At 31.2% G+C, this 72,089-nt stretch overlaps 5 protein-coding genes and 1 pseudogene across 5 annotated transcripts; 2 read left to right on the forward strand and 4 right to left on the reverse strand.

Annotated features, from left to right (window-relative positions):
• Positions 1-1,777: 1,777 nt before the first annotated feature.
• On the reverse strand, positions 1,778-3,607 carry LOC137828407 (zinc finger protein WIP6). Its single transcript, XM_068634971.2, has 2 exons — positions 3,165-3,607; positions 1,778-2,576 (listed from the first exon to the last, which is right to left on the reverse strand). Exons 1-2 carry the CDS (start codon positions 3,519-3,521, stop codon positions 2,145-2,147), a joined length of 789 nt encoding a protein of 262 aa, XP_068491072.1. The 5' UTR covers positions 3,522-3,607; the 3' UTR covers positions 1,778-2,144.
• A 26,958-nt stretch (positions 3,608-30,565) lies between these two features.
• LOC137828726 (uncharacterized) lies at positions 30,566-31,144 on the reverse strand. Its single transcript, XM_090305211.1, has 3 exons — positions 31,115-31,144; positions 30,795-31,030; positions 30,566-30,718 (listed from the first exon to the last, which is right to left on the reverse strand). The coding sequence occupies exons 1-3, from the start codon at positions 31,127-31,129 to the stop codon at positions 30,616-30,618; spliced, it is 354 nt and encodes a 117-aa protein (XP_090161337.1). The 5' UTR covers positions 31,130-31,144; the 3' UTR covers positions 30,566-30,615.
• A 6-nt stretch (positions 31,145-31,150) lies between these two features.
• LOC150025787 (uncharacterized) lies at positions 31,151-36,711 on the reverse strand. The gene is made up of 5 exons (XM_090304733.1): positions 36,675-36,711; positions 32,483-32,753; positions 32,193-32,399; positions 31,853-32,110; positions 31,151-31,768 (listed from the first exon to the last, which is right to left on the reverse strand). The coding sequence occupies exons 2-5, from the start codon at positions 32,747-32,749 to the stop codon at positions 31,151-31,153; spliced, it is 1,350 nt and encodes a 449-aa protein (XP_090160859.1). The 5' UTR covers positions 32,750-32,753; positions 36,675-36,711.
• Positions 36,712-52,768: 16,057 nt separating this feature from the next.
• Positions 52,769-54,709, forward strand: LOC137827668 (transcription factor HHO3). Its single transcript, XM_068633904.2, has 5 exons — positions 52,769-52,886; positions 53,024-53,313; positions 53,443-53,719; positions 53,801-53,877; positions 54,181-54,709. The coding sequence occupies exons 1-5, from the start codon at positions 52,787-52,789 to the stop codon at positions 54,550-54,552; spliced, it is 1,116 nt and encodes a 371-aa protein (XP_068490005.2). The 5' UTR covers positions 52,769-52,786; the 3' UTR covers positions 54,553-54,709.
• Positions 54,710-64,220: 9,511 nt separating this feature from the next.
• Positions 64,221-67,756, forward strand: LOC137829045 (uncharacterized; annotated as a pseudogene).
• A 1,406-nt stretch (positions 67,757-69,162) lies between these two features.
• Positions 69,163-69,921, reverse strand: LOC137829046 (uncharacterized). Its single transcript, XM_068635841.2, has one exon. It carries the CDS (start codon positions 69,919-69,921, stop codon positions 69,163-69,165), a length of 759 nt encoding a protein of 252 aa, XP_068491942.2.
• Between the last annotated feature and the right edge of the window lie 2,168 nt (positions 69,922-72,089).

The raw sequence follows: 72,089 nt of genomic DNA on the forward strand, positions 1-72,089 counted from the left end.
GAGCCTCGACCAAAGAACAATGCTGATTATAACCAGACATTGTGAAAGTAAATTGCTTTTATTATTAATAACAATAACAATTTTCCCAGTTAGAAAATATGACACTGCTTAGAAGTTAAATGCATATTTTCATCTCCTTCTATACCCAATTACAATGTTTTTTAAATATATTATTCTCTAAATCAAAATTATATCAAATATAATTATTTTTAACATATCTAAAAGGCTCACTTAGAAATTGAGGTGAAAAATATTTTAGTATCAAAAAAATAATAATAAAATATTTTCTTTTTAGTAGGTTCAAGAAAAAAAGAGTTTGGTATCAGCAAATAAAAAACGGAAGTAATTATTGTTGAACTCCTTGATGTTTTAGACTCACTTATAATTAAATATGAAAATTTGTACGTGAGAAAATGATATATAATAAGTTGAGTTATATTTTTATAACATGATATATTTATGTCTTTCATGGAATTTGTGTTTTTGATTTATTTGGTAATTTAATATTTAAGCTTTATGAGTAGAATATAATGTGTCATAAGTAAAAGTGGTGTGAAATATAAGTAGGGTAAGGGGGGTAAAAGGTAAAAGAGGGAGGTAATCATGGTAAAAACAGAGGGTCTGAAAAATGTTTGGTAGTATGAGTTTGTAGTTGGTCTGAAAAGGCAAAAGAGAGGCCTTTGGGTGAAACCCCAAAAACAGCAGCACTTATCAGTGTGCCTCCATCGTAACTCCCACTCACTCCAACCTCTTTCTGCCCTCTTATTCCTCACCCCACACATTTTTTTCCCCTTTTTTTACTACATTTACAAGTTTACAAAAGCTTACTAGGATTAATCAAACTATTTAAATATCATTTAGACAAAAATCATAAATCAAGATATAGGAAATCAAATCGATAAAAAATATGCTAGAACATTGCAAAAACATAAAGAAAATAAAAATATATTTTTATTAATGGATTATTTCACTTCGGAATCGATCATGCTCTTTTGTTTCACACCCTCCTAATTTATTACTGTCAGAAAACAATATATATTGTCAGTGAAAAACGCACCTTCAAAGTTCAATTATTTCTTATTTTTCTATATCTTTTTACCCTATCAAACAAATATGATCATTTATTTTTCCTCTCTTTTTTTCTCTCTCTTTATTTGTAGCACACAGAAAAGAATATAAAAGAAACATGAAATAAATAAATAAAACAGAGAAATAAATTTTTTGAAGTTGTATTTTTTAAAAGGACAAAGGATGTTTACGTTTAAAAATCATAACACTCAATTATAAACCACCAAGAATCCATTGTTTTTATTTATTTATTTTGCATTTCTGATTTATGGAGGAAAAATGGTTTGGTAGTTTTGAATACCATAGTTCTATCTAACACGAGTATGCTAAATAACTAATGTTATTAATTTATTATTATAAATTATATAGATATGGATTGAAACTACAATATTGACGGAAACTATAAACATTTTTTTGAGATCATACACATTCATAGTAAAAATATATACTTAACATTACATTATAATAATATAATAATATTTAAAATTAAAAAATTAATTAGATATAATTAAAATATTATTATATTGGTTTGTGTAATATCAGTTCTCCTTTTTATATGTTTTGATCAAATGCAAACTTTTTTTCTCTCATTTTCACACAACCAACTTTGTCTTTATTCTCATTCTCTTATATCTATTTCTCCAATATTTTTGACTTAGCATAGGGTTCTGTAAGTATTATAATGTATGCAATAATATGGTGAGTGTCTATATGCAAAGTAAAGAACAATAAAATCTGTGTCTGCTCTTGTCTGCATGTCCCTTTTCTCATCTCGTCTGCACTCAGACTCACTGATTACTCTCCAGTCTCGACTATCCCCGTTACGTTACACTCTTTCTCTCTCTCTCTCTCTCTCTCTGAATATCTCAGCAAAAGTAGCATCGATAGAAAACGTCCTTTTAAGTTGATAAGACTGCCACTTGAAACCTTTAATGCAGGAACCTTAGCTTTCATTTCACTGTTTGTCTCGCACTCCTTTTCTTCCACGTACCACAGACAACGTACAATCTTTTAATGGATCAATCCAAGTCCTAATTACAACCAAAAATAAAAGCCTACAAAACACCTACATTGCATTATTTCAAACTAAAATCAACCATTTCCCTCTCATCTTCACTGCCTCTTTCTCCACCCAAGCTGTGTGGAGCATGCCCATTACCGAAGGCACGGACATGGTCTTTGAGGGACCGCTTGTGCTTGAAATCAGAACCACAGATGCAGAACCAAAGCTTCCCACAATTCTTCTCGTGTGTTCTCCAATCCCCTCTCACTGCAAATGCCTTCCTACACTTCCTGCACTCGAATGGCTTCCCTCCGTGCTTCCTTTTGTAGTGTGTTTGGAGGGTCCTGAAATCCTTCAGTGGCCTTGACCTTGGATAGTTTATGTTGTTTCTGCAACCCTCTTCACAGCAGTAGCAGGGAATCCTCAGCATCGAAGAACCTGCTTTTGACCCTCTCAGTGACTCCGTCCCTTTCCTATACTCTGATCCATGTCCCCACATGTGCATCTATATTTGTAACAATGTGTTAAACCACTTCATGTCATATTATTAGTTATATTATAATAATGTTAGTATATATAACAATTATTCATTCTCCAAATTCATATATTTTAGAATTAGATGCAGCAAAACACAGAGTTCTGCTTTGCATTTGGTTAATTTTAAAAATACAACATATAAATACACTGGACATGGATTTGAGATATGTTAAATGAGAAAATAGTTTACGTACACTCAATTTAAAGATTTTTTAATCTTATTTAATCGTAAGTTCGTATGATAAGTATGCTTACCTTTATGCTAATTAACAAACACTATTACAACTTTTATCTAACTTGACTTCTTTTATTTTTCAAATGATTCATGATCTTAAATTCCACTTTCAACAGAAAAAGGCAAGGGTTACCTTTTCACTGCGTGTATATACTATTTGTTATCAGCAAGAGGGCCTAAAGGATAATATATATGTGTGTGTGTAAGACCTTAACGATAAGAAAGTACTATATTTTTTGAGATTATTAATCTGATTCTACATACACAAAATTACTGCACTAGCTAAGCTAAGTAGTTCAGTTTCAGCTGTTACTGACTAACCTGCATGTTGTTGAAACGGGTGAAGGTTTTGTTACAGACTGTGCAAGAGAATTGAGTGGGTCCAATAAGGATTTGTTGAGTAGTAGGGATCCAATATGGACCATGAATCGGAGTGGAAGAAGGTTTGCTAACGGTGGTGGGAAGGCCAATGTGGAGGGCAACTGTTACACCACTCAGATCATCAGAGCTAGGGTTTTTCTGATTCATAGCAGAAGAGTGTTTTGGGTTAGAGAGTTTGGATTTGTGGTGGCAAGGAGGGCCAAGAGAGAGGGAAATGGAATCTTCATTGCCAACCTGGTCAGCTTCTAAGAAGGCACTATCAGATGATATGCAGGAGAAAGAGTATGGTTTGTGCATGGTGTTATGGTTGATGGTTGGACAGTGCAGATAAGATAATATTATAAGACGAGAGAGAGAAGTGAGGGAGAGGGTTGAGTTTTTGATTGAGAAATTGTAAGTGGAGGGGACAAGAAAAGGCCATAAATAAACAATTTTGTATGTGTCTGTGTTTACCTTTTATTCTAAGCAATGATATTCACCCGATCAATACCTTTTATTTATTTAGAGAGTTAAATTTTTAAACTTTTACAATGTAGAATTATTAAATTTTTATTTGTAAATAAAAAATGTACTTAGAAATTCAACCCAACTTTCTTTTCTTATTACATTATATTGCTTAAGTTTGGATAAATAGTACCATTAAGATAGGTACCGGTTAAAATATCAATTAATAAGTAATTAATAAGTGAAGAGTTACATTAAAAATTAGGGAAGAATATATTTTTACACATTCTGATAATCATAATCAATATCAACTGTCTCTTCGTATTGTAAAGTTGACAAAATATATCATGTATAAAGTTTGTCGTTGTTTAACAATGTTACTTTTGATGATTTTCAAAATTTGACTTAACTACAAGAAAATCATGAAATAGAAATCAATTTTTAGACACTAAAATAATTAGTTGCAATACTAACTAAATTAGATATCATTTTAGAAACCAAAGAAAAATTTAGTTTCTAACTTAGTTTCTATTATTTTTAAATAGTTTATAAATTGGTATCTAATTAGCAACCAAAGTTTTAACTACCAATTATTTAGTTTCTAAATTTGGTAGCAAAAACTTTAGTTGCTAATTAGATATCAATATAGAAACTATTTAACAATAATAAAAACTAATTTAGAAACCAAAATTTTTTTAGTTTTTAAAATGGTTTATAATTTAGTTACTATTGCAACTAATTATTTTGGTCTCTAATAATTGGTTTCTATTTCATGATTTTCTTGTAGTGCTTGAAGAATCTGTTGTTGAGGGTGTGTGTAGTTAGACAGATTTTGAGTTGTTAATTTGCACTTAGTTATGATCCAAGTTCGTATGATTAGAAATCTCTTTTGAAAGTTTTGTTTTTCAAATCTGTGTTAATTTATTTAATTGATTTGTGTTTTAAATCAGTTGAAAAAGCTTTTGTTCAAGTCTGGTGACCAAAACAAGTTCTCAACAGGTTGATTTATCGCGACAACTGATTCAATAACACTTAAGGTTTTTAAAAGGTTTAAAAATGATTTGTTTTCTTTTGTCTTTTTTGTAAAGCAAAACCAATCAGTCATTTTGATAAATGAACTGGTTTTCTATGTTGAGATTTTCATAAAAATGAGAACAATAAGTTTTTTTAAAAAATCAATTAAGTAATTTTAACATAATATTGTTATGATTTTCAAACTGTTTTTAAATGCTTTTAACATTTTTAATTATCAAACTATTTTAACCATATTTTAAAGTCTATATAAATATTTTTCCTGGTCATTTTAAAAACCAAAAAAAAAATATTATTGAATTTTTTTTCAAGAAAAAATATCAAAGAGCTTTGAGAATCATATTATCATCTTGGATCATTGCTTTTGTGTGAAATAGGATTCTGGGTTATTTCATCTTTTGTTCTTCAATTTGTAAAGCCAAATGTATATTTAATTCATTTTTTTAATCTGTATTGTGTTGTAAAACAGTTTTAGATAGTGTTGTGTGTTCTTGAAGGGTTCAAGATCAACACTTTTGGTTGTGCTGTAATCTAGTTTTGATTACTTAGTGAATTTTCAGTTGTGTGTTGGGGATTGGATGTAGCTCTTAGTTAAGAGTGAACCAGTATAAATTTCTCTGTATGAATCTCTCTTCTTCACTGTGATAAACTGTATTAAATTCTATATTGTGTATTATGCATAAAACAATTAGTTGTTTTGTAAAACCAACAAGTTTATATTTTTCACAAAATTGTAAATCTATCAAATAACTAGTTGAACAGATAAATCAATTGATTGATTTAATTTATTCAAGAATATGAGTTGTTCAAGATGCTTAAGGGAGAAACTATCTCAAATGTGCATAAGAGATTTACTTATATAGTAAATTATCTTATTGGTCTAGGCAAGGTCTTTGAAAGAGAAGAACTGAATATTAAGATCATAAAATGCTTGGATAGATCATGGCAGCAAAGGACTTGACTACACCAAGCACTGCATCCTTGTTTGGAAAGATAAGGGAGCATGAGCTTGAAATGAACCGACTGAATGAACAAGAGAATGAAGAAAAGCATGTAAAAAGCATTGCTTTAAAAGTTGTAGCACAAAATTGTTTTGGATGTGATAAACAGGGACATATCAAGGCTGAATGTCCAAGCAATGTGAGCAAAGAGAATGGGGGTTACAAGAAGTATAAGAAGAAAGACAAAGCAAGAAGAGCATACAATGATGATTCATCTTTAAGTTCTTCATCAAAGAATGAAGAGGAAGCCAATATGTGTTTGATGCCAAATGAAAACTCGGAAACAATCAGTGTAAGTTCAAATACTTCTATTAATTTTGATAATTATAGTCAACTGCTTAATGCCTTTAAAGAGACTCATGAAGAAGCTAACAGGTTAACCTTGTTAAACAATTAAAAGGGTTAAACAAATAGTTGGAAAATCGAGTCAAGGCCTTAGAAGAAGAGCTAAGTCATTTAAAAACTGATTTTGAAATCATTTACGAAAACTCTTCTTGTAAGTGTGTTGATACAAGCTTTTGTGAAATCATTTCCTCCAAAAGATGATTCACTATCTTTTAAAAACAGTGGACACGTTTTCAAGAGGGGAATCCAATTTTGAACCTATTCTTGCATGACAAAGTTGTGTATTTGGTAAAGTTGGTCTGAGCTTCAACCTAAACAGCGAGAACAAAACTTTTACAAGTTTTTTTGAAAACATAAAATCAATTGTTAAATTTGTTAAACCAGTTAAAACTTGTTTTCACTATATGAACAAGGGCCATATTGTTAGGTTCTGCAAAGCAAGAAGGTTTGTTGTTCCTAAAGGTCTTTTAAAATGGGTTCCTAAAGTTCCAATTAATATCATTGGACCCAAATTTATAAGGAGATCAAATCTTTCTCCTTGATCTATTATTGTAGGGATCTTTGACAACCAAGAAACATTCTTGGTTCTTGGAGAGTGGCTGCTCAAAAGAAAAATATCTGGAATAAAGAAAGTTTTTGTGCGTCCACAATTCAACTCAATGTAAGCGTCTCATGTGACCATATGAAAATTACAAAGAATCCTTTAGTTGAATTTGTTAGAGTTATCTTTGTAAAGGTATGAACAAAAAGCACAGTGTATTTTCCTCATATTAAAAGGTGATTATATGTTTTAGAAAAAGAAACAACTTTTCTATATAAAAAAAATTGAAAATAAAGCAACTTCTTGATAATTCAATTTCTCAAAAATACGTTTCAACTAATTGATTTCATCTATGTCACTCGTGCATAAAGTTGTCATAACTACTTGTGTATATTTGTGTCAGTTTCTTTTCTCCAAAAATTCAACCGGTCAAACATGTATTATTGTGTGCCTCAGAATCTGGTTACCCATGAAAAATATCTAGTTGCTTTCTTGGAAAAATGAACTACAATTGATGTCTTTTCAATCACCATTATGTGTAGTCAAATATGTTTTCTTTTAAACTAACAATTTGCAGTTTTCAAAACTGTATAGCATTTGTTTTTTCTCTATGGTAAAATAAAACTCATTAAACCTACTTTAATATTGTCATTTTCTAATACATTTTGAGTTTGCATTCACAACATCAATCACGAATACCATCTACATCTCTTTCTTTTCTGGACTTTCACAAAAATCACTTGCATAATGGCCTCTTCTTCCCACTCACTACGAAGAAAGAAATCTCGTGCAACAAAGATACTACTAGGGTTGGTCATCTAAAGACTTGGTTTTCTGATGAGAATGAGCAAATTGAAATTTTTCTGCATGAAATTATCATAAAAACCATTAACACTCCAAAATTGTTGTATTTCAACTGGTTGAAAGAATAAAACCTCAAGGAGGTCAAAAACTACAAAGCTTTCTTTGGAGATGAATGGAAACATTTTTCCTGATCTAGTCAAAGTGTTCTACACAAATCCGATCATTGATGATGAAAACATGTTTTCCCATGTCAAAGGAGTAGACATGGAAATCACACCAGTAGTGTGGACGACTGTTACTGGTCTAAAGTATTTTGGTGCAAGAGTAGGTAAAGGGAATACTAGTGTTGTGGAGAAATTTAACAAGATACAATACTATGTGAGTTGTCTCGGAAATCCTCTCATGAAAGTCAAAGGATTTCATGTTGGTGCTCTCAAATTGGACGAAAAGAGTCATTGCCTTCATCACTGCCTGGATGCTGACTCCAACAGGGAGCAATCACATTGTGCTTATTGAAGAAGATCTTGTGTTGATCTAGTACATCATGAAGAACATCAAGGTCAGTTGGATTCATGTCTTCAAGGAGCACATGCAGAAATCTGTGAGGTTAAGTAACTATCTTATGTTATACTTACTTCTAAATTTCTCCAATATTTTGAAGTTAACCTGGATGAAGAACTAACAGAGATGGTAAAGCCTTCTCATGAGATTAACAATGGTTCACTTAACAAAATGGGATTTATAAAAGTGAATAATATGTGGGTTAGCAATGATGAAAATTCTATTGGTCCCTCTGTTGGACCAAGTAGAAATGCAGGTTTGATGATAAGGTTGAACCAAGTGATGGTGCTGCAGAAGACTACACAATGCATGCTCTTGTTAGTTATGAGCCGCCTATAGATCATGGGATTCCAATGTCCTGATTGGAAAGGTTAATGATCAATAACATGGACACCATGGCAAGTGATTAGAAGGATCACTATGAGTTTTGTACAACACGATTTCAACACCTGGATGAACATATTGAAATTATTCAGACCCAACTCTCAGAATTCTAGTATGGGAGACTCTTAAAGATTGTATCATCTTTTTTCTGTTTTTTGAACTGTTATTTTTTGTTATTATGTTTTATTTATGTGTAAACTCTTCTCTTTGCTTATTTGTAAAGACAAAAGGGGGAGAAGTATTTATGTTTGGTTGTAACTTTTTTTAAGTTTATACACTATTAAACATTTTTAACTGTCTAAACAATTCTCTAGTTTTTATAGTTTATGCTATATAGTGGTTATGCAGAAATTGTAGTTCTTTACAAGTCTGTTGGATATCCTGTTATACTTGCATGTAAAGTTTAAAGCAGTCATTGATGCCAACTTGTGCCTTCATATGTCTGTATGTGTGAGGAGGTACAGCCACACAACACATCTCGGTTATGAAATTCTTCTTTGCAAAAAAAAAAAAAAAAAAAACTCTTTTTTCTCCTCCAAATGTGTCTTGTGGTTTCACTTCAATTTTCCATAAAAGCTTTGTAAGGTATAATTAGAACTCATCTCTATAACAATTTCTTTATTGCTATTCACAATATAGTGATTTTTTTCTTGCATATGGACATTGCATATGTTATTTATTATGATAGAAAATCAACTATTTTTGTGATTAAGCCACGGTTCCCCATATAATCATCACCTATGTCCACTATATAATCATCGCTTATTCACTTCTGCTTAGTATAAGCAATGATCCTCCCCACAATCGTAGCCTATAATTTCACATTATTTACAAAAATACCATCACATTTTTTTAGACAACGTGTGGATTTAAAGTTGTGTCTATATCTCTTGTTAAACAACCTTTATGCACTAGCATTTCATTCTAAGTAAGAAAAAATTACCTCTTCCTTTAAAACAATTTTCTCAAATAAATATAGAACAAAAGTACTCTTTAAGAATCAATACTTATTAAAATGTTATTATTTTAATATTAATGATTTATTAAAAATAATTAATATTTCTTAACGCTTTATAAAAAAATAATAAACCAATCTTTCTTCTACGAATCTTAATGCTTTATAAAAAAACTAATATTTGAATTAAATAATTTTTATTTTATATTTTTGAAAAAAATGTATTTATATTTGAATTTTTTATATCCTCTTTAAATAGTACACATCAAAAGATTGAAATAAGTATTTAATTTTTAATTTATAGAGAAACTTGACAAAAGGTTAACCATGACTTAATTAAAAACATGTTTAATTTATTAGATACCCATATTACTTAAATAAAAGTTGGTGAAATATTAAAAATATGACACTTGTTTAAGCCTAAAATAACACATTAATAAACTATCATTTTAAGGTTTAAATTATCTTATATTTATAGTATATTTATGAATTTCGTTCTTATTTCCTGTTTAAAATAATTTTTTGAAGTTTTTGATAAAGTTTATAAATAATTAACATTTCCTGTTAATATTAGGTTTTTATTGTTACGAGTCTCAATTACAATTTTTCATCTGATATGTTTTATTACGACTACAATACAAACATAAAATTAAGTCAATTTGATAGGATAATGAAAAATGATGTTGACTTCGACATCATGCAATTTGGATAATAAAAAATTTGCACATAGTTGACCCACGAGTACAAACTTTAATTCATAATGTTGGATTTGATCACATGTTAAACTTAACATATATTCATATCAATTATCAATTGATATCAACATTAGTTGAACGATGAAGAACAGAAACATACACCTTTCATTTTCCTCTTGAGAATGCACAACCATTTTAAAGGGCGTTGTATTGTACATTTGTCTCCAATTGATGGAAGACCTACAACTGGTGTGACATTTAGTGACTTTGTTTCAATGTGTGAACAACTACTCGATCTATTACCAATTGCATAAGTAGTTAAAGGAAATTCAATAAAAGTGTCTTGGCTGACACTACAAGAAAAACTCAATTTATTTACGGAAGAATTTCGTAGGTAACAACCAAAATCCGTAGGTAAATCAACATTACCTATGTATTACCCACAAAACAAAATTCGTATGTAATGTGGGCGTAAGTAATTTACCTACGGAGAGTGTGTTCGTGGATAACGAAAACAGTAGTTACCTACCAACTCCAGTTTGTGGGTAAATCCATAGGTAGTTCATCATATTTTATTTTTAAATTTTTAATTATTATTTGAATCTTTTTTATTATTTCCAAATATTACTTGCAAATATTATTTATGTCTATTTTTAGGATTATTATTGACAATTGTTATACATGCTATTATTGACAATTGTTATACATGCTATTATTGACAATTGTTATACATGCTATTATTGACTATTATATTTTTTGAGTGTTTCTTGATAATGAAATCAAGCTCATTATAAGTGAACACACACAAGCACATATTTTGACACTAATCAAAAGTTTGTTGATGTCGAATAAATCAGCAACTAGAGTTCATTTGATGTATCTTTTGTTATTGACTAACCTTAATTACGTGTCAAATTATAGTTAGGACTCAACTATTTTAGCATGTCTTTATCATTTGCTATATCATGGCATTGACTTCAACCAACAAAATATTGGAGGTTGCATGCTATTATTGCAATCAAGAGCTTGTGATCATATAACATGTATTTCTCCCACAATTGAGCATTTAACTACTAAAAACATTGAAGTCGATCTTGCATTTCCACTGGTGAAAAGGTTAATTTTTTACCTTTAACAACGTAATTGAATGTAACACTTATATTTTTTTGTTCATTAAGTAATTATTCTTTATCATAGATGATCTCGTCTAGTACAAAGGACAAGGACACCTATATATGAACTTCATCTTTTATGAAACACATTTGACCACTTGCAAACGAAGGAGATATTCTTTCTAAATTCAATTGTTACATTATTCTCCTCATAGTTATTTTGCCACACTCCTCCTAATAAAATATTTGTTTAAGTTTTTGTGGACTTGTTATTATGCAGATAACATCAAGTGTTTGATCACTATTGACGTCCCTTTTGTCAATCGTGAAATTGTTCCTCTTATATGTTTTTCCACGGTGAAGTTTCATAAAGATGATAAGTCATGAGGCAGTTTGGACTTCACCAATGTATTCCTACAGACCCGTTAAACTTAGATCAACTTCATAAAGATGACATGAGAGAAAGAACGGATAGATATTGGTTGCAATATCGTGAAAAGTGGATCACCATGTAGAATGATCAACATAAACGCCTAATTTAAGGACACCAGTTCTTAGAAATAGCTATTTGCGTGACACTCCACAATATATGCAATGGTACATCCAATGTACTATTTGGTACATAACACCTCAACAAACATATGTTAGAGGACAATGTAAGTTTATTTTCTATTACATTTGATTATGCAATTTTTAATCAACTAACCATTACTTTTCCAACAGTATGACACATCACATGCCCTTGAACAAGCACAACCCAACCACAATATTAACATATTGGATCTTCAACTAGTGATCAACAATTTCAACCACAATATATTGATTGTTTTAGTTTTCAACCACCTCCAATGTTCATATGCATGGGTAACATTCACACTACGCTTGGTCAATCATAATTTCAACATCAAGTTTCTTCCACATATAACATGTTTCCATCTTAGTCAAATTTTTCGTCAATTCCATCACATAATATATTTGTCACTTCTTCGACCACCCTGCTATTTGTAAACAATCCAATACCATCTATAAACCATGTCTTCACAAATTTCCGATGAATATAGTGGAGACGATGAAGAGGAGCATGATCAAAATGAACATGGAGCACCAGTTTCACTTGACATCTCAATCATTCATCGAACATGGAACACATAGAAGACCAGAAGGACAACGTAAAATGCCACCTTATAACACTAATTATCATAGATAAATGTTTGTATTGTTCTTATTAACGATATTTCTATATTTCTTTTAATTAATCTTATTTTAATAGTAACATATAATTTAGTGAGACTGCTTTAAATTTTTAAAAATTGCATTCAATTAAAATAAGTGATTTTATTAATTAATTAATTATTTTACTGTTTTTTAGAAAACGTATTTAAAATATTTTTGACTTCATTAATATTTTAAATTATCCAAAATAAATTCAATTAATATATAAGTATATAATTAATTAAATTATCTAAATTTATAAAAGTTAAAAATATAAAAATATAAAAAAGAAAACAAAAAGAACGAAAATCATGCTAGCAAGTACGACTTAAAAAAAATTAAAAAACATCCTAGCAAACACGACTTCCTACATGAAAAAAAAAAGTCGTGCTTCTAAGCATGACTTCAACATAAATATGATAAAGATTATACAATTAAATTACAACACAATTAAAAAAAAAACAAAAACATGGTTGGTGATAAGACTTCAACACAAATGGAAAAAAAATTCTTATGAAATAAAAAAAAAATGATTAGAACTGAAAAATCTTTCTTCCAAATACGAATTCTTCGTTTTAAAGTCATTTTTACCAACAAGACTTATTTAACTGTGTAATTTTTTTAAAAATTATCCATTTCAGTAAATTTGGACTATTTGTGTAAAATTTCCGCACGTGCAATGAAGAAAATTATAAGGATGATAACTATATGTGGATCTTGAAATGTTTGGAAATGGAGTAGAGACAGAAGTAGGAAAGAGAGAACAGAGGAGGAGGCAAAGCATAGAATAGAGAGCTGAAATAGTTTTAATTTCAGGAGTCACAGACGCATGTGCAAGTTATTTTTCTTTCACGGTATCAGTTACAGTTACCATCTATCTATCACTCCACCACGCATACTTAAAACTAACTCATTAGATGCTAAAAGATAATAATAAAATTTTACACAGTAATAATGCTACACACGCATGAAGGTTGACATAAAACTGCACAGGAATCTACTATACATTGCTGCTCACACTGCTTCTGCCACTGTTCAAAATCGCATAAGAGATAACGCCAAAATATATCATATAATAATGGAACAACCTCTCACTTCAATATTCATTTTCATCTCTTCTCTCCTCTTTCTTACTTAGTTCCTTCAATGTTGAATTTCTCAGCCAATGTTTATTGACTTCTTTTATATAACTTTTAGAATTTCAACAGTATTTTAAAAAAATTATGAATTTTCATATTATCATAGTAGTGTGCAACTCATTCAATTATTGACTTAAAAGCTAACTGTACCAAAACATCATCACAATTTTTTCTCCAGTACCATAGCATCTCCATGATTCATTGCTCTTCTTTCGGCATATTTAATCAGCTTTCTCTCTCTTTTTTATAAGAAAAAAAACTCTCTCTCTATGTTCATCTGAAGTGTGCACACACGCATACACCCAAAAGTGAGAGTGAGTGTGCGATGGTACAGTCTCTTTCCATATCAGACTGAGACAGTAAACACACAAAACTATAAGTGAGAGTGGTAATATGAACAGAGTAAGTAGACATGGAGAACTGTAGAAGACGAGGCGTGTGTCGCTCTCCCACTTAGTTATCACCAGAGAGACTGTGATGGCGATGTAAAAGTACTGCATGTAATGAAACTCAACTCTTTCAACTTTAACTATTCCAATTCCTACAAGTATCAAAATCTTTACGGCACGTGTACACCACTTCCATTTTCATATTCATTACCAACATATAGTGATCACAATCAATTATCATACAACTACTTAACTGATGCATTCCACTATATATCAGAATCTATGGCTTTATATATGATATGCTAAACCTCTTAACTACATGTGTATATAATTGCCTTGGAGTTAGCAAAGTAGAGAAACAAAAGCTTACATTATGATAAAATGCGTTAATAATCAATAAACATATAGCTATAAATGAAGTTTAGTTATGTGTAAATATAGGTGCATGCATGGCGTGAATATACATAATTTAAAATGATGAAAATGTGAATGTGGGGGCAGAAGGTGGGAAATATGGGGCGATTGTTGTGGTGGCAATTAGTGAGGTCATAACTTGAGGCATCTCGTGAACAGTGCAGTACGATCCTCCCTTCCATGCTTCCAAGGTGGAGAAAACTGAAAGGGTGCAGCATTAATGGGTTGAAAATAAAGGGGTGGTAGGGCCATGTGTTTGATTGGACATAGCCCTAAAACTTGGAATCTTTGAGTAACTGTTCAACCATCTCATCAATGGAGAATTGGCATAGGGTTCATTAATTCAGGGGTGATCCACCACAACTAAAAAAGGTGGCGAAAGGGTCAGGTGGAAGTTCCAATTTGGTTAATCTAGACTCGTTTCAGTATACCAACTGCATGCCTAGACATTGATATCTTCTAGGCTCTAGGTTGTTGTTCTCCTTTACTCTACTCTACTCAGGACTCTAGTTTCATCAGAAGAAGATAATAAAGTTTGTCCAATGGAGACTACTCAACACCTCACTGTTTCAACAAGGGTAAATTCATTCACTTTGTAGAAGAAGAAAAAAAAGAAATATCATTTTCTTTAAGTAGAAAATCTGAACAATACTTTATAAAGTAGTTTAGATTTATTTCTTTTCTGACATTTTTAACATAAAATGTTTTTTTTTTCAAAGTCAATTTATTTTACCGTTATAACTAATGTTTCGTGAATACTTCATAATCGATAGAATATTTGTCTTAATTACGGTGGAAAAATCAGGTTTATAGTTACTCACACTATAAAAAAAATTAGTATTATTTACGGATTTTTATCCACGGATGTGAATTCGTAGGTAAATTCAGCATTACCTACCAACTATTACCCACATATCTTATTATCTACCTACTTTTACCCACGAATCTTTATTACCAACCAACTATTATCCATGGATCTCTATTACCTACCAATTATTACCCACAGATCTCTATTACCCACAAATCTCTATTACCTACCAAATATTACTTACGGATATCTATTACCTACCAACTATTATCATAATATTATTATAATATGAATAATTATAACGTCATAATTAATATTCATAAATAACAATAACTAATAATTATCATAACTAATAAGTATACATATTATTAATATTATAAAATTAATAATATTATTAGTATTATATTTATAATATTAATAGTGTTAATGATATTAATAATATGAATAAAATTAATAATATTAGGAATAATAACATTAATAATATAAATAATATAAATAAAAATATTAATAAAATTAATATTAATAATATTAGATATATGAATAATGTTAATAATTTTTATATTATTAATTATATTAATATTGATAATCATATTAATAAGTATAATAATAATCATAACATGACAACAAAAGCTTAGTGATGTAATTGTTAAAGCTTCTTTGGTCATTCTTTAAGGGACTTGGCTTCAATTATAATTGTCATAGCATATATAATAATTTTCAATAATAATCATAAAAATGAGTATAAAATAATATTTGTAAATAATAATTGAAAATAAAAAAAAATATTCAAATAATAATTGAAAATTTAAAAATAAAGTAGGTTGAATTACCTATGGATTTACCCATGGACACATTACCTACAGACTGAAGTTGGTGGATGACTACTGTTTTCGTTACCCACGGACACAGTGTCCGTAGGTGAATTACCTACGCCTAGATTACACCATGGATAATCTGTAGGTAATGTTGATTTACCTACATATTTTGGCTATTACTTACGGAATTCTTTTGTAGATAAATTGAGTTTTTTTTGTAGTGTCATATTTTTTGTGAAGAGAATGCATGTACTGATAAGTTGACTAATTTAGGATTTATTCATAGAGAATTATTTCCTTGGTACAATAGATTTCCACCTAGTCTGTTCTTAGAATTCTTTATGAATAGGGTATAGTCTACATATGTTTTTGTTAATATATGAGTTTTGGTCTAGTTCCCCATACTTTTTTTATATTTCCTTTCTTTTTTCTTTTTTTAATAATACTTTTTTTATGTGATGACATATATTTAGTAATGTATAATGTATTGATCGTATGCAAGGTTTATAAAAAAAAAATCAAAGAAAAAAAATAAAAATTATATATATATATATATATATATATATATATATAATCTCTTACACATATCCAAACATTACACATTATTTATGGCAGGTAGATGATACTTACCAATCTTGTATATATCTGCGATGTGTCTTTCTTGATTGTCTCTAAAAGCATCAATTTCCTCTTTTATATGGGAACGTTTACAAACATAGATATTTCTATTACCACGTGATGCAAGTAGTCAGGGTACCTACAATATAGGCAAAATAAAATATCTAGCTAAACATTAATGTTCCAAGTATTTGACATATCCCTCTCAATGAAATCATTTGGGAATTTCATGTTGAAAGTTTCTATCAATATATAATAATAAGAAGAAGAAGAAACAAGTTCTAAAACAAAATTTCTTTAGTGAGATCATACACTTCTTGTGGAGATTTTGAGCGTTGGCAAATTGTGAAGTCTGGTGACTTCAATTTTATTGAACTTGGATTGGGAAGACTACTCCAAAATTAGTCTTTTACGTTTTAGGTCACACCTAACAAAGATAATGAAAAAAAATATACGGTAACATTTTTATAAGTAATTAGAACTGGTTGCATGTTGTTTGAACTGCCACACAAAACTTGACATTTACGTCGGAGTGTATATTAGTTCGACATAGATTTCAAGTTTTAGATTAAATCACTAATAGTTCGATATAAAATTAATCAAATTAGATTCCCAATTTTTATTATAAAAAAAATTATTAAATATAAATTAAGTTTAAAAATTAGAATAATTAGTTATTTTGACTAAATTAAAGACTATTTTATAAATTAAAAAATATCTTGTTATCTAAATTAGTTTTTATTATTATTAAAAAATTATAAAATAGTTTCTAAGTTGTTATCTAATCATTAACTACCAAAATTTTAGCTATTTATTACTTTATATTTTAAATTAGTCTTTATTAGTCTTTTAGATAGGGGTGACAAAGTGGGGCGGGACGTGCTGAAAAAAACGTGGGGTGGGTTGCTTATTTCAACCTGCTGGCCCGCTTAAGCCCGCCCCGCATAAACCAAAGTCCGTGCAGGCCAAGTACGGACCAAGGCGGGTTGGTCGGCATAACCCGCATTAAAATGTAGAATTTTTTTTTTGTACCTCCATATTTTCTTCATGTAGCCTCTTATTTCACATTCTGAAAATTTTAATAACATCTTACTACGCATGTCTCGTGAAAATAATATTATGAGACCATTTACCTAATGCATCTAAATAATAAAAAAAATCAAAGTTTTTATTTATTTATTTTTTAAAAAAAAGAATATTTCTTATGCGGGGCGGGCTACAAAACTCAGCCCGCAGATTCTATGCACGGCGGGCCAACCCGACCCTCTTTTTGTGGGTCAAGTGCGAAGCAGACCAGCCCACATTGTCACCCCTATTTTTAAAGATTAATTTAGAATCTAAAATATTAGTAGCTAAAATTTTGGTAGTTAATTTATATATCAATTTAAAAATCATTTTATAAATTTTCATTAATAATATAAACTACTTTTGATACCAATAATTTTTTAGTCTCTAAAATAGTATCTAATTTAATCAATATAGTGAATAATTATATTTTGTCTCTAAATTTAGTTGTTATTTAATTATTTTCTTGTAATGTTCTTCTTTCTCGCATGATTTCTTTCTTTGTACGTTTTCTTTCTTCGACAACAATTGCATGGGTGTTAGTGAACATTTCATACTGTTTTTGTAGTCAAAATCGGTGGTTGCGGGTGTTTTTTGGTGGTAGGCATTTTTCTCCGATTGCATTGGAGTTTTGGTGGGCTCAAGTGCGCCATTTAGGCAGGTGATTGTATGTGGGATCTCAATCACAACAATGCATTAATGTCTCCATTGATTTTGTGTTTCTAATTTGTCGTTGTTGTTTTATCATTTACCCTTTTTTTTCGTTTTCACTTGTTGTATCCATTGGTGTACTTTTGTGTTTTGTACTATTAATTTGATTTTGTAAAATCCATTGAAAATAACTAAAAATTGATTTTTTACCCAATTTTTTTTTGGTAACTTTTAGTGTATATTTTATAGTATATTCCTTATATCTAATAGAATAGTATATTTTTTTAGATAAAAAATTTGTTATAGAAAAATTTCAAATACTCATAAATTATGATAGAAAAATCGGATTGATACACAATTAAAAATGAAAGTTACTTGACGGACGAGGAGAATAGATTTTGTTAGTCAATCAAAATCTCCAAATTTCCTTCCTTTACTACAAGTATTTTTTTTTTGTATTTTGGAGGCATATTTTAGATTTTAGTTATTTAATTTACGTATATATACTTTCTGAAAATTCTATATTTTTTTATTGTGTTTCCTTGTACAAAGTAGAGATTTATTTATTTACATATTAGATATTTCATTGCTTGTTCAAATGTTTTGTGATTTTATCACTTTTCATACTATTATCATTTGTATTTGATGTTGTAGAACAAGCTCATTACAATTTATATTTTTCTATAAATTATAAATGAATTTATGGATGAATTGAAGACTATTAAAATAGATGCTTGTAGAAATGATGAGTGGGTGTGGGTAGGTGATATCTCGAATTGTTTTACTGTTAATTCTGCTTATAAAATCCTTTGCCAACAAAATAATTTGCAGTCACATTCATGCTCTGATTTCAATTTTGATTCTTTTTGGAGCCTAAAAGCACTACCATCAGCACATTACTTTGCCTGGCGTGTTTTATTTGGTAAAATTGCAACATATGATAATTTAGTACATAGAGGAATTCATGTTGGAAGGGGAATGTGTGTCATGTGTGGGTCTGAGCTTGAAACAGTAAATCATCTTTTCTTCACATGTAAAGTGACTTCTAAAGTATGGTGTATGTCTGATGTTTGGGCTGGTAGAGCTTTGTATTAATGTATATGAATGTTTAAAATCAATACATTGATGATTAACACCCTTTCTTTGCTTTTTGTTGGATTCTTGGTTTGCATGAGAGTAATGTCCTTGGGGTACAACTTTAATCATAATGGATGCTTGGAAAATGCAGTAGATAGCAAGGAGACAAAGTCTTTCTTTTGAGTTGATACGCCTATAGTCTGGAATTGGATTAAGTTGCAGGATTCCTTGATAGCTATTTTGGTTTATGTATTGACATCTTGTTGTTTTTAAAGAGGTTAAGATTAACAGATATATGTGTAGAATATGTCTATGTTTAGGCATGTTATCTGGAAACCTCCTTTCTCTAGTATAAGGAATTGTGTAAATGGATTGGAGGACCCCTAGTACTTCTATTTATTAAATCTTTATTGCTGATTAAAAAAAAAAATATTTCAAGCTTTACTTTTACGCCAAATTCAATGAAATATTTTTGAAAGAAATTCCAGAAATTTACATAAGACCTAATCCAAATTCAACGTAAATTTACCTCCGCTATTACATGGTCTGATTTATCTTATCTTATGTAAATTTATGTCTCATACTTCTACGTCGAATTCTTGATAGACATAAATATCCAACGTAAATGCTAGTTTTGCATCAGTACAAAAATCAATTTTCATTTTATCGTTTTTATTTTTTATTCTCATATCCCATTTTATGATATAAATTTCTATAACCAATATACTTTTATTTCTATATTAATAAAAAAAACGCAATAGTAAGCATGGTAGATTTTCAAATCATCAATTGTTAATGTACATTTAATGCACATATAGACACTAAAAGGATTTTCTAATTAGATATCTATAAGTCAGAATAAATATATATATACATATACGTTCTCATATTCTAATTTATGAAATGTTTTTACTCCATAATATATTCAATTTTATGAATTATTTATTTACTTTTATTAATCAATATTTATTCTGGAATAAGTATTTTTTTTAGGAAAGATAAGTGTAAGTGTTCACTAATCTTTGTAAGGTTTGCAATACCTTACATTTAAAGGGACCTGTCTAGTAATTTGCAACCTCAACTTAAATGTCAACCGATCACACCATGCAAGTAGACTTCATGTAATGTCAACTAGGCATCATGTATGTATGAATGCACACACAATTGACACCTCAATACAAAATTAATATAATTCATTGATAATATAATTTTTTTTCATATGTTAAAGTAGTACCATATATATATATATATAAAATTTTTTAAGTAGGTTCATTCTTTTCATTATTCTTTCATTCACTTATGATATTTATAGACCGCGAGAAGAGTAAAGTTATTTTAATCCAATTAATGTGTTATTTCTCTCATTCGAAAGCTAATAGAATTATATAAAACATTACCGTATATTGTACCTAAAATTAAGAATAATGTGATTTTTTTTTCAAATTTTGATAGTTTGACTTTGTTCACTAAAATGCGTATAAAACTTAATTTTTTAGTGAATCTAATATATTCGTTAACTGACTACAATAACTTTCATATATTCATATATGTCACTTTTTTCTAATTTGGTCATCTAAGTGACCTATTAGGTTACTCGTTTTGCTCAACACAATTTAGTTTGTCCAATGATTTTTGGTTCCATAAAACTAGTTCAAGGTCATCCAACAATAGAATTCTCTAGAAAATCACTTATATACAATTTTGCTAGCAGGGTTGTATTGCCCAACAAGTTTGCAAATTTTCTACTCGCAATTTTAGGATTCTTCAAAATAAAACTTACTTCCATCACTTTCAATCTCTCAATCACCCACAATTATCTTAAAACTCTTTAAAATATATAATACAAGTTCAAAACAACATAACTTTAAAACCAATTTAAAAAGTACAAATTTAAACCTAGTGATTGCCAAAAATCAAAATCAAGTGTTTTTTTTTTTACCTAAAGCTTTGAGACCTTTTGTTGACAAGAAAACTAAAGAAAGAAACTTGGTGACTCGAGAACTCTTTTGTCCATCACTTAAGTTTTGATATATTTTCAAGGTTTCAACTTGAACTGTAGTAACCCTCTATTAAGGTCCACTTAGGTTCTCCTCGATTGCTTGTGTTTATCTAACTACTTAGCGCAATTGTTTTTCCTTTATCAAAATTCTCTACTGAATGAAACCTATACAAGTTTATTACTCAAATAACTCAAGTTGGATAATGGATCTTGATAGTTCTTGGAGTAATGGATCTTGACCATGTGTTAAGGATAGACTCACCATCACCTCTTCCATATGAGAGTCCATATGAAAATAAAAGGAAAATGGAATTGTGAGAGAAGTCAAATCACATAAGTCTAATTATCATGAAAAAGTTCATTCAAGAAGCATTTTTTGACACAATTTCTAAAAGCATAAATATAGTTAGAGTTTCTTGCGGAAATTGAAAAGACTTGTTAAGAATGAGAAGTCTGAGATAGGTAGACTCTTAACAAACCTAATTTCAAAGAAATATATGGATAAAGGCGACATCAAAGAGTGTACCATAGAGATGTTTGATATTGCTTCAAAACTAAATGCACTTAAATTATATTTTTGAAGACTTTTTAGTGCATTTAGTCCTAATTTCTCTTTCTAAGCAATTTTGTCAATTAAAAGTGAGATATAATTGCTAGAAAGAGACTTGGTCTCTGAATGAGTTCATTTCACATTATGTTATAGAATAGGAAAGATTGAAGAAAGATAAGACAAAAAAGTTCTTATCTTGCCTATACTTCAATGAACAAGGGTAATTGACTAAAAGGATAAGGAAATTACAACTGCATCTCAAAAGAAATAAAAAGATAAATAAAATGAATACGAAGGCAATAATTGTTTCTTTTATGGATCTTTAAAATATACAAGTTTTATGATATCATAACTAAGTCAATTTTTGTATCAGGAAATGCTCAATTCTTTGAGGATGTCAATTTTGCAAAGGGAGATTTAGTTAAAGGAGTTTATTTTTCAGGAAGAATATATAGATATTCTCAAAAATTTTATTATCATTGGGCATGATCCTTTTCCTGAGTTTGTTCAAGACACAAATCAACACAATGTAGAACATTTTATGCAAGAAGTTGTTTCGAAAGAATAAACTCTTCCCCCTCAAGAACCTATGTCATTAAGAATATCCATTGGAGAAAGAATAATAATGTCATTTGGCACATTTCAATATTGATTTACATTAGATAAAGTAAAATATAAACATTGTTACAAGGGAGTTGGTCCAATACGACCAAACTTTCTAAATTCTCACTTGTCATCAATGACCTTGACCAAACATGACATCACACGGTGTTCTTAATCCAATAAAAGAGAAATTTTGGAACATTGTTATTATAAAAATAAGGTCAACTACAAGAAAAAATCAATTTATCTACGGAAGAATTTCATAGGTAGCAGTCAAAATCCATAAATAAATCAATATTACCTACGGACAGTGTGTTTGTATGTAACAAAAACAATAGTTACCTTCCAACTCCAGTCCATAAGTAATAGGTAATTCAACATATTTTATTTTTAAATTTTTAATTATTATTTGAATTTTTTTTATTTCTAATTGTTATTTACCAATATTACTTATTACTTATATCTAATTTAGGATTATTATTGACAATTATTATATATGTTATTATAATTATTATTAATGTTAGAAATAAACTGCACTTGGTGGAACGGAAAGTCAAGTCCCTTGAATGATCAAAGAAACTTTAAGCATTACACTAGTCAAATTTTGTGGTTATATTATTATTATTATTATACTTATTAGTATGATTATCAATATTAATATAATTAATAATATTAAAATTATTAATACTATTCATATCATAATACAATTCATATTATTATTTTTATTCATCTTATTATTATTATTCAAATTAATAACATTATTAGTTTTATAATAATATTATTCATAATATTAATATTATTATTAATATTATTGTTAATATTACTAATATTCATAATTTATACCTATATATAAAGGGGATTTTCCATTTTAATTTTAACTTGTCTTTATCGTACACATATTTGCTTTTATTTTATTCTTATATCAATATTTTATTTTATTATTTTATTTTGGTTGTTTTATCATTTTATAATTACTTAAATGTAAAACCAAAAAAATATAATATTAAATTTGAAAGAAATTATTTGAGAGATGTGGACTACACTTATATATGAAAAGAATAGTAAAAAAACTTTGAATTGAAACTCCCTCATATGGACAAAAAGGCACAGTACAAACTTTGACAAAAGTGTGAGAAAAAAAAACTGAAATTTGTTGTTTTATTCCTGCCAAAATTTAATATTTAAAAGATACTAATACACATATAATAATAATAGAAATAAAAAATGTGAATGCATAGAATTAAGAACGCACGTGTTTCTCTTAGTATTTATAATATTAATATTAAGAATATTATTAATATTATTAAATATTATTTATATTATTAAATATTATTAATATTATTAAATATTATTAATATTATTAAATATTATTAATATTATTAAATATTATTAATATTATTAAATATTATTAATATTATTAAATATTATTAATATTATTAATCTTATTAAATATTATTAATATTATTAATCTTATTAAATATTATTAATATTATTAAATCTTATTAATATTATTAAATATTGTTGATATTATTAAATATTAATATATATGAATATTAGTTATGATTTAATAATTATTTATATTATAATAATATTTTTAATATTATGTATATAAATATTATGATTAATATTATTTATATTATTAAAAAATTTAAAATTATTAAGATTATTTATATTGTTAATATTGTTAATATTATTAATAAAAAAATTATATAAATAATTAATAATAATTTTGAATATAGATTTATGGGTAAATTTTGTGGATAATGTAAAATTTACCAACGGATTAAGATCTGTGAGTAATCATTTGTAGATAAAGCTGAATTTATATATGGATTTAGATTTGTGAGTAATATTTGTAGATAATGCTGAATTTACCCACGGAATTAGATTAGTGGATAATATCCCTAGATAATGTTGAATTTACCTATGATACTAGTCCGTGGGTAAAATTTCGAACATAAATCTTATTCTTTTTTGTAGTGGAACCTACTTCTCGATAAGGATTTGGAAAAATCGTCCACTTGTAGGAAGAACTAAAAGGGATCATAAGGAAAGTCTTCAGTTGGCCGATTAAAGACAACCAACCTACCTGTCTCCAAGCCTAAAACTATAGTAATGAAGAAAAGTTGTGGTGTCGCCTTCAAGGACAATACCGAACATAAAATCCAGAAAGCTTGGAGTAACACCTAACTATTTAGATGCAACTATGTCAATGCGACATTCAAAGCATGAAACACTCATGTTGTGAAATCATCTAATGAAAAACAAACATAAAGGTCCTTTAGTAAACATGAATATAAAAAAATCTATAGTCAAATATTTTCACCATGCAAAACATTATTAGTCGAAGAACATTGACACAAAGCTATTATAGCATATGGAATCTCGAGCTTCAAAATATCAACACTCTTGATGAATGAATGTAGTAAGAACAACCACCAAAACTTAGAAAAATACTTGTGAACCCAAGAATCGATCCACTCATAATCACTCCTACGCCTACTCCTCAACCTTGTCCATGATTATTCCAATCTCTATTCTCTCCATCACTGAACAACTCTTAACTAAACTCACCAACAAAGCTAATTAATTCCACATCACTCAAAAATGTTCATCTATCTGCACCCTTATACTCGTCCAACGACCATGAGGACGAATAAGTGTCAAAAGAAGACATTATTTACCTCAATGAAAAATGCTTAAATATCTCAAATTTGGTAATGTCTTCAACAAAAATACAACAAATAGCAATCACATAAATAACCGACAAAGCCCACATTTATAAATGTAGAGGGACGGAAAGCAAGCGAGCTATCACAACCTTCCAGCTACAACTCATTTCTCCTTTAACGACCACATCCCTAAAATGCATAGCTACTAGCACCTTCTTTACTTTTGGAAGGTATTTATCCTCCTTGAGTTTGCAAGGTCAATGCACCACCTGAAACTAATAGGGTCCCAACAAAGGAAACAATTTTTTTCTTTTAAGTCTCTTCATAAGCCTATTCGAGCTTGGAGGGTCAGTGTACTATATAAGGTAGAGACAACCTCGATAGGTTGAGATAGATCTCGACAATAATATTAGGACAAATTTTCCCCAATAATAAAGATGAACGACATACTTTTGACACACTTAAATGTTACATGTCTCTTCAAATAATTAACCAAACACGATTAACAACGACATTATGCTTAAATAGTTCCAAAATCACAATTAAAGGACACTTGGACCTCCTTAAGAAATTTGTATAAGTACATGTCCATAAAAAAATAATACAAATAGGTGAGTCTCTCAAGGTAAAGAGAAAGTTCCATCTAATTTGAGTACCGATCATTGTATCTTGATAAAAAAAACTAACTTGAACATCGAAGTATCATTACAGGTATCTCACCATTGAAACTAAAAAATCAAGACCGAGATTTTAGAGAAAGGACCAAAGAGCATCCAATGAGTGGTTTTGTAGAATTATCCCAACCTTATAAAAATAAAATCTACCAATAATTAAAACTTTAAATAAATAAAAAAATACACTAAATCACAAAGTTATTCGCTATATTAATTATTGATGGAATATAATAATAATTACTTTAAATAACCATTTTATTATTTTTAGTATTAAAAGTGGTTTTCTTATATTTAATATTCATTATGATGTTTTGGTATCATGTATGGACTTCTTACAATCAAGTTGGCTGCAAGAAAATATCTCTAAGCAAAAGAAGGATGGAAAAAAATGCATGCACCGAAAGAAGCAAGAACAAGAAAGAGTAAGAGACGGACTTATAGAGTGGTTATTTAGAGGAAAATAGTGTTAGTCTCTTTTATTCCAGGAAAGTAGAGGAATTGATTTAAAGCGTATATTTGGATGTGTTATGAGTTAGGTGAAATGATGCAGAAAGTTATTTGGGGTTAGTTAGAGGAAGGAAGATGAATTGGTTAAAGGCATTTGCAGAAGGGAAGAAAGGATTGAATGGAATGGGCCAAAGAGTACAGACAGAAGCAGTGTAGGTGGTGCATGAGTATGCTTTGTGAATTTAGTTTATCAGAGACTTCAATGTGGGGAAAGCCAAAGATAACTTTGCCATTTTCTTCTTTTTCTACCTCACACCAAATTAACTTAATTCCACTAACCCTACACTGCACAACTACCATCATCATTCATCTCTCACTGCCCCCTCTCCAACTATTTCTCTATCAATCTTCATATCCAACTATTTCTCTCCAATTTAATCACCATTTATCTAATCAAATCATTTAACTAATAACAATATTTAATCACACTATTCCTCATTTAATGACTTTTCTACTTCACATTATATATTTTCTTTTTTAGATAAACATTAACTTTCCTTACATTTTTAATAAATAAAATTTATTCTGTTTCTGTTTTTAATATAATGACATCCGTATCCTGTTTTTTTCTTTCAAAATAACATATATTTTCTTAAATTAAAAATTCAAGTTTTAAAATGTAAAAAATAAAGAATATACTTTGTAAAATAAATTGAATTGTTTTACTATGAAAATTTTGTTATCGTTTTACTAAGATCTATTTAAATGATGTTGAGATATTGTTCGGACGAGCAGATATTGTCGCAAAATAAAAAAATTAGATTAGTCATTTTATCTAGTAAGCTGAGTACTTTTATACTAATGTTTTCTAAAAATGTAGAAATTTTATATTTTTATGAGAAATTATAGTTTATTGAAAAATGATTTTATGATATTTTAATTGTATAATAACTAAACCATTTTTTTAAAAAAAAATATTTCTATTTTCTATTGTTGATTTTTATTTTTAATTTCTATAATTCGTTATCTAAGATTTGGTTAATATGATATTTTAAATTAAATAAGTGAGGTTAGTGTCACCTTGTTAAATACAATTGAAGGGAACATCATTTATTGAGTGAATATATATTTAAAAATTAGAATATATATATATATATATATATATATACATGTCATTTTACTAAAAGTTAAATATGAAATTTAAAACTAGAAAAATGTGCATGTGATTTAACATTAACTCATATCAGTAGAATTTTTTTGCTAAATTATATTCTTAGTATGTCAATAAGTGCATCATTTTGTGTAGAAAACATATGGTCTCTCTTACAATAAATTAAAAAATCAAGAAAAATAACTAGTAATTAATAAATCCGAAAATGAATTTGTATTTCTTAGAATTAGAAAAAAAATAGATTAATTTATTTCTTATATAAATTACGGGGAGTAAGAAACATAAGAAAAAAAAAATCACATGAATATAGAACTTTATCACAAATTGGCTTTAACTGAGCAGGTTCAAAAATGGAGTATAAATAAAAATTTGAAGTTAGAATTCTGTTTTCAGTACACAACTAATAAAAAAAAATAGAGATAAAAATGGAGCAAAAATACTATATATGGGTTGCACATGGAACAAAGTCTAAAGGCCGTGTTCAAATGGGTTACATATTACTAAAGCTGGCCCATCTAACCGAACGGAGAGGAGGAATAAAGAAAGAGCTTATCATTATTGGGCTCAAAAAATAGTAATGGGCCTCATCATCGTAGACCCATTATTACAACTAATAAATGATAAGCTAGGAATTTCCTCACTCTATGAATAGACTTCTAATGGAAACATGTTCTTCTTAGCTTCAACATTTTGCATCATTACATAAGCAACGTGTTTCTTTTATCCTACTTTCCTTTTTTACCTAATAAGTTTAATTTTAGTTATTTCTTCTATTAAAAAGTTAATTTAAATTTTTTTTTTATAAAATGAGAATTATTTCTATTTATATAATATAAATTAAAAAATCTCCAACATTCTTTTTTTATTTTTCCATGAATTTCATAGGACCTAGGAAACCCGATCCACAATGTCTACAATAATTAAATACACACATGTTTTATTTTATTTTTCCTTGTAGAAAACTCAATTTGTTTGATAAAACTCTATCGCGAAACCATCACAAGACTAACATGTGAAAGCTTTTAGAGTGATGGCTTCATCCCCACAAAATTATATTGCACTCCAACATCACATGCCGCACATTTAGAAGAAAATAATACACATGCTCAACATAGCTACCTTTTTTACCTAAAGAAATAATAGAATAGAATAAAAGTGATTTGTTCTTTATTCATTTCCCAAAGAAGGCTTACAAATTGATGCTCAGAAATAAATAAGTCTATTAGCATCGCAGGGGAATTCTTTTTAAAATATAATATACTTCTTATATAAATTTGGTTTCATAAAAATTGAAGGATTTAAAATAATAAAAAATAATGTGTATAATATATATATATATATATATATATATATATATATATAGAAAATTACTATTATAAATTTTTTAAATAATAATAAAATAATATTGACAATTATCATTTATCACCGCATGAAACCTTCTGGTTTTCAGTAAAACCTAACACACAATTCATCAATAAGTAGTAGTGATAATAATGATCATAATAATAGCACCAAAGTGCACCACTTTATTCATTCATTTTTTTATAATAATAATAATAATAATAATTTAAAGTACACCAAATAAAGTAATTAAAATAATAATTTAGTAATATATACTAAAATATTAAAGAAATAAAAATAATAATTAATTAGTAAAGAATGACATAATCTAAACTATTTTTTCTGAAAAAAGATAAACTTTAAAGCTCAATGGAATAATCTACCAAAAAAAGTTAACTGCTTAAAGCGAAAATCATAACAAGAAAACCATACTAAAATCATACTTTAAACCTTAATGAATCTCTGATTGTAACAAAAGATATTTATTTACTATTTAAAATTCAGATTTAAAATTTTAAATATTGGAGCATTAGGCAAAATATTTCACTAATTTGATGCGCATGAACAAAGATTTTACTACACTAGTGCAGATAAGTTAAACAAATGCGGCTATTTTAAATTTACAAATGCGGCTATTTTAAATTTACAAATGCGGTCATAGAACCGCATTTGATCAACACGCATTTGTAAATCTGGAATTTACAAATGCGGTCCTATGACCGCATTCATAAATCACATTTACAAATGCGGTCATTTTAGGTAACCGCATTTGTATATTATTCTGAATTAGGGAGTGGGTTTGGGGTTTAGGATTTATGAATGCGGTCTTGGTAAAAACCGCATTCATAAATCACTATTTACAAATGCGGTCATTTACTAAGACCGCATTTGTAAATGCGAATTCACTATTTACAAATGCGGTCTTGGTAAATGACCGCATTTGTAAATAGTGTTTTTTTTTTTTTTGGTACATCCTGTTTTGTGCAGAAACCATATATTTAAATAACCTGCATAATGATTAAACCCAGCCAGACAAATACAAAAATGTAGTAACCAATTGAAATCATCAAAATGTACATTTACAAGTGATCAAATTACATATAATAAAACCACTAATGTTGTTTACTTATGCTAGAGTTATAAAAATTAATGAAGTATGTGGACCAAGAATCTCTAACATATGAAATGCCTTCCTCACTCATTGGTGTTTCTTCTGTGAATAACTGCATTGCAAAGTTGACATAAATTAGTTTCTAGATATATATATATATATGTTCAAGAATTATAAAAATGATTTAACATATACCTCCTTCCAACCAGTTTTAACACCTAGTCTTATAATGGTAATCATCCATTGCATAATGTAATAGCCACACTCATAGCTTCCTGGTTGTTTATTACACTATATAATTCAATAAAAAGTAATATGTTAGTATATTGATAAACAATGATAATAGAGAAAGAAAAAAATTACAAACCTTTACTCTTATGTAGTTCAAATTATTTGAACTGGATCGACCTTTTAGGATGTTATATCCACGCCATGAACTGGTTAATACAAAAAACCTCGTTAGTAGATGGTTAATTAGTAACATATACAAAGTTAAGTTTATACTATACTTACGTATCAATGATATCCTTAAATTTTGTGGGCATCTTCTTGTGTAGGGAACAGAACCACACAGCAGTCTTATCAACCATTGATAAGACAAGTAACTGCCAATGATGCCTATATGATCATTGAAAAGAGTTAGTAAATATTTAAAACATGAAATAATAATAATTGATGACATATAATTAAACTTACTCATTAATGTAAGGGCATAAATAAATTTGTTTTCCCTCTTTTTCCAGGATGTTAGTGATGTATGCTTAAGTCTCAGTTGAGTTTGGTCCAACGGGATTAGTATATGCAGGATCTACGAATCCATACATATTTTCCTTCCCCTCAGTGATACAGACTCTATGCAAAAACCTACAAGTTTTTAGTTAAAGCATAATCAATAATAATTTAACATAAAGTAAATTGAATAATAGGTAAAGATACTTACATCATAAAAAATTGAATTATACTTATATTGAGCTCCTGGTTCCCAGATATAAATTCTGATAAATCTGTGTTGTAAATCATCAGTGGCAGTTCAGTGTTGATTTGAAAAAATGTATTATCCCACGGAACTGGAAAAGGATCATTGCCAATCTGACTAGCAATGAGACGTAGGGAAGCCATAGGATCGTCAACTGGAACCTCACGCTTCTTTTTCGGAGTTGGTGGCTGAAAAGGTTCCTACAAGATAAACAACATTTGTATTAAATTATATGTAATATATAAATATAAATAAAAAATAATATAATGAAACGAAATTATTACATGAGGTTCGGGCATAGATCGAATGAGCTCTCTGGGCTAGGCAACGAATGTCTGAAATGCATCGGCCACAGTGGTTACCTCATCTGAAGGTAGTGGAACACGAGCATCAGGAAATCGTACTTTTTCAACAGTTACCTTCGCCACATCAGGGGAGAGAGGAACGTTATGTAAGGTGGTGGCGTTTTTATAGACTTTTCCAAGTGCCACCACCCGAGGAAGTTTGCCGCCCACTACCAGTAGCTCACAATCCTCTGTCTGCCCATTGATATCATCCCCTGATGTTGGAGGAGCCGCACAACTCCCCTTTGTGCTCTTGGGAGTGGGACTAACAAGGGGTTCAATCGGCTCAGCACAAACTTGTTGCGATAGAAACTCTTGTCGCATTCGATCATTCTCCTTTTTCATCTCCAGCCACATCAAATCAGTCTCCTTTCTCATCTCCTCCATTATTTCTTCACGTAACTTAGTCTTCATTTGAGTTTCCTTCTTGGAGGAGGAGGATGGTTGTCGTTCTGAAACTCCAAAATAAAGTTTAATTCCGACCCCTTGTCCAGCGGCACGAACACGACCAGAGTGTTCAGGTCGTCCAATTGCTTCAACCAGGATATCGTGACGACCTTCAGCAACAAATGTACCGTCGGATTCCAAGGAATCCTGCAAGAGTACACAAAAATCATATTTTCAATCATTAATATAATTAATGCTTTAAAAAAATTGAAAATAACAAAAATAACTTACAATTTTTTCGATTATAACCCCGGATTGCTCGGAACTTGGTGCACCCGACTTTTTAATTCGGGCCCTCTTCCATTTTTCATGGCGAAAAGGTGGTGGAGGAGAAGTGACCCCTGTTTCCACATTCTCAGAATACGTCCCCTGTTGAGATTTCTCCTTTTCCACCATCAGTGTTTGCTCAAGTTTTCTATACCCCGAACGAGACATAACGTGCGGGGTAAGATTCTTCAAAGCTATCTCTTGAGCTTTCTTCCGACGATCCTGTCATAATTGAAATAAACAAACTGAAGTAAATAAGATAAACTTATTAATGTTATATAAACAAAAAAGTTACTTCACTTACCATCCAAGCCTCATTTTCACGGCTTTCTCTAAAAAGACGCCATGTCTCTTCATCAATATGTTGGTACTTTAAACATGGATTTTCGTCTTTAAGGTCGCCAAAAATGTATCTCGATGTCAGTCTTGACTTAAAGGTACGAAATTTAAGTGCGATATTGGATAATATCTTTGATCGAAGCGGTTCCACATCAGGAATGTCAAAGTTTGCCTGCAAAATAACATCATGAAATTAAAATTAATTAATCAATATTAAAAAGCATTATATGATAACAATAATAATGTAAAGCTTACCAGAACATCCTCCCATAGCATGTTCCGATCAACCTCTGAAACCTCATCCCATGAATTAATCAAAATGGAGAGCCTCTCACGAGAAACAACTCCAAGATAGCTCATAAACTCATCTGCCTTAGGACCAAAAGCCACTCCAGTGTTGACGTCAATGTCAACATGTGTCTTCTCACCAGCAGCACGTCTCAATGCAAGACGCTTCAATCTAGTAGGTCCTCTACTACCTCGCCCAGATCGAGGTCTGACTGGAGTCTGGTCGTCATCCATGTCTCTGTTAAAAAATAAATGTTTATTTACATAAAATTAATACATAAAATTATAAATGTTCATATAAAAATAATACATAAAATTATAAATGTTTATTTACATGTTGCATGTGGGTTGAATGTTTATATGTAAATTCCTTCACTGTGGTCTTTACGGGTTGCATGTACATCATCAAGTACATCGTCATCTTTATTAGTTATCATTGGTGTGAATGAACGAGTTTCGCCATATTCAATATCATCTATGGCTTCCCCTTGTTTTTTCCCGTGTAAAACGACATACCAATGTTCTGACGTAGGATCTTTCACATAGAAAACCTGAGATGCTTGTTGAACCATTATAAATGGCTCATCTCGATACCCTATCTTTCGAAAGTCCACTAGTGTGAATCCTGATTCATCAATTTTAACCCCACTTTTATTATCAACCCATTTACACTTGAAAACTGGAACGGAAAACTTAGTGTAGTCAATCTCCCATATCTCTTCTATAAACCCATAGTATGCCATTGATCCAAGTACTGGATTTGTATCTTTCGAAGTCGAAAACTGCATTGACTCGGCTTCAAGAGTAACACCAGAATTTTGAACTGTACTCTTTTCATCCAGGGACTTCGTGTAAAATATACAATTATTCACTTCGTACGCTGTACATGAAATGACATCAAACTTCAATCCAGCAGCCAACCAAGTCAAGGTCTCTGATGCCGTTGAATCCTTGAACACCTTATCTTTAAACCAAGGCATGAAAGTTCTATTATGTTCCATCAAGACCCATTTCTCTGCTTGTCTTGGGTTATTTGCCTTCACAATGGCTTTATGAGCTTCTATGTAAGGTACAACTTCATCTGTGTTATTCAATATGTACAAATGTGCTTGCAAGACTTCTGATCGAGATTTGCTTACAATATTCACACCACGTAAACATTTACTTGTAGAACGCCTGTGGTGCCATGAATTAGCTGGAACACCTATTGGATTTGCTTTTGTCATGTACTCTGAACAAAATTCAATACTTTCTTCAGCTATGTACCTTTCAATCATTGAAGCCTCTGGACGATGATGATTTTTCACATAACCTTTCAAAATTTTCATATACCGCTCAACAGGATACATCCATCTTAAGTACACTGGTCCACACAATCTAACCTCTCTTACCAGATGCACCACTAGATGAACCATGATGTCAAAAAAAGACGGAGGAAAAAACATTTCCAATTCACACAAGATAACAACAATTTCATTTTGAAGTTCATCTAGTTTTGAGGGATCAATGACTTTACAACAGATGGAAGAGAAGAATGAGCACAAACGGGTTATGGTGTGTCTAACATTTTTTGGTAAGATCCCACGGATAGCTACCGGCAACAATTGTTGTATCAAGATGTGACAATCATGAGACTTCAACCCAATTAACTTCAAATCTTGCATTGACACTAGACTCTTCACATTTGAGGAATGTCCTTGTGGCACTTTCACACCCTTTAGACATTGACAAAAACTAATTTTTTCATCTTTTGACATTGTGTAACAGGCTGGGGGCAAATATGTACGCTTACCCATTTGTATGGGTGCCAACTCGCCGCGTATGTTCATCTCAATCAAATCTAAACGAGCATTTAGACCATCCTTCGTCTTCCCGTTAATGTTAAGAAGTGTACCAATTAAGCTATCACACACATTCTTCTCAACATGCATTACATCTATACAATGTCTGACTTCTAACCTCGACCAGTACGGAAGATCAAAGAAGATTGATTTCTTCTTCCAAATATTTGTCACAGATGGCTTTTTTTTGGACTTGCCGAAGGTGTGGTCTATGTTATTTACCTTTTCGTAAACCTCAACACCGGTTAATGGAGTTGGTGGACCACTACCCTCTTGGTGTCCATTAAAGGCTTTTTTCAACCTCCGGTAAGGATGATGACTTCTAAGAAACCTCCGATGCCGAAGATATACTGTTTTCCTTCCATGTTTCAATTGTTGAGAAGCAGTGTCTTCTTCGCATATTGGACACGCTTTGTGACCCTTAACACTATAACCTGATAAGTTACCATATGCCGGAAAGTCATTGATGGTGCAAAATAACATGGCATGAAGCTTGAAAGTTTCATTAGCAAATCCGTCAAATACATCGACACCCTGGTCCCACATTAACTTCAAATCTTCAATTAGGGGACTTAGATAAACATCAATATCATTCCCTGGTTGTTTCGGACCGGATATCATCATAGACAACATCATGTATTTTTGCTTCATGCACAATCCAGGAGGTAAGTTGTAAATAACTAGTAATACAGGCCATGAACTGTGATTTGTACTCATATTACCAAACGGATTCATTCCGTCTGTAGCTAAACCAAGTCGGATATTTCTTGATTCTTTACCAAATTCTGGAAAGTCATCATCAAATTTCTTCCATTGAATAGAATCAGCTGGATGTCGGTACATGCCATCGCATTTCCTCTCATCTGCATGCCATCTAAGATTCTTAGCATCGTCTGGGTTTGCAAACAAACGCTTCATCCTTGGAATGATGGGAAGATACCACATAACCTTCATTGGGGGTCCATGCTTTTCCATGTCATCAATAGAATCATCATCTTTTTGTTTCAACTTATAACGTGATAACCCACACCTCGGACAACTTTTCAACAATTCAAAATCTTTCCGGTATAATATACAATCATTAGGACATGCATGTATCTTTTTGTACTCCATACCCATTGGACAAAGAATCTTTTTTGCCTCGTAATTACGATTAGGTAGACTATTTCCCTCTGGAAGCATATCCTTCAACAGCTGGAGCAATTCCGTGAAGCTTTTATCAGTCCATCCGTTTATTGCCTTCAAATTCATCAATCTTAACACCGCCGACAACCGTGTGAAGTTAGTTGATCCAGGATACAAAGGAGTCTCTGCATCTTTTGACATACTTTCATATCCATGCGCTTTTGCAAAACACTCAGCTCCCACATCACGAATCATGTCCTCCAATCGATCATCATCTCCATCATCGTGTACTGCTTCATCCATGGTAGAACCCACATATTCTTCAGTTACGGAAACACGTGGTAAATTTAATAATTCACCATGCCATGTCCAAGTTGTATAAGATCGAAGAAACCCATCACATAGCAGGTGTTCCCTCATGATATTCACATCCAGTATCCTTCCATTCAAACAGTTAACGCACGGACACCTGATCTTTGCTCCATCATGACCACTAATAATCGCGTTACGCTGCGCAAATTGTATAAATTCCTCTACTCCCCTTTCGTACTCATCACTTATACGAACAACATTAATCCAACTTCGATCCATTATATATTCTGGAATATAGTTAGGATTTTCTAATAATTAGTATTCTCTTCAATCTCACACATTTGCCGAGGGTCGAACACCCCCGGACTCAATCCAAACACGATATTTCTATTCTAAAAGTAACAATAACTAACATAACATAAAACTTTTATTAAAATGTAATTAACAACTAACTAAATATTTCACTTCTAAAATTAAAATTCTAGAACAAAGTTTAATACACTATAGAATTATAATTCCATAAAGATTAATATCATATTCATTTTTATTTAAGTAAAAGTAGTTTAAAGTGACAATTATAAAAAATAAATGATGCCAGGGAAAAAAAGAAAGATATGCAAAGAGAAAGTGCAAAAAATAAAAATAATTACAAAAATAGAATTTATATATAATATAAATTTAAGAAAATAGAAATTATATAATACAAAAATTCAAAATACACACAAATATATAAATTATTAGTTATTAGTTATACATTCCAAGTTATATTAGTTATTAATTAAATATATATTATAATACAGAAAAATAAAAATTCAAAATATTAAATATGAATTCAAAATTTTAAATATAAATTCAAAATATTAAATAAATACAACACCAACCTTTAGGTTGATGGTGATCGGAGACGAAGACGAAGGCGTAGGCGCAGGCGGTGGCGGAAGCAGTGGCGGTGACGGAAGCAGTGGCGGTGGCGGAGCAGAAAAAACCAGAGAACCAATAGAACAGTAACCACCTATATGCAGAAAACGAGTAAGGAAACGAAATGACAATGCCAAGGAAGTGAATAATGACAATGACAAAAACGAAAACGAAAACAAACGTTGAAGCAGAGAGAGCTGAAACTTACAATGCAAAGCGGAGAGAGCTGAGAACGTTGAAACGAAGAGCGGAGAAGACGAAAGTGAAAGTGAAAACCAGTGGCGCGCTTCTATTTTTAGGGTAAAATTGATTTACAAATGCGGTCTTACCCTAGAACCGCATTTGTAAATCAATTTAATTACAAAAATGCCACCGCGTTTTTTACAAATGCGTTTAAACGCAAAGCCGCACTAAATAAATAGTCGTTGTTTTCAAATTTTGTACTAGTGCTATCAATATAACTTCTGACTATACCAAAATTGTAAAAGGTGATGCATAGGGTTTGTAACATGGATGTGACAAACCTGAATGATGGAGTAGTTTATATTAAAGAGAGAAGTACAAAGTTTGTGAGAAAGAGAAACATTTAGGAGACATGAGATAGGTTTGTAACATAGATTTGGCAAAATGTGGAGCAGATACAATAGTATAGGTTTTTGAGCCGACAAGGAATTAGGAAAAGTGTAGATTAAGGTTTGTGTGAAGCTGAAATTTTGAGCAATGAACCATAACAGAGTGTTGTGTCACACATCCTTGTTGGTAAAGTCATGTGTCATATGGTGTGTTTGACACTCTTCAAAAAAAAATTCTTCTTTTAATAAAAGTTTGAATTTTGTTGTGACACGTGTTAACATATTTAGTTTTTTTTTTTTTTAAGTTATTGGGCTTTGTTTGTTTGACCCAACTTTCCTTTTCTGTTTCAACTAGGTCTTAGTCTTTTTCTTATATATACACCATGTATTTTACTCTCTAATACACAAGTAAATAAGAATTTCTTTTGTGTTTTCTTTTCTTTGCTTTTCTCTCTTTTATGCTTGTGTCATTGTCTCTTTTTCATTTGCAATTAGGGTTCATCAGAACTTCCCTTTCTCCATTGCGATTCTGTGTGCTTCATTTGATGCACCACACCAGATGAGGAATATTCATATTCATTAACTGCAATATGGTATCAGAGCTCTTCGAATGAAGAGCTCTACTGCGCTTCTCTCTGATATATTTTTCCCCCTTTGTTGTTCTTGGTTATCTTTTTTGTTCTCTTTCAAAATCTTGATTGGGTTTCAAAATCTCTTAGGCAATGTCTAATGAAAACCCTAGTCTTCATAGTCTTAATAGTAGTCACACTATTACATGAAATTTCTGTGGTAAATACGGTCATACTGGGGTTGTTTGTTTTCGAAAACTGGGTTTTCCTTCTAATAATGTTAAAAACTCAAAGTTTTCTTCTACTAGAAAAGTCTGCACTTTTTGTAATCGTTTGGGCCACACTGTCGACACCTGTTATAAAAAGCATGGGTTCCCTCCTGGCTACAAATTCATCAATTGGACATCCCAAGCCAATAATATGATTACTACTGACACTTTTTCCGAGCTTTTTCCTAAAGAAAGGGATGTAAAGGGGATTCAACTTACATCACAACAGTGCCAATTCCTGACCAACATTTTGCGTCAGCAAAACCTTGAGAATCCTGCCCCTCACACTCAAATTAATCAAGTCGACACCTTCTATGCGGATGAAATCCCCAATACTGAGCATTCTTCAACAGGTAAGTTTCTCTCTTCACTATCTGCTATAAAAGAATCTTGGATTATTGATTCTGGTGCCACAGATCATGTTTGTCACAATTTGAACGTTTTTACTACTTATACTAAAATTAAACTTGTCTTAATTAGTCGTCCAAATGGTCAAACTGTTTATGCCACATATTCTGGTTTAGTACGTTTTTCTGATAAGTTTTATTTGTCTGATGTGTTATATGTGCCTCATTTTTAATTAAACTTAATATATGTTTCTAAACTCACACACCAACTTAAATGCACTTTAACTTTCACTTCAACTCACTACATTATACAAGACAATCTCACCCAAGAGAGGATTGGTACAGTTAAAGCCACCACTGGATTGTACCTTGTCACTACCTTGCCTGCTTCTAGCCGTTCTAAACCGCATTGTTTTGCTCTTTTTATTGATTGTAATATCACGGACAAAACACTTTGACATTATAGATTAGGATACCCTTCACTTGAAATATTACATGTCTTAAGCAAACAATACTCTTTTATTATTGTTGATACTCATAATGTATGTGACACTTGTAGTCGTGCAAAACAGAGAAAACTTCCTTTCACTTTAAGTAATATTGTTACCTCTGCTATTTTTGATCTTGTACACTTTGATATTTGGGGGACCATGTTCCATAATTTCTATGCAAGGTTTTCGTTATTTCTTGACTATTGTTGATGGTTAGTCACGTTATACTTGGTTATTCTGCTGCATAACAAATCTGAAATGCGACAACACATCATTAACTTCACTATTTTCGTTCAAAATCATTTCAAAACTAATATCAAAACGATTCATACTGACAATGGTGTTGAGTTTGCTATGTCAAATTTTTATGCTTTAAAGGGAATTATAAATAAAAAATCTTGTGTTGAAACACCACAACAAAATGGCATTGTAGAACGTAAACTTCAACACATACTAAATGTAACCCGGGCTTTAATTTTTCAAACAAATTTTCCTCCTATTTTTTGGGAATTTGCTGTAAATCATGTTGTTTTTTCTTAATAAATGCTATTCCTACTCCATTACTTAATAACATCACTCCTCATGAAAAGTTGTTTGGAAAACCGTATGACATTTCCTTTTTTTAAAAGTGTTTGGTTATCTCTGTTATGCTAGTACCATTACTGCACATAGGAAAAAAAATTAGATGATAGATCTATCAAAGATATTTTTCTTGGCTTCCCGCATCTTAAATTTAAAGTTTCATAGCATAGAGATATCAAGACATGTAATCTTTCATGAAATCACTTTCCATATAAATTGGACAGTGGCTTGCCTAAGGACCCTAATACTTTATCTCTCCCTATTTCTAACCCATATAATTCTGCTTTTTATTTTTTTTCTAATACTGCACCTCCTGTCGAGCCATGTGCCTCTACTCCTTCACCTAATATTGTCCCTCCACCAACCTCATTATCCTCTGATCTTCCAACAAATAGTGCCTCCGCTCCTGCATCCAACATTGCATCTCTACGAGAATTATCACCACCTGCATCAGTTTTGGTCTTCATTTAAGTCAACACAAGTATACTCTTGATCTTCTTCATGAAACTGGCATGCTTGAATCTGCACCTGTGGCCACTCCTATGACTCATACCTCCCGTCTCTCTCCTGATCAAGGCTCCCCTCTTGATGCTAATGCAACTTCCCAATACAGAAGACTCCTTGGACGTCTAATCTACTTAACCAACACGCGACCTGACATCGCGCCTTTGTTGTCCACAATTTAAGCCAATTCATATATGCACCCACAACTCATCATCAACAAGCTGCCTCACGTCTTTTGCGTTACCTCAAGGGCACCCCTGGGGAAGGAATATATTTTTCTCATACTAGCTCCCTTCACCTCTATGGTTTTAGTGACTCTGATTGGGCAACATGTCCTACGACACACAAATCTGTCACTGGATATTCTATCTACTTAGGAAACTCCCTAATATCATGGAAATTAAAGAAGCAGTCAACTATCTCCCGTAGCTCATCCAAAGCCGAGTATAGAGCCCTTGCCACCACCACATGTGAGCTACAATGGTTGTCTTACCTCTTCCTCTCTCCCAGCCTGCAACCCTGTACTGTGACAACAAATATGCCCTTCAAATAGCGTCCAATCAAGTCTTTCATGAACGCACCAAGCACATCAAAATTGATTGTCACCTAGTTTGTGAAAAACTTAACTCTGGTCTCCTCAAACTGTTGCCCATTACTTCTGCTATGCAAGTTGTTAACATATTCACCAAGTCCCTTGCTTCTGGACAGTTCTCTACTCTCATATCCAAGTTGGGCCTGACAAATATCTACTCCCCAGCTTGAGGGGGGTGTTAACATATTTAGTTTTTCTATTTTAAGTTATTGAGCTTTGTTTGTTTGGCCCAACTTTCCTTTTCTGTTTCAGCTAGGTCTTAGTCTTTTCTTATATATACACCATGTATTTTACTCTCTAATACACAAGTAAATAAGAATTTCTTTTGTATTTTCTTTTATCTGCTTTTCTCTCTTTTATGCTTAAGTCATTGTCTCTTTTTCATTTGTAATTAGGGTTCATCAGAACCTCCCTTTCTCCATTGCAATTTCGTGCGTTCCATTTAATGCACCACATCAGACGAAGAATATTCATATTCATTAACTGTAATAACACGTGTAAAAAACTTTTATTTGTGTTCCCTTCATTTGTATATATTATTATAGATGAGAATTCAAATGGTGATTGTATGTTGGTCATCACTAGTGAGTGTTGCTACTATAATATTTTTTATAATAATTTTAAATTTTTTAAAAGATAAAATAGGTTGTTTGGACTTTAAAAAAATAAAAAAAATAATTAAAATAATTTGATAATTTAAAATTATTTTATTTTAATTTTTTCTAAAAAATAAAACTTAAATTCTTGATATCATTTCAACTTTTAAAAGTATGCGTATCTTTTTTTTTTATATTGTCTATTTGGTACAGCCTTGATGATTGTGTCGTTTACTATACTTCAGTTAAAATGTCATTGGCTTAATTGAAATATGAATGTTATTAGTTTAACATCGTATTTTTTAACTAATAGTGACGAGATTTTCTTTCATATTAAAATCGATCAAAACATCGTAATCACACAAATTATTTTTTGCTAATATATTACCGTGTTACTTCTATTAGTTAGGATTTTTTTTTTTCAATATTTGTTGGAGATCTCTCATCGACTAGAGATTAGAGCCTTTTATTGTATATAAATGGGTGCAGACCTCAACCCTATGAGCCGGTTTTATGGGGTTGAGTTAGGCTTAAAGTCCACTTCGTAATATGGTATCAGAGCCATTTCGAGCCTATCCTAGCGAGTATTTGTGTTGGACCTATCGTGCGTGGGTGCAAACCTCACCCCATTGAGCCGGTTTTATGGGGTTGAGTTAGGCTTAAAGTCCACTTCGTAATATGGTATCAGAGCCATGTCGAGCCTATCCTAGCGAGTATTTGTGTTGGGCCTATGCCACCCGCTATCGGACCACCCATAATATATAGTCCCACGCACGAGCTTCTATCTATCACTCTCGACGTGAGGGGGGTGTGTTTAAGATCCCACATCGACTAGAGATAAGGACATTTCATAATATATAAATGGGTGCAGACCTCAACCTTATGAGCAGGTTTTATGGGGTTGAGTTAGGCTTAAAGTCCACTTCGTAATATGGTATCAGAGCCATTTCGAGCCTATCTTAGCGAGTATTTGTGTTGGGCCTATCGTGCGTGGGTGCAAACCTCACCCCATTGAGCCGGTTTTATGGGGTTGAGTTAGGCTTAAAGTCCACTTCGTAATAATATTGACAATTTTGTTTTCAATATGGACAATTTTTTTGTTGATATTTAACTTAACATTTCTTTTATACATTTAACTCAACTTGTTTTGTTGACGTAATTTAATGTTAATTTATATTAGTTAGAGTTGTTTTCGAGTAATGTGGATTAGGATGAAGTTAGGATTATTTTTTGAGAAATGTTAATTAAAATTTTATTGACCAACGTTGATGTACTATTTTTTAAGTTTATGCTAACCATATACTTTTAGTGATGTTAACGAAACTTTTTTTCAATCAATATAAGTGAAAAAAATTTAATCGATCTCGATAGAGATTGTTTTACTATCGACATTGTTAAGATTATTTATCCAGTCACGTAGGTTAAAATTATTTCATAACTTTTTTTTATTAATGTTAGTAGATAAACCACTACAACAAAATTATTAATGCTAAATTTTAATTTATATATAAAAAATTACTTACAAGTTTATATCTGTATGTAAATACATAGTATTTACAGAATTTCAAATAAATTTAAATTAATTACCTAATTATTAAATTCATGCAAAATGTTAACAGCATGAAGTAGAAATACTTTTGAATTCTGTATGTAGGTATTTGTAATTTTATCCATAGATAATGTAAATGATTATGTACACAAGGATATTAAGTATATACTTAGTAAAATATTTCATTAAGAAAATAATAAAATAAAAAAGTTAATTATTGTGTCTTGTGTTGAGTTCCCTTCTTTCTTGTTCGTCCTTAACTGTTATTTTTTTTTTCACATTAACCTTGTTCTTTTTCGTCCCCAACATCATGCCTTAATCTTCATTCCTTCTTCATGCCACTTCCATTTGTTTTTGTTTCCTTATTCTCGTAGAAGTTTTGAGATTATTTTCTTTGTTCTCAAATCCTTTACCTTTGTTGTAATTACAGTTTGTAGCATTTTCTATTCAGTAAATTTAACCCTAGATTTGAAAACACTCAAATTTGAAAATCCTAGGTTCGTTTCTCCCTACCCTACTACCACTGTCACATTGTGTTCCCATGATGTTGCTAAGTCCCTTGTCGGAACAATTGTTTACATCGTGAGCAATTCCAATAATGAGTTTGTTCTTATCCCAGAGGCTGACTAAGCATGTCCACTGAATTGCTATGCTTTCTTCCAATTTCCCTTATTTTCTTCCTTTAATTGTATTCTCCTAATTTGTTGCTCACTGTTTTTGGTTCGATTGAAGAACAGACAACATCTAAGCAAGGCTAAGGTTGTTTCAATTACTCTCAACCATGTGCTTTTCAATTTCTCAGTTGTCTCATTGTAATGCCCCTTTTCTAACACGACAGAAGCATCTTAATATGGATTTCTTAACTATGCTCTGCCCTTTAGTTAATGTTGTTTGGATTCATACGAGTTTATGTGTTTCTATTACTACTGTTACTTTATATTTATAATGTTGCATTGTGTTGTCAAAATTAATATAAATTGACAATAATAGGTATCAGTATTTTTCCAATATTATAAGAAAGGTGGTTGCCGCATAAATTACATTAAATTCTTGAGTTTGTACTTATCATAACAAATTAAATTTTTATTTTCTATTTAAAATTAAGAGAAAATATTTTGTATAAGAATTTGGACTTTTTAAATGTCTCGTTATTTTATTTTATTTATTTTTTATGAAAAAAAGAGAGTATTTTTCCAATATAAAATCTCTATCTATTAATGACTAATTGACATATTCATGTTCATTTATTTGGTTAAAAGTTATAGTAATTAATTTTTTTTGTATTTTTTTATTTATAATAATTGAAACAATTTATCCAAATAAAAAATTAAAATTAAATAATGAGATACTTTATCAACTAAACTATTTAAAAAATCTATACCCAAATACGATTAAGCTATATACAAATACTAATTAGCTCGAAAAATGATTTATGAACTATTGTTGACGAAATAAAAACGAGTGGATTGGATTTGAAGTTGAATAATGGTACTAAAAATAAAATGTAATTAATAATGAAATGGTAAAAGGAATTATTCTGAGGTTATTTTGAATTTTTTTACTTGATACATGTTTTTTTGACATTTTCGATCATTCCATAAATAATATTTTTTAAATACATTCAAGAATTGTATTTATGAAGCAGTCGCCCCAAAATCTACAATGGGATTTATATCCATTCCTTACAAACGAAATGATAAAATTGTAATTCTGGCTAATCTTAAAACCTCAATATCCAACTCAAGAAAACATTACAATTTATAATTAAATTATGATTATGTTTAAGTTTAAGTTTAAGTTATTTTTTCCATAAAAATTTTAGAAGTAAAAGATTCATATAAGTTAAAATTAGTTTATTTACAACTTAAAAGTAAAGTTTTAAAAATTATATACTATTTTTTGTTACAAATGTACAAGTTTAAGGTTTAGGGTTACTAATTATAGTTTTTGAAAAAATAACTATTTTTTTTCTTAAATTTTTTTATGAAAAGTTATGGATATGTGATAATTGATTATTTGAAAACGTTTAATTCACTAACAATTTATGAGGTTTTTTTTTTTATTGTGCGTTGTCTTTCATTAAAATTGAAGGATAACAATTTATATTATAGTATTTAGTATACTAAAGCTATTTTATATTTAAGAATTTATTCTCAACTTTTATACATTTTATCTATAAAAAAGTTATATATACATATATATACACACACATATATATATATATATAAAATTTAAAATTGCTTTAGGAAGAACTTAAGTCAATTATTGAATATTTTGATATTGATTGAACAAGTGATTAGATATCGAATTGCATATATATGCTGTGATGGGAAGGGAAATGAATAAATTAATAAAGTATGAATAGATGAAAAATAAAATAAAAATTAAAGAGTTTAGTTGGAAAAAGACAAAAAGAAGGAAAGAAAATATAGGAAGATTACATGTAATGTAAGCATTATTATTTTAAAACTTTGTTTCTCTCTTTCTCTCCGACAAAACACAATGCATGGAATGAACTGTTTAAAGATTATCTGGATTATACATGGTACGTGGCAAGGTTAAGATGATATGAAGTGAGTTAGAGGAAAAGATAAAGAAAGTCATGTGAAATGATTGAGATGATTCCTAAATATTTTAAGAAAGTCACACGCAGGAAAAGTCAGGAACAGCTGGTACAAGTGGTGCACGAGATAGAGATGGAATGAATGAGATATTGTAGAAGTGTATAATACAACACAATACACTCACCAAATTAAGGATTGACTAATCATAGCTAAGAAGGTTGTCCATTGAAGTGCCTCAAAAGCCAATTTCAATGCATTACATCTCAACTCCATCCACTCTTCTCTTTCCAACCAAACTCCATCCACTCCTCTTTCCATCTAATGGAATTTACTATATTTCTCTTCTTTCTTTTTTTACTTTCTTTTTCATTTTCTTTTCTAACCATCTCTTATACCTTATTAAGAATCTAAGATCACTATTGATATGATGTTAGAAAAAAAAAATAAACGAACTAACTAAAAAAAAGGAAATTCAAATTTTTTACTCACTCATTATTGTTACATGGATAAATCTTATAAAGACCTTAGATTATTAGATTATTTTTGACTTCATCCCAAAAAAAATAACTATTTTATTTAATATAAAATATTATCAAGTAAGATAAAGTGACATTTAATCATCATCTAGGTGATATCTTTAAACCATATGAGCCTTGATATTTTTCTATTGCTCATTGATGGTCCTAGCCTACTATGAATTGCCTCTTCTTGTGGATTAACCTTGTCTTAAAGGTTTGTAGATGTGGTTTTTGGAAATGGTGAGTTTTGTGGAAAAAAGTATGATAGGCTGGAGGTTAAGGGTTCAATGTGTGTGGTTTGAATTGTGGAAGGGATGTGTGGGAGGGTGTTTCATAAGTTGTTTGGGTCGTTTGGAATGAGCAGACGTAAGTGGGTCGCTGTGTGTGTTTTGGACTGGGTTAGAGGGTTAATAGTTTTGGGTGATAAGAAGGGAATGTTCTAGATCGTGGGGGTTGATGAGAAATGGGTTACAATTGGCATTTTTAATGTGTTGGCAGTCGTGTGTGAGTTACGAGGGTTGCATGTGGCTTGGTTGTAAGTGGAAGTTGCTTGCGATGGGGTTAGAAGTTTTATGAGAGCCATTTATACATGACACATGTCACTAGATGAGAAAGAACTGGTTGAGGTGGGTGGATTTGTGTTTAATGTAAGGGGTAAAGTAGCTGAGGTTAAGGGGTTTTGTTTAGATTTTGGAAAAAGCGTGTGTAGTGAGTGTGATGTTGGAGATGGAATGTCTTTTTATGGAAGGTAATGGAACATGGGTGTTGGTTTCGAACCATGGTAAGGTTTTAGTAGGGAGATGTGAAAAATAGGGTGGATCCATGAAAAGGGTGGTAGGGTCAATTCGTAAGCGACCTCATTGAACAAACATTTAATAGGTAAGGTCCATAAAATTTTCGTGAGAGCTTATTGTGGGGTTTTGATGTGAGAGATGTTTAATGATGTGCATGATGACGAAAAAGGCCCAGTCATCGACATTGAAATTATGATGGTGACGAGACTGGTTCGCTTAGTGCGCCATTTGTCATTGGGTTTTCTTGAGAGTAGTATTCAACTGAAGAAGCATTTGTAATCGTTTTTGTAATATGGTATCAAGGTTAGGATCAATACTGGTACTAGGAACATAATCATGTATAGTTAGTGGAGGTCATTTGTATAGAGCCTAAAAGGGGGTAGTTTTGATGGAGAAATGGTAAGACAACTTGTACCAAAACTCTGTGAGATGGAAGTATCTGTATCAAGTTCGTGGGTTGTCATTGGTAAAGCATCTTAGATGAATCTCTAAACCTCTGATGATGACTTATGTTTGCTCGTCGCTTTGTGGGTGGTAGGCGGTGCTGAATTTTAATTGTCTTGTAGGTGAAAAAGTCCCTTTCAAAAATGGTTGAGGAACAAAGGGTCACAATCAAAGATAATAGACTTTGGAACATCGTGTAACATGAAAATCTCAACAGAAAGTTGGTTAGCTAAATGAGTGGCATTGAAGGATGTGGGAAATGTGATGAAGTGGACAGATTTGGATGGTTTATCACACTATGTGGCAAAGTTATTATGTGGCAAAGTTTGGCGGGGGGTGGGTATAGGTTCGAGTAGGACTAAAGGTTTTTTGTTAACTGAGTTGTTTTGTGGTCGATAAAGAAAATCAACAACTTGGTTTTGGCGGTCGGTTCGGTAGATGATGTTAAAGTTATATCTTACCAATTTGGTGGTCCACTTTTGTTGTTCTGGCATGTGACATGCATTAGTAAGTATTCATTTAAGACTCTATTGATTGGTGATGATTTTGAAATGAGTTTCGATAAGGTAGTGACGTCATTCATGGCCATTTGAAACATATAGGGGATTGGAGAGTCCGAATGATATGACTAGAAACTCATAATGCCTATCAAATGTTAAAAAAGTTATTTTTGTGACAATCCTCAAGGTCTATCCATATCTAGCGGTACCCAAATTATAAATTCAACTTTGTAAACACTTTAGTTGTAGTTAGCTCATCCTATAATTCGTCAATGGTTGGGTCCTATAATAACGTCTAACGCTTTGTAATCCACACAAAATTGTCATTTTCCATCCTTTTTTTTATAAAAAATGATAAGATAAGAGAATGGGCTTTTATTGGGACAAATGATGCCTTCGTCTAGCATCTCTTGGATGAGTGAGGTCATAATTTCTTTATGGGCATGTGGGTACATAAGGTTTAATATTGATTGAGGTGGATTGGGGAAGGACAAAAATATGGTGATTATGTGGTTGATCAAGTGGTAATCCATGAGGGAGTGAAAAGATTGTGTAGTATGTGTTGAAAAGTGTGGAAATACGAGGGTTGTGGGTTTGGGCGAGGAGAAGGTAGGGGAAAGAATTTGTTGAAAAGTGAGAAGGGGGAGAAAAGTTATGACCTATGTGCGTAAATGGTGACAAATATGGGTGAAAGAAGTATGATTGTGTAAGAAATTGGTTGTACCATGTAAGGTGATAAAAAAAAACCTTTATGGGTAAAGGAAAGTTGATGGGTAGAAAAATCAACCTACAAAGGGCCCAAAAAACGTAACCAATCCATGTCGAGAACCACATTGATTCCTTCAATAGGAAGGAGGTAGAAATGGATAGTGAGTATTTTTAAATAGAAACTATAGCATTAGAAAAAAGGGAGAAACATTGGATTTGGCCCCCATTGTCAACCATGACTGAAAAATGTGGAATTGGGATAGTACAAAGTTGGAGGTGAAGGGCGAGGCGGGGGTGCAAGATGTTATGGAAACTCCCAGTATCGATTATGATTTAACTAAGAGGTTGGCGATATGGCCTTCAAACTTAAAGGTGTGAGCTGAGTGAGTTCTAGATAAAGCTTGGAAAGATAAATAAGCATGAGTGGAATCATCTAGGTCAGGGTTATGGTTGATGTTTGAGTTAATGTCTGTTGGGGATTCTTTGCCTAACAAAAGCAAAAAACGGTTGGTTGTGCATTTGTGGCCTAGGGAAAACCTTTTGTCACAATTGTAACATAACCTGGTGACCTGACGATCTTGGAGTTGGACTGAGGTAGGTTTTTTTATAGGGAGGGTGATAAATTGTTTATCGCATCTAGTATTCTTTCTTTCACAAATTAAAATTGGGGGATTAAAAGACGTTCAGAGTTAACAACAGAGTACGAAGTATACCTTCTAATGAAAATTGCCTATTAGATCATCTACCATCAATTAAACTATAGAATTGAAAAGTAAATGAAATTGTGTAACAAAATTAGACAAAACTAGAAATGTTTAAAAACTAGAATTAAATGGACATAAACTAAAGTTATAGAGACTAAACAAAAATAGAGCATGTATTAGACAATTAAACTAAACTATGCTAGACGAATCAAGAAATATATGAATAAAAAGTAAAATGAAATTGCAATATAATTCTAAAGCAAAAGTAAAACACATATGAATTTGTGTGTTATGAAAATTAAGTAAAACTATTAGATTCTCTAGTTAACAATTATTTATCAGACCGTCTAATAGTTCTACTAACGAAGAAAATGAGCGTCTAATGGAAAGATAAACGACAGAAATGTAAAGTGTAGAAACTATAAACGATAGAAAATGTAAACAACACAAATTTAAAAGAAACCATAGAATTTCTTAAAATGAAAAACAAGAAAATGCAACAAAGACTGCCTAATGAACTAAAACTATAAAAGCAAGAAACAAAAATAAAGCATGTTTGGAATTAAAATTTCAATTGAAATAAACTGAAATAGAATTGAATTAAGTGCATAAACTGAAAATGTTAAACCAAAATTAAAACAAACAAAAATTAAAAGGAATTGCAATAAAGGAAAGAGAATTTCATTCGAGAAACATGCAACAGTAAACAGAAATCATGGTCAAGTTATCTTCAACCTTGAATTCAAGAAACTCATATATGAATTCTTTATTAAATGAAGGAAACACATAACCAATCATTTTGTATATTAAAAAAAAAACAATTCTTAATCGAGAACAATATTCTAAAACAATTTCAAAGAAGAAAAGAACTTTAATAAAATATCGTCTAACACAGTTTCATATTTATTGTACTAATTTTCAAAATTCAATCATCTTTCCAATGTAAAGTTGTAGAATCAAAAGCATAAAAGAAGATAAAGTGTAAAAATAGAAGAGAAAACACAAGAAAAGGAAGAGAGAAAATGAAGAACTTGAATAGTCAAAATTGAAAGTTGAATAAATTGAAATATGAATGTGAATTTCTTAACTACCCATTGACTGTTTTCTCTTCACATATTTCTTATTTATGAGGTTTTGAATCACTACAATTGGATGGGCCTAAGGTAAAATAAAATTTGGGCCCACTGAAAATTTATTACATGACCATATATTAGTTTGTCTTCAGCTTTTACATCGTCTAACACCTTCCTGTTCAGCTACTTTAAGAGTTTTAATGATTTATGTTCGAACATTCAATCTTTATGATCCAAATTTATTTGTTGAAGTTCCATAAGTCATAAACAAAGATTAACTCTACAAAATCATAATGAACACAAATTATCCAACGGTCTATACAAAAATTTCATATGAAAATACAATTTTCATACCAAATTTGTTACAACTCTTATTTACTACAGAAAATACAAATCTATGTTAAAAATCAAAATTAAGAAATGTAAAAATGCTTAAGGAATACAATAAGCCTATAAAAACATGAACAATTCAAGTGTTACCAAAAGGAAGAAGGTTAAGGTGGTTTTTGAATGACATGAAAAGAATGTCGTGATGGATAATGTTTAGAATCATTAATTTTGGATTCCAAAAGTTTGGTCAAGCCCAAAGCGTGGGTAATAGAAGTAGGTGGGAGAACAACTATTTCTCGATGAATCTCAGGAATGAGGCCAGAGATGAAATAGTTAAGTATCATCTTAGGGGTAAGGTCAAAAACGCTATTGCAACGTTTTTCAAAAGTTGTTTGGTATTCAGTGACAATGTCACATTGTCAAAGTTTAAATAACTCAACTTGATGGTTAACATATGTTGAGGGTCCAAAATGAAGTTTAAGAGCACGAATAAAATAAATCCAATCACTTAGTTGGTGGTTTTTATACATCCAATTGAATCAACTAAGTGTCTCACCTTTCATATAAAAAATAACCATATTTAATCAAGAATCCCAAGAATAATCAATCTAAGGGATCAATGCCATGAAAGAAAGACAATTAGATTTTTGGTGCATATAGTGGGTCGGGTGGGTAGAGGTGAGTGAAAAGGGGGAACAATTGTGGTGGTTGTTGTGGTAAAAACAGTATAGAGAAGATTGAAAATTGAGAGTGGAATAGAAGACATGGTGTTTAATGACAGGTGTGGAGTTGTATTTGAAGAGTGAGGTAGCGACCTTCATGATGCTCTTGAGTAGTGTGGAGGTGTTTTTAAAGGTTGACTAATTTGTCTAAGTTGGTTTGGATAGGTCTTTGTTTGATTTGAAAGACATGAAGGTAGGTTAATGAAAACACTAATTAAAAAAAAAAAACTAATTAAGAACACAAGGAAATTCAAAATTGGACTCTCTGCCATTCTTATTACATAAAAATATCTTATAAGGACTATGAATTATTTGTGAGTCAATTTTTCAAAAATAATTGTTTCTTCCGAAAATATTCTCAAATATAACCAAGTAACAGTTAATCATCTAGATAAAATTACTAAATCTTATGTTTTTTATATTTTCCTTTAACATTGATGATCGTGACATGCTATCAAAAATTACAAGTTAAATTATATCTTATATTTTTTAATTTTTAAATTTAGCAATTCAATTTTTAAATAATATATCAAATTCAAGTTATTTTAATATTAATAAACATGTAATTTAATAATTGATATCAATTAACTTTTATTTTAAAATGCGATATTTAGGATTTCCTTTACAAGTGAAATTTATGAATTTAATAAAATATTAACGGAAAGTATAACCTTATATTATTAATTAATTTAAAGTATTATTTATATAATGTAAATAATTATATAAAATTTAACTAATTTGTTGAATGTAATGATTTATGATTGGATGTTTCGATATTTAGAACCTAATATAATTTGACACAAACTTACCTTTCATAAGATAATCCATCAAATATTAAAATAGAAAGGTTAGCAGAAAAAACAGAAAGGATACAAGAGACAGTTGTTGATCTTATCCTTAAACCACAACAGTTATTGGTGCATAGACAGAGACAAATAGTTCACAAGTAAAAAACCTATAAAATACCATTCTCTCTCTCTCTCTCTCTCTCTCTTATCAGTAGAAATTAAAAATAATTTTATTGAAAATATTTTACCATTTTATTTTAATAATTTAATATGAATTTATAAATGCTTATATTAAATTATGAATTAAAAATAGTGCGATTAAGTCAAACATAAGGATTATAAAATTAACTAAAATATTTTGGGTTTGTTTTAAAATATTTTTATTTTATACAGCAGTTTTATTTTCTCTTTCTTTTTCAAAATTAAAAACAATTTATCTCTACCCCGAGGAGAGCAAAACAAATGAAAAAACAATATAAAAAGCATCAAAGATTCTGTATGCGACGCCCCGACCGCGATATTTTCCCGAGCCGTTCTTTCAACTCAATGTCTCGTTTTCTCGACCCGTCTCTCTTTCTCTCTCACTCTTCCTCTTTGTTGGGAATTTTCTTTTTCTTTTTAGTTTTTCCAATTGTTTTTCTTGCTTGGTTTACAAGTCTATTTTATTATTCCCAAATTTGATTCTAAGATCCCATATTCTTCAATGAGAAGCTCTGTCTCTTCGCTCCTCTCTGCTTCCACAAAACGCCATTTCCTTATATATCTCTTCTCCCTCTTCTTCTCTCTGTTTTTCTTCTCTACGCCACCACCTTGGCTTCCATAAATGTATTTCTTCACTGAGAAAATACAGCGTTTGAAGATGGGATTTCCTGACTACATCCAGGCATTGGAAGAAGAACGCCGTAAGATTCAGGTGTTCTGCAAAGAGCTTCCTCTTTCTTTGGAACTAGTTACTCAAGGTAACTCAACAAACAAACAAACCATACCCTTTTGTTGTTTTCTTCAAGATTATAAAGTTTCCTCCTTTATTTTCTGGGTTTGTTTTCTGAGTGGGTTTTCGTTTCTTGGTTTTGTTGCTTTTATTATATGTTTGCAGCCATTGAAGCTTGCAAACAACAATTGTCTGGTACCACGAGCGAGTATAATTTGAATGGTCAATCGGAGTGTTCGGAGCGGACAACATCAACGGAGGGACCAGTTTTGGAGGAGTTCATTCCAATCAAGAAAAGGGCATCATCATCCCCTTGTTGCGATGAAGATGATGAAGACAATGAACAGCATTCTCTCAAGCAAAGCGTTTTGAATGAGAATAATGACAGTGATAAGAGGAAATCCGACTGGCTTAGATCTGTTCAGTTGTGGAATCCAGATCCCCCGGCTGAGGAGGTAAGAAGACTAAAGCTTAATTGTGAATTTTCCATTGTTTGAGTGAGTTTTGTGCTTTGTTAGACGATATTGATTAATTGACTATTTTTCCTTTTTGTGTGTATGCAATTTCCTTGTCAAATTGTCCAGGATGCGACTAGGAAAGTGCCTGGGATGGAATTGAAGAGAAGTGGAAGTATTGGTGGTGCTTTCCACCCATTCCACAAGGAAGAAAGAGCTGCAAAGGCAGCTGAATCATTGTGTAAAGCACCCTCTTCAACCCGGGTAGCTGCTGCGAGTTCTAGCGCCGGAGAACTCACCCCAGAAAAAAATCTGAACGAGGGACAGAGAAAGCAGCGCAGGTGCTGGTCTCAGGACTTGCATAAGCGCTTCTTGCATGCCCTTCAGCAACTTGGGGGTGCAGATTGTGAGTATCTTAATCAGTTTTGATTGTTATGTCATGTGTTTGGGATGTTACTGTAATTGCATATTTTCGTGTCTTCTGCAGCTGCCACACCAAAACAAATCAGAGAGCTAATGAATGTTGATGGCCTCACAAATGATGAAGTCAAAAGCCATTTACAGGTATGTTAGGTATATATATATGTTGTATATGTATCCGGATTCCCAAAGATTGGTTATCAAAATTAGCCTAAGCCGGTAGAATCTCAATCGGGGTCTTTGCTAGTGTAATTTCCATTGTCTAGTCTAGTCTCCACGATGTGGAATCGTTAACTGTTCGTTCTTGTTTCCTGAACCCCTCCCCTCCAGTTTTAAGGGATTCCAAAATAAATAAGTTTTTTGTTTCAGAAGGTATAGTAAATATTCTTGAGTTCCAACAGTTCAATATTTTCAATCATAGTCTAAATTTTTCTGTGTTTTGGACAGAAATACCGTTTGCACACTAGAAGGCCAAGTCCCTTGGTTCACAACAGTTCCAGTCCACAAGCAGCGCCTTTTGTCCTTGTAGGGAACATTTTTGTTCAGTCACCAGAATATGCAGCTGTAGCCACCTCAACAGCATCGAGAGAAGTGATCACAGTTGCAGCACCTGGTGGAGTTTATGCACCAGTGGCCACACATCCTACACCTGTTTCACAACCATCAGCTGATTCAATTAAGAAGCCACAGTTTAAGAAATCTAAGCATTCTGAACATTCAAATTCAGATGAAAGGGCTCATCACAGTGAAGGAGCTGTCCATTCAAATTCCCCTACCTCATCCTCCTCTACACACACCTCTACTTCCCCTGGTTATTAAGTTTTAAGATGTTGCACAAGTTTTGTTACCAAATTACTGTAGAAAGTCCATTGATATTTCCTTCTGACGTTATTTTTGTACTAAAATGATCTTTACGCCTGTTGTATGGGATTTAAATCAGAGGTTAAATACACAGAGTGACAGTTTTGATGTTAAATAAGTCCACCCCATCCTCTTAGCTGTCTACCATGTTATCCTTGCACAGAAGGTGAACTGAAATTTCAAATTTTAAATTTGGAAGCATGATCAATGTTTCAATTGGTACTTCCTATGATTGTGACTAATTAAAAGTTACTACTAGTCTGACTCAGTCATACTCTTACACATTGAGCAAATTTTTAATCACACCAGTGTAACTGTTTTGGTGATGCGTTATTTCAGTGGTCCACCTAAGCACCTTCATTGCTTTTGGTGGGAGTTAGAATTAATGGATTGTAGTTGTAGCTTGATTATTCTTAAGGAGGATCTAAGAATATCCAATGGAATATGCAACGAACATCACCTACACAGGACAAAAGGAGAAGCAGACATGTGTCAGTAGTGAAAGTGCCAATTTCAGCATCTGTGAATTACGATATTGGTGAAGAAGACCTTCCTTGATTTAAAGAATGGTCTGATATTAATTGGGCTATGACCAAATACTATTGTGGAATATTAAAGATTACAGCAACGGTTAGGTTTTGCCGGATGGTTCTCATTAATTGTTTTGGCCCTTGTTTCTTGTTTTGGAGTGAGCCAAAATAACCTTGCGAGTTGCACATGACATTGCCAAATACTCAAAGGTATTGAAAGTTTGCACAAATATTCAAGTCATTTATTTGCACTGCAGGATTCTGCTCTAGAATCTTCTAAATTTGATTCTCTTTGAACTACTTTTTTGGTCATTACTTGGGAAAATATGGCTAAAGACATGTTTATAATTAAGGACGGATTAATTCAATTTCCTTTTTCATTTTCACTGAGTTCCTCATCTCATTTTTTTCTTTACATTTATAATTTCTTAAATAAAGTTAAGTCTCTTTAACCTTTGGAAGAGTTGTTAATAGATTAGGAATAACTCAAGTAAAATCAAATGGAAACATTTGTTTTCTTTAATATGAACAGACAAAAAGTTGCAGTACATTATTAGGTATAATAAAAAAAGACTTAAGTTTTTTTAATTAATTAGCAGGTAAAGTACTTCTATTTGGAAGTGGAAATCATTGAAGATTACTAGAATCTTTCAGAAGATTACTTGCCCCTGAATAGTAAATAATGTTCTTTTACCCTCCTCTCTTTTCTCATTTTTCTATCCTAGCACCCTTTGCATTGCCTCTGTAATCAACCGACACACATTGCTTTACGCAAAATGACCTTAAAAGCACAAGAAATGTACATGCACAAACAAAAACAAAAAGTCAAAGCTTTCCATCAGCCAACCTTTCTAATTATATGGCGAGTTAGGTGTGGATACTCAATAATATTCCTTCTGATCACATGGATTAAAGTAATCCATCTCTTTTTCTATTCAGTTAATCAATTCATTAAAGTTAATTTCAAATATATAGCAAAGAGAGATTAACCAAAACCATGATCCAACCATTTTTTTATCATTCAAACTTTGATAACTTTGTTACCCAGTTTATATTATTATTTATTTTCTTATGTAGATCATGGATAACCTCTTTTCAACAAGTGAATACTAATCTCTTTCAGTACCAACAAATCGCCTAAGTGAGTATAATCTTTTTGATACATTGTTTTATACTCGGTCAACAAAAACTAAATTATCGGCATTATGTTTAAAAGTTCAATTACACATAGATAAAAGCAATTTACACATTATTCTATTTTTTCCCAATCAGTCAACGCTTCTTGGGGTTATGTCAAACACGAAGGTCAAATTTATGTTGCAGTTATCAGAGTTTTGAACTTAAAAAACTTCTATTTTGGCAAAAATGAATGTAAGTAGGAGGAGGAGATTTTGCAATGCAATCGAATGACAATGTAAAGGATTTTTCATGACCCTTTTAGCTTCAATGGGTCCCGTAATTGCTGGATTTAACTTTTGGGGCTCCAAAGGAGTGAATGTTAAAAAAATGTTACATGTAGGAAGACCATGATCAGTGTTATTGTTTAGTGATATGCTGAATCATGGAATTCCATTGTAAGAAATGTACATATTTAATGTCTGATGTTGTAGTTCAAACGCGACTGTCATAATTTTTTTTTATTAAACTTAAAAAATAGTTTATTTTAAGTTATGATCCAGAACCTTAGATTTAATTTTATACTTCTACAAATGTCCATTTTTTTACAATTTATTGCCTGTCAAACGGATCATAGTTATATTTGCATATTTATAATTATTCTCACTTCAAAATTGAGAAAACATGTCAATCATCATATTAAAAATATTGTTTATTTAAAATTTTAAATATATTATGGTTTTATTTTAGAAAGACATTTTAAAAAGTTAAAAATATATGTATTTAAATTGTTTTTTATATCGACACTGTGCATAAGTTGAAGAAAACTTTAGACCTACATATTACATGTACATGGATACGTACAATACTAAATACATTTGCACAATACGGGGATTAATTGTTTCAAGAATCTAGAGAATGGCAATTTAATACACGATAAAAAAAACACACACAAATGTATCTTTGTTTTCTTTTTTTTCAAAAAATATTTTTAATATATGCATAGTTTACTTACGAGTATTCAATTGTCATAGATTAACCATGTTTAGTTATCGTAAAAAAAGAAAAAAAAAACAAGTATTTACAAAATATAAATATTCACATTCAATAGTTTAGGACATTATGGTGGATAGAAGGTTACATTTGTTTAAAATTTATATGATTACACAATGTTATTAATGTAGTGGATATAAGTAGGTATTTGTTGTATATTTATGGTGGATGTGATTATTATTGTAGGTGAAATAAATAAGATATAGGTTCTGGTGCACATTAAACAGCTGATAATAATATCTTATTGGAAAGTTATTATGTGTAACGGAGACTTATGTTGGTATGAGGGGAACTTGTAAATTAGATGAGAGATATTCTGATAGTGTGTGATAATTTATTTTTGTAAAACTATTACGTGCAATAAAGTTTAAATTAGAGAGAAAAACTATGTAAAATTGAATAAGGAGTTTAAACTATTATCTTATCTTTATAAGTTGAGGTCTTTTGTTAATTTTGTTGTAGTTTTGTGGAAGTAATATAGAAAATTAATAGGTTTTCTTTTATATACGGGTTGAAACCTCCATTAAATGTTATATTTTAATGTGATTATTATTTTTAGATAAAGAAATGGTGGGTTTTAGAATTCAATGCTTTTTGTGAAAGAAAAAAAAAAACTAAACTGAAGACTTTAATACATAGTCTGCATTAAGTAATTTAATGTTGCTACCATTTGCGTGACGGTGATCTACGATTATTTGTTATAAAAAAGGAAAGGGTGAGAATTAAAGATTGATACATCAACAAGAGTCAATTAAATTATATACTAATTACGCAGTTACCCGGATGAGCACCGAGCTAGTCTCAGAAACAAACAAAAAATGAAAACAGACAACAAAAGCTGCAATTGGAGCCTTCTTTGTATTGTTTTGCTTAAACGCATACTTAGTTTCATTTACGAGTTTAAGGGAGAAAAGAAACATGCATTTCATGAGGATTGTCGTCAAAGTCACCTATATTATATATGGTCCCATCACGAATATTCCAGGACAAAGAGAGGAATATTATTTTAAATTAATATCGATATCTATTCATTCAATGTCATAGTATATTCTCCCTTTTAATTTATATTATCTTCATTTAGGTCAGCCTCACAAATCAAACCATATTCTTTTCTCCCAAACCGAATATAACAACTCTTTTTAGCTTTTATAAAACTTTTCTATTAATATTTCTCATGAAATTTTATAAGAAAATCCGCAGAAAAAATCTTATAAAAATATAATTAAATGTATTAGATTAACGAAAAGTGACAGCCATTTTGTGTAGATGTAGGTTGAGATTATATAGGAGATCTGAAAGGTTTAAATTGGGTTCAGACGTGAAGGATGTGTTTGGATGAGTAGTTGAACCACGTGTAGTTTGACTAAAAAAATATTAATTTGCGTTTGATAAGTGGATGTTATTATAATTTTATATGAATATTGTTGATTGTGTGAGTTGGAGCATAGGAGATTTTCTTTTTTAGGCAAGAGTAGTGAAGCTAAATCTGTCCCTTGAGTGGATCTAAGGTCAAGTGACCCTAATGCTCTTTCCAAAATATCAAAAACAACATACAGACAAAGGGTACGGTGTTTAAGTAATGAGTGTTTCATGGATTCTTTCTAAATATTAATTAATTCAACTTTCCCTTCATAATTATCGCAAGGAATATTCCTGCAACCTTATCATCAAAAATAAAATAAAAACAATAACAAGCTTTGTTAGGTTTCTTGACTTTAAATACCTAGCGTGAATTTCACAAGAACAATGCACACTTTAATTTCTTTCTTAAATTCAAGTTGCGCTTCTTTATTACTATTTAATATTGCATTCTTAGATTAAAGTTGCGTTTGTTAATTACTCACTTTTTTTTTCATTTTTTTATTTTATGATGAGATTTATTGAAAAGTAAAATCCATTTACATTTAATATTAATTCGTGATCCAGTTAAGACACTTATATTTATCAATTGTATTACGCATATAATCCATAGAAAAAGATGTTCACTTTCCATACATTTCTCATTAAGCATTTTTAATTTTATCTCTCGTTTTTTTTTTCAAGTTTATTTTACACCTTGCTTTGCAAGTAGTGTAGATAAATTCTTAATGATCTTAAATTTAGTGAGTTGTAATTCAATTTCAATTTTTTTAGTGTACAGTGCATCAAACTCACTAATCATTATAAGAAAATCACTAAATTGAAACTAATTTTAAAGATCAAAATAATTAGTTACTATTTGCTAAATTAGAGACCATTTTATAAACTAAAAGAATTATTGGTATGTTTCTATTATTAATAAAAATTTATAAAATAGTCTCTAAATTGGTATTTAACCCTTAGCTACCAAGGTTTTAACTACTTACCACTTTATATTCTAAATTAATCTCTATTAGTCTTTTAAAGACCAATTTAGAATCGAAAATATTAGTAACTAAAACCTAGGTAGCTAATTTAGTTATCAATTTAAAAATTATTTTATTAATTTTTATTAATAATAGAAATCACTTTAGATACTAATAATTTTTTTAGTCTCTAAATTAGTATCTAATTTAGTTGATATAATGACTAATTATTTTTGGTCTCTAAATTTGGTTGCTATTTAATGATTTTATTGTAGTGAATAATGAGATTTATCTATGATACGAAAGTGAATAGTGCATCAGAATGTTAACACAACAAACTTTGAAAAGATTGTGCAAGCATAGACATCAAAGGAGGTCTAGGAGATCCTTAAAAGGATTCATAAAGGTGCCATGAAGACCAGAAATGTGAAGCTTCAAATCTTACAACGACAATATGAGTTTTTATTAATGAAAAGTAAGAGAAGGTGAATAAGTATATGACTCATGTTCAGACGATGATGAACATGATGAATGGTCATGGAGAGAAGATGGTTGAGTTGCAAGTTATTGAGAAAGTATTGCGTACTTTACCAACAAAGTTTAGTCACATAGTTGTCTCTATAAAAGAATAAAATAATTTTGAAGAGTTAAGTATTAAGAAGCTTCAAGTTTTTATAGAGTCACATGAATAGAGGCTGATTGAACATGGAAAAGAACAAAAAATTGAGCAAGCTCTCCAAACACAAACAAATCCAAAGGAAACCTTCAAGAAGAAAGGTAAGAACAAAGATGTGATGGAAGAGAGTAAGAGAGCTTATTTTTAGAAAAAGAAAGGACACAATTTATTTAAAAATGTGAAGTGTTATAATTAACAAAATGAGTCACATTGTCAAGTATTATCGGCAACTAAATCCAAAAAGAGATGAAGTTCAAATGACTCAAAAAGAAGGGGATGATGACTTTAAAACAAATGTTGTTAATGGTAACCACCACTCAAGTAGAAGGACTTGAAAAAAATTGTTGGTATCTTTATACAGATGCTCGACACGTATTTAAGAAGGAAAAATTGATTTACAAGTCTTGATGAATCCACTAAAAACAAGGTGAAGTTTGCTTATGGTCATGCTTTAGTGGCAAAAGGAGTTGGAAAGATAGTGATTAAAACAAAGAATATTGGCCAAGCTTTTTTACAAATGTTTAGTTTGTTCTAGAAATGAAGAGTAATTTAATAAATCTTGGTCAATTACTTGAGAGAGGGATACATTTCAAGATTGGAAGATAAAATTATTCGAGTACATGATAAACAACATCATTTGATTTTAAAATCATCTTTAACCAAGAATCAAAATTTCAAGGTTAAAATCAATGTAGTAGATCACAAATGTTTTGCAACTATGATAAAGAAGGAGGATTGCCTTTAGCATTATTGTTTTGGGCATCTTAACTTTAGAGATATGAAAAACTTGAAGACCAACAACATAGTACAAGGTTTACCTCATATTTCTCCACCTAAAGAAGTTTGTAAGGAATGTATGGTGACTAAGCAACCAAGAAATTCTTTTCAACAATATGTTTCATAAAAAACAAAAGACAATTTACAAGTAGTCTACTCATATGTTTGTGGTCATATTGAAACTAAGTCTGTTGGAGGTAAAAAATATTTTATTTCATTCTTTGATGATTTTTAAAGAAAATTGTGGATTTACTTGATCAAAAGAAAGAATGATGTGTTAGAAGTGTTTGAGGATGATCAAAATCCTGAGATCGGATGGAGGAGATGAATATACAGCTAAAGGATTCTATGAAAGGGAATAAATTGAGCATCAAGTAACTCTTGCATACACACTACAATATAGTGGTACTACAAAAAGGAAGAGTTGGACCATTATGAACATGGTACGAAGTATGTGATATGCATCATAATTTAGTAATATTTCATAAAAAAAGATAGGCACTTATGGACTTTAATTGATAAAATAATTATAATTCAACCTCTAATTTAGAAATTTGAACCCTTTTACATATTTTTTTATTATGAGATTAATAAGAACGATTTATTCTCATGTTTGTGTTAATTTCAGGAATCTAAGGCAAGATGGAGATAAAATGGCTAAAGGAAAATGGATCAAGTTAAAGATAAGATGAAAAGACAAAATTGAGCTTTTTTCTCGTGAAACTTGCTTAAGCAAGCAATATCTCGCTTAAGCAAGATGTTAGTTAGCTTAAGCCCAATTAAGTTAAATAGAAGGCGTGAAACATAACCCTATACATCATTAGGGGAGCCAAAGGTTGGAAACTCTAAAGGAGGCAGTCGTCAAGGAGAAATGCTCTAGATCTTCTTTTCTTGTTGTTCATGCTTGTAACATGAGTGACTAATTTTTTCCTTTGGGATTGAGAGTAATCTGTTCAAACTCTTATATATTGAGGTGATATTTATCTATAATATTCAGTTCTTGATTGATGATTGGTAGTATCATTTTATTATCAAAACTTGAAACTATTCATGATTTTAATCCTTATATTTGATTAGAAAGTACTTCTAAACATCTGACCTAAATGATAATGTTTAACATATTTGAATGTTAGAAACAGATTTGAAGTGTTAATTGCTTTATAACATTTGTTTGTAATGATAAGGAGTTTTTATAAATATGCAATGAATTGATATTTAGAAGACTCTCTTAATAATTTTGTATGCGAGAAATCAATATGAATGATTTTTATATGTGCATCAATGTTAATCAAGATGAAAAGTTATATGTTCAAAACTATAGACAAGTGAGAAGGATTAACCCCATTCCCAATTTTCTTAATTGAAATTTTTTACTCCTTTATTTGTTTTCATGCAAACTTATGTCAATATCTTTCAAATCAAATTATTCTACATATTCTTATACTTAGTGAATGTGATGAGGACATCCAAACCAAAGGGCATAGTGAGCAGGAACTTGACCAAGTCATCCTAGACTTAGGCGAACCCATGACAAGAGGAAGGCTTAAAAAGGCCCAAGAGACTTTACAACACAAGGTGGCTAATATTTTGGAGGCCCAAATGTTGAATTGCCCACAGTTTAAAAAGACTTTGTTGATTACATGCACAACATATTTGGATCCTTAAAAATAGAATAATATTATTATTTTTGCCTCAAGTAGGATTTGAACCTAGAACCCAGATGGAAAGTATCAACTTAACCATTGGGGATCCTTCTTGACATATAAGGATTGTAGTTTCGTCTTATTTTCTTACAAACAAGAAAAGACCTCTAGCTAAACTTGTAATTTATACACTATTGGAACTCAGAATATGAGACGAATATTTTGACAATATTAGAGAGTGTTTCTCTGCTAGGGTTTTTCCCTGCATCTTGCGATCTTATTAAGAATCCACCAATTCTTGTGGCGATCATCCTTAGGCTTATCAAACTTTGTTTGTGGCACCTTCCTTTAATCCAGGTTTCTATTGTTACTGTTTTGAATTTATTCCGTTCCGTAACCCTAAATTCCCAATTTTACTGTCATTTCTATTTGGATTCATATCAGTTGGTATTCAGAGCAAAGATTTGAGTCATAATATAATTGTGCATCCTGTTTTTATTTCTTTTTCTCCTCATTAATGTTCATGTTGTACTGTTACGAGGGTACTGTTCATTTTTATTTTATTTTTTAAAAAAAAAATAGAAGAAGAAACAGAAAAAAAAAGAAAAAATAGAAAAAAAGAAAAAAAAAGGAAGAAGAAGAGGAAAACAGAAATAGAAAAAAAAGAACAAGAGGAAAACAAAAAAAAAATAGTTCTTATTCAATGCATACTTGGTGTTTGTTAAAAGTTCTAAAAGTGTCCTGTCTACATATTTTATTTTCTCTATATATTGTTTTGCTTGATGTTTTTTTTAATTGTCTTGCTTGTTTGTTGATAGTGAAATTGTTCTTCACTATTTTGTTCTTTACTATTATTTTTAATTGATTCTGATTGATACCTTTGAAAGTGATTATGGATTATTGATTGCTTGATTCTTGTAAGAACCTTAAGTAGAGAAAGAGTGGTAAAAGGCAGTCTGATCATTAAAAAAAAAGCCTTATTGTGTGAAACACGAGTGTTGAGTGTAAACACGTGAGAAAGTGGTGTGAGGCCCAAACTTATTGTTATATGTAATCTATTTACTTGAGCATGGCAGGGGAATCGTTAGATAGTGGACTTTCTCAACTACAGATGCAAGTCTTAACACAACACTTGGAAAGGATAATGAAACAACAAAGTGATGGACTCCATGAGAGGTTGAATCAAATGGAACAAGCACAACAAGTAAATCCAGAAAATAAAGGGGGAGATAGGAGGAGGAGAAGAGAAAATGAGGGAGAACAAAGAACTCTGAGAATTGATGGAATAAAATTAAATATTCCCACATTCAATGGGAAAAGTGATCCTGGTGCTTACTTGGAGTGGGAAATTAAAGTAGAGCATGTGTTTGCTTGCAATGAGTATAATGAAGAGCAGAAGATGAAGTTGGCAACAGCTGAATTTTCAGATTATGCTTTAAATTGGTGGAATAAATACCAAAGAGAGAGAATTAAATATGAGGAACCCATGGTGAACACTTGGACATAAATGAAAAGGATTATGAGGAAGAGATATATTCCAGCAAGCTACAATAGGGATTTGCAACTCAAACTTCAAAGAATGACTCAAGGAAATAGAAGTGTGGAAGAGTATTTTAAAGAGATGGAGGTGACCATGATTAGAGCTGGAAAGAATGAAGAAAACGAAGCAAACATGGCAAGATTTTTGAATGGATTGAATCATGATATTAGGGATGTTGTGGAGCTGCAAGAGTATGTTGACATGAAAGAGTTGTTGCACAAGGCTAACCAAGTAGAACAACAACTCAAGAGGAAGGGAATCATGAGGAGTTCTAAAAATAATAAAAATTTCAATTGGAAGGATAAGGTGATGAAGGATAAAGGAGTTCCCTCAAGTTCAGTCACATCTTCAAGTGGGAAGTCACCTTATAGACATAGTAATTCATCAACTAAAAGGGAAACAAGTGAGGTAAAATGTTTCAAATGCTTGGGAAGAGGACATTATGCTTCAGAATGTCCAACAAAAAAGAATATGATCAGTTTATCAAAGACACAAATAGTCAGTGAACCTTTAAGTGAAGAAGAGAAGGAAGAGGTAGAGGTGGAGTTGGATACATTGGAGGGTGATTTGTTGATGATTCGAAGGCTTTTAGGAAGCAAAATGAAGCTTTGGACCAAACCCAAAGGGAAAATATTTTCCATACTGGATGTTCCATTCAAGGGAAAATATGTTCACTCATAGTTGATGGAGGAAGTTGCACCAATGTAGCTAGCTCAAGACTAGTTACCAAATTGAATTTGGAGACAAAACCACACCTAAGGCCATACAAGCTTCAATGGCTTAGTGAAGATGAAGAGATGACAGTGAGTAAGCAAGTGGAGGTGAACCTATCCATAGGACAATATAATGACAATGTCTTGTGTGATGTGGTTCCAATGGAAGCAACTCACATTTTGTTAGGGAGGCCGTGGCAGTTTGACACCAAGGCTATTCATGATGGTTTCACCAATAAAATCTATTTCATGCAGAATAATAAGAAGATCATTCTCAAACCCTTATCTCCTAGAGAGGTGTGTGAGGATAAAATCAAATTGAGAGAAAAGAGAGTCCAAGAGAAAAGAGAGATGAGTGAAACACCTAAATAGAGCAAGAGTGAAACACCTAAAAAGAGAGAAACACACGAGAGAACAATGAGTGGATTACTGAAAGTGAATGAAGTGAAAAAGTTGCTACTTTCTAGCAAACCCCTTTACTTACTTTATTGAAAAAACAACACTTTGGTTGCTTACCATTCTAATCAAATTAATTTTCTTCCTAGTGTTGATTCTTTGTTGCATGAATTCCAGGATGTGTTTCCAAGTGATGTTCCTAGAGGACTCCCACCCTTAAGGGGAATTGAACATCACATTGACCTTCTTCCAGGAGCATCTTTGCCTAATAGGCCAACTTATAGAAGCAACCCTCAAGAGACAAAGGAGATTCAAACTCAAGTATAAGAACTGATGAACAAATGATGGGTACAAGAGAGCATGAGCCCCTGTGCTATTCCAGTTATTTTGGTGCCTAAAAAGGATGGTTCTTGGAGGATGTGCACAGATTGTAGAGCACTCAATAACATTACCATCAAGTATAGACACCCTATTCCCAGGTTAGATGATTTATTGGATGAACTGTACGGTGCTTGTATATTCTCAAAAAATGACTTAAGAAGTGGTTACCATCAAATTAGGATTAGGGAGGGGGATGAATGGAAAATTGCCTTTAAAACAAAATATGGATTTTATGAGTGGCGTGTGATGCCATTTGGGCTAACAAATGCCCCAAGCACTTTTATGAGATTAATGAAGCATGTTTTGGGAGAATTTTTGGGCTAATTTGTTGTGGTGTATTTTGATGACATCTTGATCTATAGCACTAGTTTGGAATTACATGAGGAACATTTGTGTGCTCTTTTGAATGTTCTTAGAAAAGAAAAGTTGTATGTTAATCTTGATAAATGCAGATTTTGTACTGAATAAATTGCGTTCTTGGGTTTTGTGGTAAGTGCCAAAGGAGTTCAGGTAGATTATGAAAAAGTGAAGGCTATCCAAGAATGGCCTATCCCTAAAAATTTGAGTGAGGTTAGGAGCTTTCATGGCCTAGCTAGTTTCTACAGGAGATTTGTAAGGAATTTTAGCACCTTGGCAGCACCCCTAAATGAGATTGTTAAAAAGCATGTTGGATTTAAATAGGAAGAAAAACAGGAAAAAGTCTTTGCCGCCCTTAAGCATGAATTGACTAATGCCCCCATTCTTGCATTGCCAAACTTTGCAAAATCTTTTGAAATTGAATGTGATGCATCAAATGTGGGTATAGGAGTTGTTTTGATGCAAGAAGGTCATCCAATTGCTTATTTTAGTGAGAAATTAAATGGTGGTTCCTTAAATTATCCCACTTATGATAAGGAATTGTATGCCTTAGTGAGATCATTACAAACATGGCAACACTATCTCTTACCAAAAGAATTTGTGATTCATAGTGACCATGAGTCTTTAAAGTACTTAAAATGCCTAGGAAAATTAAATAAAAGACATGCCAAGTGGGTTGAATCTTTAGAAAAAATTTCATATGTCATTAAGCAAGTAGTAAGACTTCATGGGCTACCAAGAAGTATTGTGAGTGATAGGGATACAAAATTCCTAAGTCACTTTTGGAGGACTTTATGGAGTAAGTTAGGTACCAAACTTTTGTTTTCAACTACTTGTCATCCCCAAACAGATGGACAAACAGAAGTAGTGAATAGAACTTTGGGTACCTTACTTAGAACTATTTTGAAACAAAATTTGAAAGCTTGGGAATTATGTTTACCTCATATTGAGTTTGCTTACAATAGGGTTGTTCATAGCACAAAAAATTGTTCTCCATTTGAAATTGTGTATGGATTAAATCCTTTAACTCCATTAGACTTGTTACCTATGCCTAACGTTTATGTTGTAAAGCATAAAGATGCACATGCTAAGGCTGACTATGTGAGAAAGCTACACGAACAGGTCAAAGCACAAATTGAAAAAAAGGTTGAAGGTTATTCTAAGCAAGCTAACAAAGGAAGAAAGAAAGTAATCTTTGAGCCTGGAGATTGGGTATGGGTACACATGAGGAAAGAAAGGTTCCCTAAACAAAAAAAATCAAAGCTCCAACCTAGAGGGGATGAACCTTTCCAAGTGTTAGAAAAGATTAATGACAATGCCTACAAGATTGATCTTCCAAGTAAGTACAATGTGAGTAACACTTTTAACATGTCTGATTTGTCTCCTTTTACTGCAGATGATGAAGCTTTGGAATTAACTTCAAGTCTTTCTCAAGAGGGAGGGAATGATGAGGACATCCAAACCAAAGGGCATAGTGAGCAGGAACTTGACCAAGTCATCCTAGACTTAGGCGGACTCATGACAAGAGGAAGGCTTAAAAAGGCCCAAGAGACTTTACAGCACAAGGTGACTAATATTCTGGAGGCCCAATTGTTGAATTGCCCACAGTTTAAAAAGACTTCATTGATTACATGCACAACATGTTTGGATCCTTAAAAATAGAATAATATTATTATTTTTGCCTCAAGTAGGATTTTAACCTAGAACCCAGATGGAAAGTATCAACTTAACCATTGGGGCAAATGATCCTTCTTGAAATATAGGGATTGTAGTTTCGCCTTATTTTCTTACAAACAAGAAAAGACCTCTAGCTAAACTTGTAATTTATACACTATTGGAACTCAGAATAGGGGACGAATATTTTGACATTTTAAGAGAGTGTTTCTCTGCTAGGGTTTTTCCCTGCATCTTGCAATCTTATCAAGAATCCACCAATTCTTGTGGCGATCATCCTTAGGCTTATCAAACTTTGTTTGTGGCGCCTTCCTTTAATCCAGGTTTCTATTGTTACTGTTTTGAATTTATTCCGTTCCATAACCCTAAATTCCCAATTTTATTGTCATTTCTATTTTGATTTATATTAGAATGCTACTATTAGGATTTTAAATAATTGTTCCTTGTGGGTTCGATATCCATCCTTAGGGACAAATTATTACTTTTGACTCGATACACTTGTCGTAAAAGAGTCATCAATATGTTGAAGACTAAAAGTTATAGGGCAAGGCTTGTAGTACGTGGATTTCTTCAAAAACTTGAAGTGTTTGCATTAGTGGCACGAATCGAAACAATAAGAAATGTGGTTACTATTGCAAATTCAAAAGGATGGATCATACATCAACATGATGTAAAATCTATCGTACTAAATGGACCTCTAAACAAAGAAGTATATGTATTATAACTATTGGATTTGAGCTTGAAGGATAGGAAGTCAAAGTTTTCAAACTAAAGAAAAGACTTTACGGACTCAAACAAGCACTAAGGGCCTATAATCTAAGAATTGATGTATATATGTTGCAACATGGATTTTTGAAGTGCACTTGTGAATTTGGAGTATATGTTCGTTGGACGCAAAACCTAGTTATTGTGTGGTAGTACGTGGATGATCTTCTTATTATAGGGAACCATGAAGGTGAGATTGATGTCATTAAGAGGATGACTAAATTTGAAATGACAAAATTGGGAAGTTAACATATTTTTTAGGTAAATTCACGAGAGTAAAGGAAAGAATGGTGATGCACCAAATGATATATGTTGTGGAGGTGTTAAAGAGATTCATTTGAATTGTAATTCAACAACTACTTTGTTTAAGACTGGTTTAGTATTGGAGAAAAAAAAAACCTAGGAGAAAGTTGATGAAATTGAGTATAAGAAAAGTGTTGGCTCTTTACGATATATTTGTCATACACGACTTCATATTTATTTTTTTTTATCAGCAATAAAATAAATAAATAGGGACCATTTCAGGGGTGGTCCAACCCTTATACAGAAATACTTGACACCAGTCTCCTACTAGAATGCCTACCAAATTAGCAAAGAGATAACCATACCAACACTAACCAATGTTAATGAATCAACCTCATACAAGCCAAAGGATTTAAAACCCAACTAGAATAAGGGAAATAAGCAGAACGAGACTTTGCATAAATCCAAGACCATACCTTTACTTGCACCGAAGCGAACACTTCAGACACATCTGCCATACCTCTATTGAAGATGACTGAGTTCCTATGTTTCCAGATTTCGCTCACAATGCTAACCCAAATTGTACCCCAAACTTCGTTAACCGAAACAGAAGTCTGACTCATCCTGAATTGTGAAAAATTTGACTTAGGGTCCTTGTGAATTACAGACGACACACCAAGCCACTTAAAGCATAGACACCAGACATGCCAAGCAAACCTGCAAACAAAGAACAAGTGACAAGATGACTCCTCCTCCTCCCCACACAAACAACACAAGAGATTTTCTACCGCCACTCTGCGCCTTACCAAGTTAACCCTAGAGGCAATCCTATTCTCCAACACCCTCCAAGCAGTGAACAAAGTAGATGGCAAGGCTTTGCACCTCCACAACTTACTATACACAGGAGAATACTCCCCTCCTCTAACCCGCCTTACCTGAACATAGGCAGAGTTGACTGAGAAAGTTTGACTCTCCCCAATCTTCCAGACCCAACTGTCCGCCTCCTCAAAAACCAACTTCACCTCTTGCAGACTCTGAAACAGTTGTTCCACCAAAGACTTCTCCCAGTCGAAAAAGGATCTACGCCAGTCCAAATTCCACACCCATTCACCATTATACCAATACCCAAGCTCAGCCATTTTTGCGTTTTTAGCCGAGCTTAGAGAGAAAAGTCTCGGAAAAACTCCCTTCAAAGTACCACAGCTCAACCAACTGTCCTCCCAGAAAGAAATCTCCTTACCATCCCCCACTTTCCACTTAAACCCATACACGACTTCATATAGACTTTGTTGTAGGAGTAATATTGAGATACATGAAGAGTCCTAGGATATCTCATCTTCTAGCCCCTAAATGGATTCTCAAGTACATCAAAGGAACCATGACAAATGAAATTATGTTCCCACACAAAAACATGTCAACTTAGAAAATAGAAGTTGTTAGGTTCACATATGCAAATTGGAGAGGTGTTAAGGACGATCTTAAAAGCACTATAAAATTACTTTTTCTTTGTAGAAGGATCCCAATCTCATGGAGCTTGAAGAAGGAACAAGATATTGTATTGTCAAGTACATAATTGATGCTTGTGCGCATGTCAAAGTGCACGGCTAGACAAATTATTTATTAAGTTCAAGTTAAAGCATGATGTAGGAATGAAGTTTTTCATTGACAACAAGTCTATAATAAACTTGTCAAAGAACTTTGTAACTTATGGTAGAGATAAATATATTGACACTAAATTTGATTATTTGAGAGATCAAGTGAATGGAGGAAAATTGTAGTGATATACTGCAACAATCATAATCAACTTACAGATGTTCTTACCAATTCGGCAAGGTGAAAAAGATTTAAATATTTAAAAAAAAAAATTTAATGTTGAAAAACTAAATTAAGAGAGTGTTGAGTTGTAATTTAGTTTTAATTTTTTTCTTATAAGTGTATAGTACATCATACTTATGTGAGATTGGCCCATGAACCGTGCATGAGATGCACTATGTATTTCACCAATTTATTTTTTTCTCTCTTTCCCAACAAAATTGTTATCCTTTGAATATTATATATATTCTTCTGGGTCCATAAATTTTAATCAATCTCTACTTAAATTAATTTTAAGAGTTTTTTAAAAGAAACTATCAATAGTTAAAGTACTTTTAGAAACTAATTTAAATTGTTTTACAAAATCAAGACACACTCTGTAGTGTAAAAACAAGAAGAAAGTAAAGGAGGTACAGAGAGAGAGACATGGGTCTATATAACCAAGTGATTTAAAGAAAATGTTTACTTATCAAACTTAGACAGAAAAGGTGAATAGAAAAGGATGTAAAGGTTGATTAAACCCCACCTACTCCTCGTTAATAATGTTTTGTCTTATAAAAAAAATCAAATTATGGTGCAGTGCATGAGATTAATTTGACAGATATGATCTTTTATATGATCAATCATAGTGTTATGATCACATGATAAATGTTGTTCCACTGTGTGCCTTGTGTTTTCAAAGATGAAGGCAGGAAGAAGAGAGGAAACGGTGATAGTGAGTTAATGTAAATGGAAGAATTAGAATAAGTTGAGGTTTGAGTGTGATGGTTGACGCAGATTTGGGAGGTAAATAAGGTAAAAATGTTGAGAAAGGAAATAAAGTAGAAGATTTTGTTTGATTAATTTCAAAGGAAAGATTGAGTTAAGTCCCCTTTGGACACCAACTCCAAATGCAGGATATGCTAAATGTTGACACCAACCAAATTATGAACTGGTGGGTTCAAAACTACCACCTTTATAGAAAGGATCATATACATTTTGCCAAATATTTTTTAAAAATTACTTATAATATACTTTACATAAAAATAATTAAATAAAAATTATTTTTAAAGATAAAAAATAATTAATCACTATATTGAATAAATTAAATACTATTTTAGAAACTAAAATAATTATTAATATTTAAAATAATTTTTATTATTAATAAAAATTTATAAACTAGTTTCTAAATTAGTATTTAATTAGTACAAATTTTAGAATATAAAATAATTATAATAATCAGTAGAGAATTAGATATCAATTTAAAAACTAGTTTATAAATTTTATTAATAATAAAAATTATTTTAAATATCATAATTTTTTAATTTATAAAATAATATTTAATTTAATCACTACAATGATTAATTATTTTTTATTTCTAAAATAAACTAAGTAGTGATGAAAGATTTGTTCATTAATTTATCATAACTATTTATTTTAATAAATAAACATGAGCTAAAGTAATCAAGACTATAATAAATGTTTTAACAGCCTAATTGATTTTTTTATTTCTTAA

The sequence above is a fragment of the Phaseolus vulgaris genome, chromosome 7 (genome assembly GCF_051622355.1).
Source record: "Phaseolus vulgaris cultivar YP4 chromosome 7, ASM5162235v1, whole genome shotgun sequence".
Classification (NCBI taxonomy): Eukaryota; Viridiplantae; Streptophyta; class Magnoliopsida; order Fabales; family Fabaceae; genus Phaseolus; species Phaseolus vulgaris.

What these genes read in the sequence shown, in the direction of transcription:
- LOC137828407 (XM_068634971.2), bottom strand. Translation starts at nt 3,521, where the DNA reads ATGCACAAACCATACTCTTTCTCCTGCATATCATCTGATAGTGCCTTC. An exon ending in CCCGTTTCAACAACATGCAG is followed by an intron (nt 2,577 to 3,164) that starts GTTAGTCAGTAA and finishes TTACAAATATAG; the next exon opens with ATGCACATGTGGGGACATGG.
- LOC137828726 (XM_090305211.1), bottom strand. An exon ending in ATAATTCAATTTTTTATGAT is followed by an intron (nt 30,719 to 30,794) that starts GTAAGTATCTTT and finishes AAAAACTTGTAG; the next exon opens with GTTTTTGCATAGAGTCTGTA.
- LOC150025787 (XM_090304733.1), bottom strand. Translation starts at nt 32,749, where the DNA reads ATGGATGACGACCAGACTCCAGTCAGACCTCGATCTGGGCGAGGTAGT. An exon ending in GTGAAAATGAGGCTTGGATG is followed by an intron (nt 32,111 to 32,192) that starts GTAAGTGAAGTA and finishes CAATTATGACAG; the next exon opens with GATCGTCGGAAGAAAGCTCA. An exon ending in GGGTTATAATCGAAAAAATT is followed by an intron (nt 31,769 to 31,852) that starts GTAAGTTATTTT and finishes GTACTCTTGCAG; the next exon opens with GATTCCTTGGAATCCGACGG.
- LOC137827668 (XM_068633904.2), top strand. Translation starts at nt 52,787, where the DNA reads ATGGGATTTCCTGACTACATCCAGGCATTGGAAGAAGAACGCCGTAAG. An exon ending in CAGATCCCCCGGCTGAGGAG is followed by an intron (nt 53,314 to 53,442) that starts GTAAGAAGACTA and finishes CAAATTGTCCAG; the next exon opens with GATGCGACTAGGAAAGTGCC. An exon ending in GCAACTTGGGGGTGCAGATT is followed by an intron (nt 53,720 to 53,800) that starts GTGAGTATCTTA and finishes TGTCTTCTGCAG; the next exon opens with CTGCCACACCAAAACAAATC.
- LOC137829046 (XM_068635841.2), bottom strand. Translation starts at nt 69,921, where the DNA reads ATGGCTGAGCTTGGGTATTGGTATAATGGTGAATGGGTGTGGAATTTG.